The sequence below is a fragment of the Tachyglossus aculeatus genome, chromosome 10, assembly GCF_015852505.1.
Source record: "Tachyglossus aculeatus isolate mTacAcu1 chromosome 10, mTacAcu1.pri, whole genome shotgun sequence".
Classification (NCBI taxonomy): domain Eukaryota; kingdom Metazoa; phylum Chordata; class Mammalia; order Monotremata; family Tachyglossidae; genus Tachyglossus; species Tachyglossus aculeatus.
In genome coordinates, this window is record NC_052075.1 from 35,385,282 (window position 1) to 35,457,370 (window position 72,089).

The following is a 72,089-nucleotide window of genomic DNA, read 5'->3' on the forward strand; positions in this document are numbered from 1 at the left end:
CTAACTCCATTGTTTGTTCCCACCTGTCTAGTATGGCACTCTGTATATCTCTAGATTGTAAACTCTCTACACTGTAAGCTCATTGTGGGCAGGGAGTGTCTGTTTATTGTTATAGCATACTCACCCAAGCGCTTAGCACGATGCTCTGCACACAGTAAGTGCTCAATAAATACGATTGAATCCTAGGTACTCAATACTAATGATGATGATGAAGAGCCCAGAACTTTGTTCTGCTTACAGTAGGCACTCAATATAATGTTCACTGGCCCTGACCAGGCTGTAAGACCACAGGGTCAAGCTAAGCTCAGGCATCCCCCACAAAACTCCCATATTTACCAATCATCCTAAGCCCAGTTCAACCCAGTAACTTCAGAATGGCAGCACCCAGTGTTTCTTTTTCTATGGGTTTTTATTATAATAATAATAATAATAACTGTGACATTTGTTAAACTCTTTCTACATGCCAGGCACTGTACTAAGCACTGGGTGGATACAAGCAAATCGAGTCGGGTACAGCCCCTGACCCACAGGGGGCTCACAGACCTAATCCCCATTAACTGAGGCACAAAGATGTGAAGTGATTTGCCCAAGGTTGCACAGCAGGCAAGCGGCAGAGACAGAATTAGAACCCAGGGCCTTCTGACTACAGGCACATGCTCTATCCAGTAGGCCATACTGTTTTTCTTGATGATATTTGTTAAGCACTTACTATGTGCCAAGCACTGTATTCATTCATTCATTTATTCAATTGTATTTATTGAGCACTTTCTGGGTTGGACCCTAAATTTTACCAGAACTGTCAGATATGGGCAGGGCTGGATCAGTTCCGGGCAGGACAATCCGATGCTCTGTGGGTTCTCTTCTCTAGCCCTGACAGAAAGGTCCTCTTCGGCCTGGGTCCATAAAAATCCCAAACCTTTCCTGAGGTAATCTGACCCCGTCTTCCCCTCAGGCCAGCTGAGGTTTGTTTATCAATCAATCAATCGTATTTATTAAGCGCTTACTGTGTGCAGAGCACTGTACTAAGCGCTTGGGAAGTACAAGTTGGCAACATACAGAGACAGTCCCTACCCAAGAGTGGGCTCACAGTCTAGAAGGGGGAGACAGAGAACAAAATAAAACATATTAACAAAATAAAATAGAGTAGATATGTACAAGTAAAATAAATAGATAAATAAATAGAGTAATAAATATGTACAAACATATATACATATATACAGGTGCTGTGGGGAAGGGAAGGAGATAAGACGGGGGGATGGAAAGGGGGACGAGGGGGAGAGGAAGGAGGGGGCTCAGTCTGGGAAGGCCTCCTGGAGGAGGTGAGTTCTCAGTAGGGCCTTGAAGGGAGGAAGAGAGCTAGCTTGGCGGATGTTGAGAGGGAGGGCATTCCAGGCCAGGGGGAGGACGTGGGCCGGGGTTCGTTGGCAGGATAGGCGAGAACAAGGCACAGTGAGGAGATTAGCGACAGAGGAGCGGAGGGTGCGGGCTGGGCTGTAGAAGGAGAGAAGGGAGGTGAGGTAGGAGGGGGCGAGGTGATGGACAGCCTTGAAGCCGAGGGTGAGGAGTTTCTGCCTGATGCACAGATTGATTGGTAGCCACTGGAGATTTTTGACCTACCAAATAAAAGCAACACTTCTCAACTTTCAGTTCTGAAATCGGTCCTTTGGCTTCTGTTGGCCTGTGTCTTCCCAACTGCCTCAAGCTGAGAGAGGAACCTTCCCCTCACTCCTCCTTGTCCCTCTTACTACTGTTTTGCCTTCTAGCTCAGATGTAAGGTGACCGGTCATCTGATTTTCAGGTGTTCTGCCCCCAGTCCGGTATAAATATGGCACAAGACTCCTTATGCCCAGAACTGGTATTTTCAGGACCCAGCTCCCAACCACAAGTTCCACAGCTTGGAAGTGGTACTTGGGATTAGAGGGACCTGGGAGGAGAACACAAAGACACCTGGGAAAGTGACGAGGCAGTCTGGCTCCACCTGCAGAATCAGTTTAATTTTGGGTGAACTCTGCTGACTTCCACAAAATGGCCCATACGATGTCATCACTTCATGCTTCACGTCTCTTGCAAGCCACAGAATCTCTGGCATCTCTGCCACAGGGGCCACCCTATTTGGAGGAAGGAGAGGGAGTTGGGAAGGAGACATCCACGTGAATGATTCTTAAGTGACCCAAGAAGCTGGACATGGCTAAAATAGAGTTGGGGGAAGAGAGGATCTGAGACCAAATCTCCACTGGCCAAAGAAATCAGGAAATTGCAACCGTTGCCCAGATAATTCCAGCCCCAAATATCCCCGCTCACTTTTGCCTGAGTTAACGAGACCTGTTAAAACAGGTAGCCGTGGTAAAGGAACTTCTAGCTTGAGACAGCTTTTGTGGGGGAGGGGACTATCAAATCAAGGAGTCAATGGCATTTATTGAGGCAAGAACTAACGACTGAGGGCTCTTTTGGCCTCTCCCCTATCAAACTCCCCATGGTCAGATTTCTCTCCACACCACTCCTCTCTGAAGCTTTTCTGGGTTGATTTTCTCCCCCACCTACCTATGCAGAAACCCTCCTTGACCAAGCCCTCATTTCCCTTACCCAACCTCCCCTCTTCATTGACTATGTACTTGGCTGTTGTACCTCTTAAGCACTCTGATGCTCACCCCAGCCCCATAGCGCTTGTATACATAACCTCTGTTTTGCCCTCCAGCTCTGAAGTGTCTGTAATTTATTTTACTGTCTGTCTCCCCTATGAATTGTAAACTCCTTGTGAGTAGGGATTAAGTCTACCAACTCTATTGTACTTTACCACACAGTTAGTTCTCGCCTGTCCCGCCATCGACCCCCTGCCCACGTCATCCCCCGGGCCTGGAATGCCCTCCCTCTGCCCATCCGCCAAGCTAGCTCTCTTCCTCCCTTCAAGGCCCTACTAAGAGCTCACCTCCTCCAGTAGGCCTTCCCAGACTGAGCCCCTTCCTTCCTCTCCCCCTCTTCCCCCTCTCCATCCCCCTCATCTTACCTCCTTCCCTTCCCCACAGCACCTGTATATATGTATATATGTGTGTACATATTTATTACTCTATTTATTTATTTATTTTACTTGTACATATCTATTCTATTTATTTTGTTAGTATGCTTGGTTTTGTTCTCTGTCTCCCCCTTTTAGACTGTGAGCCCACTGTTGGGTAGGGACTGTCTCTATATGTTGCCAACTTGTACTTCCCAAGCGCTTAGTACAGTTCTCTGCACACAGTAAGCGCTCAATAAATAAGATTGATTGATGACTTAGTACAGTTGTCTGTCCACAGAAAGCACTCAATAACTACCCCTGCTTGTCTCTGTCAAGAACAAATGGAACAAACAGGAATCGCAGATAAGACACTAATCAATCAATCAATCAATCAATCGTATTTATTGAGCGCTTACTGTGTGCAGAGCACTGTACTAAGCACTTGGGAAGTATAAGTTGGCAACATATAGAGACAGTCCCTACCCAACAGTGGGTTCACAGTCTAAAAGGGGGAGACAGAGAACAAAACTAAACATACTAACAAAATAAAATAAATAGAATAGATATGCACAAGTAAAATATCCTTGCTTCTTTAATCCAGTTGATAATAATTGTTTCCATCCCTGGTTTGTCTCATTTACCGGAAGGCTAAACGGATGATTCCGTTCCTGGGGCATGAGGCTTTGTCGTGGCTCCTTCATTTACCCTCGTGGGTCCTGGGTCCCTCCTCCCACTCTTCCAGGGATTCTGTGTTCTGTGTTGCGAAAGCTGTTATGGCAGGGTTCAGGCCATGACATATCCCTGCTGCTATTGCTATTCCTGGGAAGAGAAGTAAAGCTCATAACTGTGTTCAACCTGACTATCTTGTATGAACTTCAGTGCTTAGAACAGTGCCTGGCACATAATAAGTGATTAACAAATGTGACAATTATTGTTATTACTGTTGCAGCAGCATGTGATGATGGGCTGGGGGAGAGGGACACCCTAGGTGTGGAGAGATGTCCAGGATGTGGTGGACTGTTACTTTCCAGCTAAGGGCCCAGTCATGAGAAGCAGCGTGGCTCAGTGGAAAGAGCACGGACTTTGGATTCAGAGGTCTGGGTTTGAATCCTGACTCTGCCACTTGTCAGCTGTGTGACTTTGGGCAAGTCACTTAACTTCTCTGGGCCTCAGTTACCTAATCTGTAAAATGGGGATGAAGACTGTGAGCCCCCTGTGGGACAACCTGATCACCTTGTATACCCCCAGCGCTTAGAACAGTGCCTTGCACATAGTAAGTGCTTAATAAATGCCATTATTATTATTATTATTATTATTATTATTATCATGCCCTCTCTTGGGTTAACAAACCTTGGACAAATCACTTAACTTCTCTGGGCCTCAGTTCCCTCATCTATAAAATGGGGGTTGAAATGACGAGCCCCACATGGCACAGGGGCTCCTGCATTATGGTGCAGTGGATAGAGCATGGGCATGCGAGTCAGATGATCATGGGTTCTAATCCCAGCTCTGCCACTTGTCTGCTTGGTGACCTTGGACAAGCCACTCTACTTCATCATCATCATCAATCGTATTTATTGAGCGCTTACTATGTGCAGAGGACTGTACTAAGCGCTTAGGAAGTACAAATTGGCAACATATAGAGACAGTCCCTACCCAACAGTGGGCTCACAGTCTAAAAGGGACTTCAGCTACCTCATCTGTTAAATGAGGGTTGGGACTGAGAGTTCCACGTGGGACAGGGACAGTGTGCAACCCAGTTCGCTTGTATCCACCCCAGTGATGATGATGATGATGATGATGGCATTTATTAAGCGCTTACTCTGTGCAAAGCACTGTTCTAAGCGCTGGGGAGGTTACAAGGTGATCAGGTTGTCCCACGGGGGGCTCACAGTCTTAATCCCCATTTTACAGATGAGGGAACTGAGGCACAGAGAAGTTAAGTGACTTACCCAGAGTCACACAGCTGACAATTGGTGGAGCCAATTGCTTAGTACAGTGCCTGGCACATAGTAAGAGCTTAACAAATACCACAGTTATTATTGTTATTTCAGGAACTGTGTCCAACCTAATTTGCTTGTATCCACTTCAGGGTTTAGTACAGTGCCTGGCACATACTAAGGGCTTAACAAGTACCACAATTATTATTATTATTGCAGGGACTGGGTCCAGCCCGATTTGCCTGCATTCACCTCAGGGTTTAGTACAGTGCCTGGCACGTAGAAAGGGTTTAACAAATACCGCAATTATTATTATTATTGCAGGGACTGTGTCCAGCCCGATTTGCTTGTATCCATTTCAGGGTTTAGTACAGTGCCTGGCACGCAGTAAATGATTATCAAATACCATCAACATCATTGTTCTGATGATTATTACGGGAAATGGCTGCTTCCAGGACTGGGCTGAGCGAGTTCATCCGGCCCCTCCCTGGAAGCAGCGTGGCTCAGTGGAAAGAGCCCGGGCTTGGGAGTCAGAGGTCATGGGTTCTAATCCCGGCTCTGCCACACGTCTGCTGTGTGACCTTGGGCAAGTCACTTAACATCTCTGAGCCTCAGTTACCTCACCTGTAAAATGGGGATTAAGACTGTGAGCCCCACGTGGGACAACCTGATCACCTTGTATCCCCCCAGCGCTTAGAACAGTGCTTTGCACATAGTAAGCGCTTAACAAATGCCATTATTATTATTATATTCACACAGTTAGGGGAGGGCGGTGAGCAGCGTGGCTCAGTGGAAAGAGCACGGGCTTTGGAGTCAGAGGTCATGAGTTCAAACCCCGGCTCTGCCAATTGTCAGCTGTGTGACTTTGAGCAAGTCACTTAACTTCTCTGTGCCTCAGTTCCCTCATCTGTAAAATGGGGATTAAGACTGTGAGCCCCCTGTGAGACAACCTGATCACCTTGTAACCTTCCCAGCACTTACAACAGTGCTTTGCACATAGTAAGCGCTTAATAAATGACATTGTTATTATATTATTATTGTATCCCCCAGCACTTAGAACAGTGCTTTGCATATAGTAAGCGCTTAATAAATGCCATTATTATCATATTATTATTGTATCCCCCCAGCACTTAGAACAGTGCTTTGCACATAGTAAGCGGTTAACAAATGCCATTATTATTATATTATTATTGTATCCCCTCAGCACTTAGAATGGTGTTTTGCACATAGTAAGCGCTTAATAAATGCCATTATTATTATATTATTATTGTATCCCCCCAGCGCTTAGAATAGTGCTTCCCCTTCTAGACTCCCCTTCTAGACTGTGAGCCCACTGTTGGGTAGGGACCGTCTCTATATGTTGCCAACTTGTACTTCCCAAGCGCTTAGTACAGTGCTCTGCACACAGCAAGCGCTCAATTAATACGATTGATTGATTTGCACATAGTAAGTGCTTAATAAATGCCATTATTGTTATTATTATTATTATTATTGTTATTATTATATTCGCACAGTTAGGGGAGGGAGGTCAAGGTGCCAAGTGGCCCCAAGAGGAGGTTGTGGCTGGGGCTGTGGGCGGCAGGGTTGAAGGGGTGAAGGGTTGAAGAGAAGCGGCTTGGCTCAGTGGAAAGAGCACGGGCTTTGGAGTCAGAGGTCATGGGTTCAAATTCCGGCTCCGCCACATGTCTGCTGTGTGACCTTGGGCAAGTCACTTAACTTCTCTGAGCCTCAGTTACCTCATCTGTAAAATGGGGATTAAGACTGTGAGCCCCACATGGGACAACCTGATCACCTTGTAACACCCCCCCCCCCCCCAGCGCTTAGAACAGTGCTTTGCACATGGTAAGCGTTTGGCTCGGTGGAAAGAGCCCGGGCTTCAGAGTCACAGGTCATGGGTTCAAATCCCGGCTCCGCCAACTGTCAGCTGTGTGACTTTGGGCAAGTCACTTCACTTAACTTGTACTTCCCAAGCGCTTAGTACAGTGCTCTGCACACAGTAAGCGCTCAATAAATACGATTGATTGATTGATTGATTGATTGATTCTCTGGGCCTCAGTTACCCCATCTGTAAAATGGGGATTAAGAGCGTGGGTCCCAGGTGGGACAACCTGATCACCTTGTAACCTCCCCAGCGCTTAACTTCTCTGTGCCTCAGTTACCCCATCTGTAAAATGGGGATTAAGGGCTTGAGTCCCATGTGGGACAACCTGATAATAATAAAAGCATTTATTAAGCACTTACTATGTGCAAAGCACTGTTATAAGTGCTGGGGAGGTTACAAGGTGAACAGGTTGTCCCACGTGGGGCTCACAGTCTTAATCCCCATTTTACGGATGAGGTAACTGAGGCCCAGCGTAGTTAAGTGACTTGCCCAAAGTCACACAGCTGACAAGTGGCGGAGCCGGGATTTGAACCCATGACCTCTGACTTCAAAGCCCGGGCTCTTTCCACTGAGCCACGCTGCTTCTCTGTAACCTCCCCAGCGCTTAGAACAGGGCTTTGCACATAGTAAGCGCTTAATGAATGCCATTAAACCTGATCACCTTGTAACCTCCCCAGCGCTTAGAACAGTGCTTTGCACATAGTAAGCGCTTAATAAATGACGTCCTTATTATTATTAGGGTTGTGCTATCCCCCCGCTCTGCCTATTGCTTTCCCCCTCTGCTCTGCCTAGTGCTATTCCACCCCCTGTCTACTGTCTAGTTTCCTTACCTCCTTCCCTTCCCCACAGCACCTGTATATATGTATATATGTTTGTACATATTTATTACTCTATTTATTTATTTATTTTACTTGTACATATCTGTTCTATTTATTTTATTTTGTTGGTGTGTTCGGTTTTGTTCTCCGTCTCCCCCCTTTTGGACTGTGAGCCCACTGTTGGGTGGGGACTGTCTCTGCGTGTTGCCCATTTGTACTTCCCAAGCGCTCAGTACAGTGCTCTGCACATAGTAAGCGCTCAATAAATACGATTGATTGATTGATTGATTGGGGACTGTCTCTGTGTGTTGCCAATTTGTACTTCCCAAGCGCTTAGTACAATGCTCTGCACATAGTAAGCGCTCAGTAAATACGATTGATGATGATGATGATGATGATTATTATTATTAACAAATGCCATCATCATCATCAGGGTCCTGGAGGCCCGGGAGGGGGCGCTCCGGAGCACAGCCCCGCCCGCACCTGGGCCTCGGAGGGGGGCGGGAGGGGGGGGGGAGGTGTTCGGGGCGCGCTGCGATTGGCTGGCCCTCCGCGCCGCTCGGCCGCCATTGGCCGCCCCGTCCCCTTTGTTCCCTCTTCGGTCCGCCCTCCCTCCTGCGGCCGTGGAAGTTTGCAAAGGGGGAGGTTGGTGCGCGCACTGTGGGCGAAGCGCTGCGGGGAGCAGAGGGGGCCGGACTGGAAACCAGGACTTGCAGGGCCATGGACCTGGAGAGCAAAGTCAAAAAGGTGAGAGAGAGAGAGAGAGAGAGAGAAAGAGAGAGGTGGGCACGACTTGGGTGGGCATCTGCCTGCAGGAGGCTTGGATGCCACCCTCCTCCAGGTAACGAGCCCCACCGGGCAGGGGAGGAGGAGCCCCGAGGACTGGGACCCCCTTCTACCCTGTCAGCCCACTGTTGGGTCGGGACCGTCTCTAGATGTTGCCAAATTGTACTTCCCAAGCGCTTAGTACAGTGCTCTGCACTCAGTGAGCGCTCAATAAATAGGACTGATTGAAGGAATGACCCCGGCTCCCCGCCCCCCCCCCCCCCGTCTCTATCTGTTGCCAAATTGTACTTCCCAAGCTCTGCGCACAGTGAGCGCTCAATCATCATCATCCATCGTATTTATTGAGCGCTTACTGTGTGCACAGCGCTGTACTAAGCGCTTGGGAAGTACAAGCTGGCAACGTATAGAGACGGTCCCTACCCAACAGTGGGCTCACAGTGTAAAAGTCACCCCTCTATATGTTGCCAAATTGTACTTCCCAAGCGCTTAGTACAGTGCTCTGCGCGCAGTGAGCGCTCAATAAATAGGACTGAGTGAATGAATGACCCTGCCTCCCCGCGGGCAAGCTGGCATCACCCCCCCCCCGTCTCTATATGTTGCCAAATTGTACTTCCCAAGCGCTTAATACAGTGCTCTGCGCACAGTGAGCGCTCAATAAATAGGACTGAGTGAATGAATGACCCTGCCTCCCCGCGGGCAAGCTGGCATCACCCCCCGTCTCTATATGTTGCCAAATTGTACTTCCCAAGCGCTTAGTACAGTGCTCTGCGCACAGTGAGCGCTCAATAAATAGGCCTGAATGAAGGAATGACCCCGGCTCCCCGCGGACAAGCTGGCATCGCCCCCCCGTCTCTATATGATGCTGATGATGATGGCACTTATTAAGCGCTTACTATGTGCAAAGCACTGTTCTAAGCGCTGGGGAGGTTACAAGGTGATCAGGTTGTCCCACGGGGGGCTCACAGTCAATCCCCATTTTACAGATGAGGTAACTGAGGCCCAGAGAAGTGAAGTGACTTGCCCAAAGTCACACAGCTGACAATAGGCGGAGCCGGGATTTGAACCCCTGACCGCTGACTCCAAAGCCCGAGCTCTTTCCACTGAGCCACGCTGCTATATGTTGCCAAATTGTACTTCCCAAGCGCTTAGTACAGTGCTCTGCGCTCAATGAGCGCTCAATAAATAGGACTGAATGAATGAATGACTCCGGCTCCCCGCGGACAAGGTGGCATCGCTCCCCGTCTCTATATATTACCAAATTGTACTTCCCAAGCGCTTAGTACAGTGCTCTGCGCACAGTGAGCGCTCAATAAATACGACTGAGTGAATGAATGACCCCGGCTCCCCGCGGACAAGCTGGCATCGCCCCCCGTCTCTATATGTTGCCAAATTGTACTTCCCAAGCGCTTAGTACAGAGCTCTGCGCACAGTGAGCGCTCAATAAATACAAGAAGACTTGTACAAGTTAGTACAAGATGGACTCAGAATACTGAATAATAATGATGGCATTTATTAAGCGCCTACTATGTGCTAAGCGCTGGGGAGGTTACAGGGTGATCAGGTTGCCCCACGTGGGGCTCACAGTCTTAATCCCCACTTTACAGATGAGGTAATTGAGGCACAGAGAATAATAATAATAATGGCATTTGTTAAGCGTTTACTATGTGCCTAGCGCTGTTCTAAGCTCTGGGGAGGTTACAAGGTGATCAGTTTGTCCCAAGTGGGGCTCACAGTCTTAATCCCCACTTTACAAGTGAGGTAATTGAGGCACAGAGAATAATAATAATAATAATGGCATTTGTTAAGCGCTTACTATGTGCCAAGCGCTGGGGAGGTTACAAGGTCATCAGGTTGTCCCACGTGGGGCTCACAGTCTTAATCCCCACTTTACAGATGAGGTAATTGAGGCACAGAGAATAATAATAATAATGGCATTTGTTAAGCGCTTACTATGTGCAAAGCGCTGTTCTAAGCGCTGAGGAGGTTACAAGGTGATCAGGTTGTCCCACGTGGGGCTCACAGTCTTAACCCCCATTTTACAGATGAGGTAATTGAGGCACAGAGAATAATAATAATAATGGATTTGAACCCCTGACCTCTGACTCCAAAGCCCGGGCTCTTTTCCACTGAGCCACGCTGCTTCTCTTGATAATAATGATGGTATTTGTTAAGCGCTTACTATGTGCCAAGCACTGGGGGAGGTACAAGGTAATCAGGTTGTTCCACGTGGGGCTCACAATCTTCATCCCCATTTGACAGATGAGGGAACTGAGGCACAGAGAAGCGAAGTGACTTGCGCAAGGTCACACAGCAGACAGGTGGTGGAGTTGGAATTAGAACCCATGGCCTCTGACTCCCTCCTGCCGAAGGAGGTGAACGTGTCATGCTTCTTGTGTCCCTGATGCTTCCTAAATCTTGGTGGGTCAGCGGGGGGGTCCTACAGCTCATCCTCTGCCCTCACCTTCCCAGATTCCCTTCTCTCCGGGGGCTGGAATCCACCTTCCCAGAGAGGAGAATAATAATAATAATCATTATGGTATTTAAGCGCTTATTATATTCCAAGCACTGTTCTAAGTGCTGATAATAATCATTATATTTAAGTGCTTACTATGTGCCAAGCACTGCTTTAAGCCCTGATAATAATCATTATGGTATTTAAGCACTTACTGTGTGCCAAACACTGTTCTAAGCGCTGATAATGATCATTATGGTATTTGTTAAGCGCTTACTATGTGGCAAGCACTCTTCTAAGCGCTGGGGTAGATTCAAGGTGATTAGATCGGTTACAGTCCCTGTCATCATCAATCGTATTTATTGAGCGCTTACTACGTGCAGAGCACTGTACTAAGCGCTTGGGAAGTACAAATTGGCAACATATAGAGACAGTCCCTGTCCCAACTGGGGCTCACAGTCTCAATCCCCATTTTCCAGATGAGGGAACTGAGGCCCGGAGAAGTGAAGTGACGGGCCCAAGGTCACACAGCGGGGAAATGGCAGGGCCGGGATTAGAATCCAAGATGCGGGCCGACCCTCTGAAAAGGGCTCCCACCAGACTGAGCTCGTTGTGGACAAGGAATATGTTTAATGTTATAGTATATTCTCCCAAGCGCTTAGTACAGTGATTTGCACACAGTAAGCGCTTCATAAATACGATTGAGTGAATTAATGAAAAGGCTGGCCAGTGGAAACGACCAAATCGTTTCCCCAATGCGAATCTTCAGGAAAATGCGTCTTCTAACTACCACCCAAGGAGGTGAAGTCCGAGAAGCTGTTGAATGCCCTAGCTGGATTTCTTTTTTTCCAGACCATCCTTAATGGTCTGTATACAGCACCTGTATATATGTATGTACAGATTTATTACTCTATTTTACTTGTACGTATTTACTATTCTAGCCCACTGTTGGGTAGGGACCGTCTCTATATGTTGCCAACTTGTACTTCCCAAGCGCTTAGTACAGTGCTCTGCACACAGTAAGAACTCAATAAATACGATTGATTAATGGGGAGGGGTCGTCTATGTAAGCCCCACGTGGGACAGGGACTGCATCCAACTCGATTTACTTGTATCCACCCCAGTGCATCGTACAGTGTCTGGCACATATCGCTTAACAAATGCTGCAGTTATTGTTATTATGGGCTCAACTGCATCAGCTCATTATGGGCGGGGAACGTGTCTCCTAATTCTCTCCAATTGTCCTCTCCCGAACGCTTAGAACAGTGCTCTGCACCTACAAGCGCACACAATAAATACCATCGATCAGGTCGAAAACTGATTTCCCGGTTTCTGTGCTTAGGTTGAAGTGTTGTTAAAGGCTTCTTGATAAAAATGCGTGTCTTCCTTCCTGCTGATAAGGATCTGGTGTGAAGGAAAGTTTTTGCAAGTCACTGAAATGAGTGCTCTAGGAAAGAACTCTTCATTCTTGTATATTTTTCAGAAATTGAAACTGCATGCTAGCAGACATGCCCCCGATTCTTGTGGCATCGCAGCTGGCTCTGAGAATAGATTAACAGCCCACCTATTTGCTAAAAAGTTAATCAGTGGTAGTTATTCAGTGCTTTAAGCAGAGCACTGTACTAAGAGTTTGGGAAAGTACAATACAATAGAGTTGGTAGGTATGTCTCTGCCCACAAGGAGTTTATAGCCTACTGCAGGAGACAGACTTTAAAATGAAGATAGGGAAATTAGTAGAGTATAAGGATAAGTACATAAGTGTTGCAAAGAGTAAAGTCCTTAAGAGGTACACAGCTAAATGCATAGTTGACACAATTTTGGGTGGGGGAAATGAGAGATTGGTCAGGGACAGTTCTTGGGAGGAGAGTACCAACATCGGTTTGAAAAGCCAATCAATCCATGGGCGGGGGGGGGGTAAATTCATTCATTGTCGTATTTATTGAGCGCTTACTGTGTGCAGAGCACTGTACTAAGCACTTAATAGTATTGTAGGAATGGGAGAAATTTCTTTTAACAAGTACCACTGGTATTACTACTATTTGTTATTATCAGACTACATTGTATTGACTACAAAACTTAGCACAGTGCTTGTCACATATTATTTAAAAATACCATTATTATTATTTAAAACTCCTTTAGCTTTCTCTTTGGAAAAGTGTACCATCTGTAGAATTTTGGGAGCTGTCCGTTTGCAAACATAGTGCAAATCTTTACCAAACAGAAATCCCATCTGAGTAAGTCATTAGTTCCTTTGAACACTCTCTATGTTTGTCTGTGCCACAGTGTGTGCCGTTACCAAGGCAAACCCATGGGCTCGGGAGGTCAATATGGAATCTTGCTTTCTGCTACATTCATTCATTCATTGAATCGTATTTATTGAGCGTTTACTGTTTGCAGAGCACTGTACTAACCGCTTGGGAAGTACAAGTTGGCAACATATAGAGTCCCAACCCAACAACGGGCTCACAGTCTAGAAGGGGGAGACAGACAACAAAACATATTAACAAAATAAAATAAATAGAATAGTAAATATGTACAAGTAAAATAGAGTAATAAATCTGTACAAACATATACTGCTGTGGGGAGGGGAAGGAGGTAGGGTGGGGGGATAGGGAGGGGTAGAGGAAGGAGGGGGCTCAGTCTGGGAAGGCCTCCTGGAGAAGGTGAGCTCTCAGCAGGGCTTTGAAGGGGGGAAGAGAGCTAGCTTGGCGGATGTCCGGAGGGAGGGCATTCTAGGCCAGGGGGAGGATGTGGGCCGGGGGTTGGCGGTGGGACAGGCGAGAGTGAGGCACAGTGAGGAGGTTAGCTGCAGAGGAGCAGAGGGTGCAGGCTGGGCTGTAGGAGGAAAGAAGGGAGGTGAGGTAGGAGGGGGCGAGGTGATGGAGAACCTGGAAGCCGAGAGTGAGGAGTTTTTGCCTGATGTGTAGGTTGACTGGTAGCCACTGGAGATTTTTGAGGAGGGGAGTAACATGCCCAGAGCGTTTCTGCACAAAGATGATCCAGGCAGCAGCGTGAAGTATAGACGGAAGTGGGGAGAGACAGGAGGATGGGAGATCAGAGAGGAGGCTGTTGCAGTATTCCAGTCGGGATAGGATGAGAGATTGAACCAGCAGGGTAGCTGTTTGTATGGAGAGGTAAGGGCAGTTTATCTGTGATGCCTAACCCCATTTTTTCTCTTCATCCTACTTGTTGCCAGACCCTTGTCTGGTCCCTTTCGTTGTTGATTTCATCAGAATGGGGCCAACTTGAATCTTGGCCCAAGTTTTCAGATTTCCCCAGCTGTGTCTTTGTAAATGGAACTTGATGTTGCATTTTATAATATTTTGTTTCTTTTCTGGCCCCCATAATAATGGGAAAATCTCCATGATCTCATAAAGAATTAGCCACAGATGTGAGCCTCTTAATTATTCCTTTGCCCACCATCTTATTGGTCTCGCATCCCCACCCCATCTTCACAGAGTGGTTGGTGGATATGACCAATCATCCCCTCCAGGAAAGGGGAAATGTGATGCTCCTCCCCTCCCCTAAGTAGATTGGTTTGTTTTGTTATGCCAGTTCTTCTCATCCGAAGCTTTCTTGATCCTTTTTCTGAGAGATGGTTCCTGGCTGTAAGGAGAGAAAGTGTCTGCTTGCTCAGAGGGAAGAGACTGTACCCCTAGATAGTCTCACTCTCCCAAGTGCTTAGGACAGTGCTTTGCACACAGTAAGCCCTCAGTAAATACAGTTGATTGATTAGGGAACAATTCCTTGTAGTCCTTCTGTCTTGTGATGATGCTATAAGGGTTAGCGGGAGTGCCTTTGGAGTCCTTCAAGCGGCCTGAATAATCCAGGGCAGGCAGCAGCATATCCAGTGAGAGCAGATCAGCCCCGTGGTAGTGCCAATGCCTTGGAGGCGGTTGTTCCTCTAGAGCTGTAGTCACCGGACCAGATGGGTGGGTCGCTGGGAGCCAGCCAAGACCCAATCTCCAGCTTCCGCTGTCACCAGCCTCCCGAGACTGCCAGGCACACAGGTGCCCCTGGGGCCGCAAGTCATTTCTCCACAGGCCCAACCCTCTGAGAGGAGAATTTATCCACGAGCCCACAATTTGGATTGGGCTGGATAAACCCTGCTTTTCATTCCACCACAGTGGGACAAATCTGCTTGGTTCCAGCCTGTAAAGCACCCTGAATTTTCAGGCTATTCTGACCCCAGACAAGTTAAGCTCTTCCCACATGACCAGGAAAGCCCCTTCCACTTATTCCCCCCTCAACACCCTCCCCTGTTGAGCTCTCTTCTCTTTTTCAAATCTAGCAAGAGTCTGTTGGCTGCATTAGATCCTGGATGAATGCATTCCCAGGAAGAAAACCCTCTAAAGGGATCCCTGAAGGATTTTCCTAAACCTTAGCTGCCCACTCTCCTGCCGCTGTGCCTAGTGGAGTGGATGAGGGAGGAGACACTAAGCTGTGGCATTTCTGGAGGCATTAGTCGTCTGAGTGGTCTGTAAATTACAATCCTCATCAATCTGGAATGTGTCCCTTTAGGCTTTGATGACTCATGAGCCTGCTGGGCAAAGGCACTAACCAGCCTCTGGTTTTATGCCAAATTGGAAAGAATTTACTGATTCCTTTACTGATGGAAATTGGTCTGTCATCCTGACCCACCAATGAACCTCTTCCCAGCCCCAGAATGAATCAGGAGGACCCGGGGTGACATCGCCTGCCCCTCTGGCATAACCCAGGAAGGGAAATTGCTCTGAGTAAGAGTTTCCTCTCCAGTGCTGAGTTGAGAGCATCACGTTGATGTCGGTGAAAAATAATGATACTTGTTAAGCACTTACTAGGGGCTGAGGTGGTTGCAAGACAATTGGATCAGACCTGATCCCTGTCCTACATGGGGCCCACCATCTAAGTAGAAGGGAGAACAGGCATTGAATCCCCATTTTACAGAGGATGAATCAGACACAGAGAATTGAAGAGACTTGCCCAAGGGCACACAGTAGGGAAGTGACAGAACGGGTATTAGAACACAGGTCCTTTTGACTCCCACGCCCGTGACCTTTCCACTCCCATGCCCGTGACCTTTCCACTAAACCATGCTACTTCCCGATAGGACATCTCCTTTGTTGGCGGCAGAGCTGGAAGACTATCAGCGAGTTTAGGATTAGCAAGAAGTAGGAAATAATAATAATTGTATTTGTTAACCGCTTATTATGTGCCAGATGTTGTACTAAGCACTGGGGTAGATCAAAGGTAATTGGGTTGGACACAGTCCCTGTCCCACATTGGGCTCACAGGCTTAATCCCCATTTTACAGATGGGGAATAACTGAGGTACAGAGAAGTGAAGTGACTTGTCTGCTGTGTGACCTTGGGCAAGTTCAGGAGCTGGGATTAGAACCCGGGTCCTTTTGACTCCCGGGCCCATGGTCTATCCATTAGGCTATACTGCTGGAATAAATAGGAATAGCATGTAAATGAGGGGAGGGGGGTCCCTTCTCAGGAATCCCACACCTTCAGAGACAAAGTTTGATTTCTCCTATGGTGGATAGAGCCTTCCAAGAGGCCATCTGCAACCCGGCTCCTGAGCCGCTAAGCCCGTTTGCAGATGGGCTACTTCTCAGTTAGGTAAGTTACCACTCTGGCTTCCTCTGATCGGGGTTACCCTTAGTCACTTCTCCATCTCTCACCCTGTATTCAGCATTAGGTGGTCATGTGTAGCATTGGACAGTCCTTTAGGGAGAGCCCTGTACCTCGTGAAGAATGCAATATTGGAGTCAAAATATGGTAGGCATCTTGACTCAATGGGGAGATTTGATAGAGAGGGGGTACATCCAAAAAGAGCCGTATAAAATCCCATAATAACTTTCCTTCAGAGAACAGATCCACAGTGATATCAGCTTCACCCAGGTCCCCTCCTCATCCCCGCTTCCCGTGATCCCTTACACTTGCAAATTTACCTCTGAGGTCTCCCCTGACAAGGGTGGGAGGGAAGCAGCACCTCTTGTCATGTATAATTCTTATCACAAGCAGCTTGAAAAGCTGCTACTTGCATCCCAAGGCACCTAAGCTTCTCCAGTTCTTCCCTGTTAATGGTAAATGAGAGGAGAGAATGGGTTGAAAATAGCCACCTATTGGGTAAAGAGAAATCAATCAATCAATTGTATTTATTGAGCACTTACTGTGTGCAGAGCACTGTACTAAGCGCTTGGGAAGTACAAGTTGGCAACATATAGAAACAGTCCCTACCCAACAGTGGGTTCACAGTCTAAAATGGGGAAACAGAGAACAAAACCAAACATACTAACAATTCTCTGGACTTATAAATTTTCTGTTGTTCAGAGACTATTTCCCTCCCAAATTTGCAGTCCTGTCTATCAGTAGTATTGAATGTTTATGAAATGCAGATCATTGTACTAAGTGCTAGGGAGAGTACAGTGGAGTGGTAGATTCATTCCCTGCCCGCAAGGAGCTTACAGTCTAGAGAGGGAGACAGACATTAAAATAAATTATGGATATATATGTAAGTAGTGTGGGGCTGAGGGTGGAGTGAATAGTGAATGCTTAGCGAGTACAGCTCCAAGTGCATAGGAGACACAGAAGGGAGAGAGAGAGTTGGGAAGGGAGTCCAATCCTATTGGAAAAGGAGGAAAAACATTTTTAAGGGAGGACAAGACCGTTAAAAAAAGGAAGGCCCTATAAGAATTTCTGAGGAGCAAAATGAAAAAGTGAAAGACTCTTTTATTTGGAAGATCCGCAATTACAGGCGCACTTCCTTGTGAAGGTCTGAAAATGTTTCCTAAAGGTGTGCTTCTATCACCATCATCAATCGTATTTATTGAGCGCTTACTATGTGCAGAGCACTGTACTAAGCGCTTGGGAAGTATAAATTGGCAACATATAGAGACAGTCCCTACCCAACAGTGGGCTCACAGTCTAAAAGGGGGAGACAGAGAACAAAACCAAACATACTAACAAAATAAAATAAATGGAATAGATATGTACCAGTAAAATAAATAAATAAATAAGTAGAGTAATAAATATGTACAAACATATATACATATATACAGGTGCTGTGGGGAAGGGAAGGAGGTAAGATGGGGGGGGATGGAGAGGGGGATGAGGGAGAGAGGAAGGAAGGGGCTCAGTCTGGGCCCCTATCTAAACCCACACCCAAGTAAAGTGTGAAATCTCAGTTTTCTTTGGGATGAAGGAACGAGACCCCAGAACATGAGGGTTGTTTTGGTTTTTAAATGGTATTTGTTACTGCGTACTAAGTGCCAGGCACCAAACAAGGATTGAGATAGATACAAGATAATCGGTTTGAACACAATCCATATCCCACATGGGACTCAGTCTTAATCGCATTTTACAAATGAGATTACAGAGGCACAGAGAAGTTAAGTGATTTGCCCAAGGTCATATAGCTGACAGGTGGAGGAGTTAGGATTAGTACCCAGGTCCTCTGACTCCCGGGCCTGGGCTTTTTCTAATAGGCCACACTGGTTCTCTCAGACTTCTTGTTTGTTTAGCAATTTGTGCCAGGCTGATGAGATTTGCCAGGTCCGATTTGATTGCTGCTGCTCGAAGTCACCTCCTCGCATGGCTGGCCCACAGAATTTCTCTCAGGGAAATGCTTAGCTTTCTGAGGCTGGGTTACCCTGGCAGTGAATAAATACTCCCCTGGACCAGCATGGTTTGGGAGGGAAAATCCTATCCCAGTGCATTTTTGGAAACGTACTTCGCATTTTCCATCTTCACTGGCCCTTTGTGACCTTTTAGTCAAATGCTTGTGAAGATTCCCTTTTCATAGGGAGGCACTGAAAATGCCGGCTAAGGCTGAAAGAGGAATTGTACACATTCTCCCAAAGACTCTATTCATGATAACTATGAAAGACCAGAGTAGAGGCAGAAACCCCTCCAGCAATGGTAACATCTGGCCACAACATGCATGAACGACTCTGTCCAGATAGTTCATCAAAGGGCCATGCAGTCATCCAGTGCAGGAAAAGGAGATGACCGTAGGAACCCCAGAAAACCCAGAGTATCAATCATATTGCATGGCCTAGTGGACAGAGCATGGGCTTGGGAGTCAGCAGGACCTGGGTTCTAATTCCCAGCTCCACCACTTGCCTGCTGTGTGACCTTGGGGAAGTCACTTCACTTCTCTGTGCTTGTTATCTCATCTATAAAATGGGGATTAAGACTGTGAGCCCCATGTGGGACAGGGATTGTGTGCAACCTGATTTGCTTGTTTCCATCTCAGCTCTTAGAACAGTTCCTGGCACATAGTAAGCGCTTAACCAATACCATTATTATTATTATCATTATTATTATTATTCTATTGAGTGCTTACTATGTGCAGGGCACTGTACTAAGCACTGAGGAGAGTACACAATACAAAAATAAACACATACCCTGTCCACAATGTTTAGTCTACTTACAGTCTAGAGAATGAGCTTACTGCCTAGACTCCTCGTGTTAATAGTATTCTTCCTTTCTGCTAGTCTTTTTGGACTAGTCTTCACATCATTCAATACCCTGGGACAGGGGGCTGAGGAAAGCAAACAGAGGTTTACTTTAACTAGACATTTATTCTGAGGAAGGAGTGTTGTGTGGTTTTTCTGTAAGGATTCAGAGCTCATTGTGTGTCTTGGCCTCTGAAGGTGGAATGATGGTGTGTCACATGAGAAGGGGAAAGTCCCCAGAGCTGCAACGTTGCAAAAAGTCTCTGCACTTTAGACATGAGTCCCTTTGGGAAATTGGCATTTAAATTTGGGGAGTTGTAATACACTTACCTGCTCTGTGTTGGCTTACTACCTATAACCACCTCCTCAGACTTGGTTGTGACAAGGACTCCCTTCTGCCCTATCACTGCTTCTCTTGTCCCCAGCACTAGTGGCGTGGTTTCAATCCATTGCTCATATTTATTGAGCACTTACTGTGTGCAGAGCACTATACTAAGGCACTTGAGAGTATAGTGTAACAGAGTTGCTGTCATCATTAATGATATTGAGGTCTTACTGTGTGCAGAGCATTGTACAAACCGCTTGGGAAAGTACAATTTAACAGTTGGTGTCATAATAATAATAATTATGGTATTTATGCACTTACTATGTGCCAAGCACTATTCTAAGCACTTGGCTAGATTCAAGGTAATCAGGTTGTCCCACCTGGGGCTCACAGTCTTAATCCCCATTTTGCAGATGAGGTAACTGAGGCACAAAGAAGTGAAGTGACTTGCCCAAGGTCACACAGCAGACATGTGGCAGAGGTGGAATTAAAACCACCTCTGATTCCCAGGCCCATGCCCTGTCCACTAGGCCTCTCTGCTTTTCAAGCAGGGTTGGGACAAACACAGTGAAAGAGTTTGGCTTCCTAGGATGGCAGCTGAGAAGTTATTTTCTTCATCCTGGAGTCCCAGATATGCCGTCTGTACGGGAGTGAGGTTGGATTCCGACATCAGCGCAATGTGCCTCCCCTGGCAATGAAGGGTCTCATTTGAAGAGTCCCCAAACTGCTTCTCACCTTATAGGACTGGAGCATCTTGGTCTGCCTGGTGTTGAAGTGACGATCTCATTTTGTCCCGGTGGCCTCCCTGCGAGGTTGAGAGGGGGCCTCTGGTACCTTCTGCTTGTCGGGTCGGTGGCAGGGGAGTTCAGTAAAACACAGCCAGCTCCCAGATGTCTGGGCATCAGACTGATCTGGTTTAAAGGGAAAGCATTAACGAAGCAGCATGGATTAATGGAAAGAGCACGAGCTTGGGAGTCTGAGGGCGTGGATTCTAATCCCACCCCTGCTACTTGTCAGCTGTGTGATTTTGGGCAAGTCACTTAACTTCTCTGTGCCTCAGTTACCTCATCTGTAAAATAGTGATTAAGACTGTGAGCCCCACGTGGGACATCCTGGGTACCTTGTATCCACCCCAGCACTTAGAACAGTGCTTGGCATATATTAAGTGCTTAACAAATACCATAATTATTATTACTATCAGTGATGTTGTCTTTTTTTTTTCTTTTTTTGTTTTCTTTGTCCTTGGTGAAATTTTTCAATCAAGTGCTTACTCTGTGTCACTCATACTGAGCCCCAGATGGGAAAATGACCGTGTCCAATCTGATTATCGTGTCTCTACACCAGCGCTTAGCACAGTCCTTGGCATATAGTAACCACTTAACAAGTATACTAATAATTGTCATCAATCAGATCTGACACAGACCCTGTCTTCTGTGGTACTCTCATCAGTCTAAGTGAGAGGGAGAACAGAGGCATGGAGGAATTAAGTTGCCCAAAGTCACCCGGCAGGTAAGTGGTGGAGCTGGGATTAAAACCCAGGTCTCCTAGCTCCCCCACCCTGTGCTGTTTCCACTAGGCCAGGATACAGCCTTAGGTTCTGTTGCATGGGTTTGGCTTAAAAATCCTACCGACCCCATCAATTGCCTCATGCCAGTGATGCCTGGGGAATCCCTGTAGTCTGATTTTTCCATCTATTTGTAGCAGTTTACTGACACAGCAGATATGCTGTGACCCAAGCATTCACACCTACGGTCCTTGCAGATCTGAGGGACTTCTCCAAAAATACCAAGGTTGCTAGGCAATGCCATCCTCCAGCTTTCGCTTGGGTTTGCAGGGCATTTCCTGACACCAGCACACTTATGTTCATATCCTCGTACTCTCCCAATTCCCCTACCCATCATTTATTTTGTTGGCCTCCCCTCTAGACTGTAGGCTCATTATGGACAGGGAATGTCTACCCACTCATATTGTACCCTCCCAAGCACTGAATATAGTGCTCTGCACACAGTAAATGCTCAATAAATTCCATTTATTGGTTGTGGTGCACACACTAAATGCTTAATAATCGGTTCTAGCTGACGCAGGTGAAGCGGCCCAACCCATCCAAAGGTGGATCACTCCAGTTCACCTAGAGTTCAGCGGGGAAGAGGCATTTTGTTTCGCTCTTTCAAAGGACTTTCATTTCTGCCAATTCCCTCCTGATCCAAGAGGGTGGGGATTGTGTCTTCTCTATGCTGTGCCCGGTAAATTCTGAATGAATGAAGCCTGGATAACAGAAGCAAGGAACTTTTTATTCCAGCCCGAAAGGAACTCCTGCCTCTCACGCCTCTTCCCTAAGGAGAGTCTGGGACACGGCTCTGGGTTTTGCATTCCACCCTTACTGTGGTGGCCGAAACTAGAAATGGTCTGGGTTTCGGTTTCCCAAACCCTACCTGGATTCCTGCTAAATCATTTGAATTTGGTTACATGGTTTGCACTCTGGAAACTTCAGGAAGTCCTGGCCCCGTGGGCCCCCCTCGCTCCCTCCCCGATTCCTACCTCCAGCGATGTAGTGAGTGAGTGAATGAATCAGGGCTGTTTTCTCCATTAAGTGTATGTGTGGTATTCTCAGCTCACCACAGGTTTTCACAACCAACACAGGTTCTCTTCTCCGCTTTTGGCTTTGGGTCTGTTCTCTTGGAATCAGGATGTAGAATCCTTATGAAAAGAAAACAGCTTTCTGCTGAAGAGCCCAGTGACAGATGTACAGGTGGTCAGAAATAATCAGTTGTATTTACTGAGTGCTTACTATGTGCAGAACACTGTACTGAGTGCTTGGAAGAATACAATATAGCAAAGTTAGCAGATGCATTCCTGCCCACAATTTGCTTACAGACACACTCTCTGCATTTTGGGAAGGGGAGCTTGTCATTCAGTCATTTATTGAGCGCTTAGTATGTGCACAGCACTGTACATGGGCTCTTGAGTGTTGTAAGCCCCTGGAGGGCAGCCACTGTGTGGTCTGGTCTGCTTCCATGGTCCCGTGTGGTATGACACCCCTTGCTGGAGATAAGCTCATTCCCTTGAGTCAGTCTAGATCCTCTGGTCTCTACCGGACCCAACTTGGAATGTGAGGGCCATGAGAAATCTCCAAGATGTGCACTTAATGGGTTAAATTAGACCAGTCTCTGAAATCTTACCTCATCGCAGCATCCCTGGGTGGTTTATATGAAGTCACTACAGTGAGGCCTCAGTAATGAAGAAATAATTTTCACCCCTCCATCTGGCTTTCCCCATCTTTAATGGGGGGAGGGAAACGGTGGCTAATTTACTTCTCTGTCACTGTTCCCTGGGGCCCCTGACTGAATGGACCTTAAAGACTCCACTTTGAGGGCTCTTTGGGGATGTCAAATTTTGACCCCTGGGCCTGGAGAGAGCATTGGACTGGCCCCGAAACTGAAACACTTTCTGGGAATCACAGAGCAACTAGGGTAGGTCCAGCAGCTGCTTTTCTAAGTGAAATCAAAGTGAAATTGGTTCCTTGGGATGGGTTCCAGATGATGGGGATCTACAGACTGGATGATGCCTGATTAGCCACTCATTCCAGGGGGTATTTCCAATTCAGGAACCCAATTGTCAAACCCGACTGACAGTTAGTGATCCCCAGCCCTTCAAAGCCTTATTGAAGGCACATCTCCTCCAAGAGGCCTTCCCTGACTAAGCCCTCCTTTCCTCGGTCTCCCACTCACTTCTGTATCACCGATCTCTCACTCACTTCTGCATCACCCTGACTTGCTCTCTTTATTCATCCTCCCTCTCAGCCCCCGAGCACTGATGTCCATATCTGCAATTTATATTGTCTGTCTCCCGCTCTAGACCATAAGACTCATTGTGGGCAGGGAATGTGTCTGCTTATTGTTCTACTCTCCCAAGCGGTTAGTTCAGTGCTCTCCACCCAGTAAACACTCAGAAAATATGATTGGATTAATCTGAGAGGGGGGCACCACCAGCCAGTGGTGTTCAATGGGAAGCTGTCTTGGATGGAGATCGGGAGGTTTATTGAGTGTCTGGAGAGACTCATGTGTCAGGGAGTTGACAACTTACTTCTCAGATGGCATCAGCAAACCCCTCACACTGGCTGCCCTGTGTCATGCTCAACTAATCAATCGTATTGAGCGTGTATTGACAGTACAGCATAACAGAATTGGTAGACATATTCCCATAAGGAGCTTACAGGGAAGAGAAGTGACCCACCAGCGGTCTTTGGGTCCTGAAGGAATGAAGCTCCTCTCCCTGCCTGCTGTGTACTCTCTGCACTCTGCAAAAGTCTAGACCTGCACACCTGGAATCTGCTTCCAGTGCAGAGGGTCCCAGGTCTAAAGCAATCAGTCGTATTTATTGAGTACTTACTGTGTGCAGTACAGGGTTTTAAGTGCTTGGGATAGTATAGTATAACAGAGTTGGTAAACACGTTCCCTGCCCTCAATGACATTACAAGGGGACAGAGACATAAGTATAAATAAATTTTGGATAAGTGTATAAGTGCTGTGAAGCTGAGAGGGGGTGAATAAAGGGTGCAAGTGCAAGGATGACACAGAAAAGAGTGGGAGAAGAGGACATGAGGGCTTATTGGGGGAAAGGCATTTTGGAGCTGTGCTTTTAATCAGGCTCCAGGTGCAGTATGCCTAGTGTCAGTATCTTTAGCTGAGAAAATGGGGCCTTTTAACATCTAGCTTTCCTATGACATAGGAGTTCTCCTTCCCTGATGCACGTGCGCACACCCCCACCCCTTCTTCCTTAGAGACATGCACACACATCCAATTTCAAGCCCTTCTCCTGAGAGACACAGTGTCTCCAGTGGTCCTCCTCCTCTATAGACACACACAGTCTCTCTCTCTCTCCCCCTCCTCCTCCCCCTCCCAAGCTTTGGCTTGCCTCTGGGGCCATGGGGAGGTGAGAGAAATCAAAGAGGCCTTCCCTTATTAAGCCCTCATTTCCTCTTCTCTTCTGCATTGCCCTTGCAATTGGATTTGCATCCTCTATTCACCCCTACTTCAGCCCCACAGCACTTGTATACATAACTATAGTTTATTTACTCTATTGTCTGTCTCTCCCTCTAGACTGTCAGCTCATCTTGGGCAGGGAATACTAATAATGATGATGGCATTTGTTAAGTGCTTACTATATGCAAAGCACTGTTCTAAGAGCTGGAATGTGTTTACTCTCCCAGGCTCTTAGTACAGTGCTCTGCACACAGTAAGTGCTCAGTAAATATGGTTGCTTTATTGATAGACTGTGAGCCCCATGTAGGACAGGGACTATGTCCAATCTGATAATGTTGAATTTACCCCAGTGCTTGGCATATAGTAAATGCTTAACAAAGGAATTTTTAATCTACTAGCTGACGTGTGTGTGACTGAAGACTCATGCAGAATCAACACTTTTGTCTTTGCTGTACCATTGCAATAGCCAAATGTCTGTTTTCTAGTTGCTCAATTGTATTGGAGTGCTTACTTTGTTCAGAGTACTGTCTTAGATGCTTGGGATCGGCCCATTAGCCTCCAGGTTTTCACAGTCTCTAAGCCACCCCTCTAACAGTTGTTATCTACCAGGAGAATCATTTTGCTGCTGTGGTCTCCCAGCAGTAGTCTGCCATGTTACATTGTCGAAGGAGGGCTTTACCGGGTTTTTGCCTCATTGACCAAGCCCTCCCTTGTCTTGTCTTATGCCGTTGAGTCATTTCCGACCCATAGCGACACCACGGACGCATCTCTCCCGGAACGCCCCAGTCTCCATCTGCAATCATTCTGATAGAGTTAGTTTTCTTGGTATAAATATGAAAGTGGTTTACCATTGCCTCCTTCCATGCAGTAAACCTGACTCTCTGCCCTCGACTCTCTCCCATGCCACTGCTGCCCAGCACGGGTGAGTTTTGACTTGTAGCAGATTGCTCCACTCGCTAGCCAGTGCCCAAGCTAGCAATGGGATGGATAGGCCTCTACTTGACTCTTCCTCCCGTAGCCGAGACTGGTAGAGTACTAGAAACTCTCCAGGAGTGACCCTGAGAGGGGTAAGCCCTCCCTTACCTTGTTCTTAAACACCAAGATTTCCTAGAAGCAGCCGCAGCAGGATTCGGTTGAAAATTCTTCCAGAACTCAGAATGTCTACCTTGAAGGTCCCCTCATTCCAGGATGATGAGGTCCGTGCTGGAAGCACTCATGGTATAACCACTTCTGATCCTTTGCTGTAGGAGAGTCTGCAGCAAAGATAGATGAGCTCAGCCGGAGACAGCATAATTCTTTCCATACAGTATTGTTTTACATCAGCCTTGGGTATGTTTGCAATACCAGATGTTTCCTGGGATTGCCGTGCTTGGTCTTGGCTTTGTTGACATGCAATATTTTATCCTACGTCCTCTGAAAGGTTGATTCTGCTTCAGTGTGGCATAGTAGAAGGACCTGGGGGTCAGGAAGCCTAGGTTCCTTCCAATCCCAGATTGACTACTTGCCTGCTGTGTGACCTTGGACAAGTCACTTAACCTCTCTTGGCCTTACTTTCTTCATCTGTCAAATGGGGATTTTAGGCATATTCTCTCTCCCCCTTAGATTGTGAGCCCCATGCAGGGCAGGGACTATGTCACATTGGCTTGTATTGGATCCACCCTAAGTGCTAGCACAGTTAGCCATGAATAAATACTACAATGTTTTCATGATATATGTTAAGCACTTGCTCTATGCCTGGCACTGTACCAAGGGCTAGGGTAGATACAAGCTAATCAGGTTGGACACAGTCCCTGTCCCCCATGGGGCTCCCAGTCTCAATCCCCATTTTACAGATTAGGACACTGAGGCACAGAGAAGTGAAGTGACTTGCCCAAGGTCATAGAGCATATAAATCTTGGGGCTGGGATTAGAACCCAGGTTCTCTCCCCCTAGCCTGTGGGCAGGGAAAGTGTTTATTGTCATACTGTACTCACCCAAGTGCTTAGTACAGTGCTTTGCAAACAGTAAGCACACAATAAATATGATTGAACGAGTGAATGTAAAGGTCCTCTGACTTCTAGGCTTGGGCTATAATTATTTCCCACTTCCTGTCCATTTAGAAAAGAAACGAAATATTGCATCATTTTGAAGGGTTACAACCCTGGGTGCCTTACCAGGCCAGAGAATACATCTCCGCTTGAGAAATATCACTTCACTTTTTTTTTTAATTAAATAAATACCCTAGAGAATAACCATCTAAGGATGGGTCTGATTTCCCTTTGGAGTTGGAGGTCCTGACTGAGCAGGGAAGGCGAATCTAGAGCTCCCTCTTGGGTTCATGAGATCCCAAGCGGCCGCAGGGAACAAAAATGGCTGGAGGAGAAGCACCCTGAGTCACTGTACCTCCTCTTTTGGAAATAATTTCCAGCTCTACCTAAGCAAATCCGACATCATCTTCATCTCTGAGCAGTTGCAACGACTGAATCCTGAGAATAGAGATTCTTTCACAGCTCGGAGTAATCTTCCAGAGGAATTGGGTCTGTTTTGCAAGATCATCCCCTTTTGAGTGCCTGTTATGGACAGGGCTCTGAACTGGATGCCTGGGGCACGGATGGAAATGTATTATGTGATTTCTTCCCCCAGAGAGCTTACAATCCACTGGGGAAGACAAGCTGCAAAAACTAACAGAACACAGGAGTAGAAATAAATGCAAGTGTGTAAAGGAAATCAAAAGATAAAAAAGACCTGAATGCCCAGATGACTGAGGGAGTGGTGTGACTGGAATTATGGGACTGATCTCCATGTGAGAATTTCCACACCCATTCTGGAGTGTCTGCCCCAATTATAGTGTTTCTTAAGCTCTTACTGTGTGCTGAGCACTGGGTTAAATACAAAGTTATGAGATTGGATACAGTCCCTGTCCCAAATGGAGCTCACAGAGTATCCTGACACCATTCTACAGATGAGGAGAATAAGAGAATGAGGCCCTGAGTGGTTAAGTGACTTGACCAAGGTCACCTAGCAGGCCAGGGCCACAAGCAGTAGCAGTCCCTCTTTGAAAAGCAAAGATGGTGTCTCCATTGCCTTGAGCAGGACAGTTGTCTTTCCTGTTTCCCCTGGCTTAAATGGAGGAGCAGAGCCTGGGCAAGCAGGTTCTTTCTGGCCAGTAGGATCTGGTGACCCAATCAAGGAGGTCTGGGGGTGAGAACACGGAGTCCTTTTCGGAAGGAAACAATTTATCAGTCTTTTTCTTCCGAGCAGTGGCCGTGTCTCTTTTCAGGCGAGAACAGAGCCAAGTGAACTGAGAGATGGGGAACGTTGATCCCCATTAAACTGTAAACTCTTCAGAGGCAGGGTTTGCACCCCCTAGGTCTTCTATCTGTTCCCCAGGGGGTGTAGAGCGGTACCCTGTGCCGGGGAGACTTGTGACCATGTAGGTGCCAGCTACATGATGATGGTATTTAAGCACTTACTGTGTGCAAAGCACTGTTCTAAGGGCTGGGGGGATACAAGGTGATCAGGTTGTCCCACATGGGGCCCAGGGTCTTAATCCCCATTTTACAGATGAGATAACTGAGGCACAGAGAAGTTAAGTGACTTGCCCAAAATCACACAGCTGACAAGGGGCGGAGCCGGGATTAGAACCCATAACCTCTGACTCCCAAGCCTGTGCTCTTTCCACTGAGCCACGCTGCTTTTCGTAGCTGCTTCAGCTACATTGCACGAGCCTAGTCTTAAATTGCTGGAAGAGGCAGATTTAGCTTGAGGTATGACCTCATTAACACGGCTTACTTTTCCTAGGCCTGGCTTTACCCGGAAACAGACTTTAACTCCATTCTGACTGAAGCCCATAAAATCACCAAACAACATTTTTTTATTACCACAATTCTTGTACCCGGTAGAGAGGGGACGGAGAAGAAACCAGCCACATGGCCCTAAAAGCTGTAACCACTAAAGGGGTGTGACAGCCCCTTGAGGGAGGGAGTTTTTTGTGGCACTTCCCAGACTCTTCTCTTGGCATCAGGCTGAACTCTTTTCATCCGGATACTGGTGAAGTTCCCCTTTGGAAAACGGCAGTAGCACGTCTGTTCAGTTTGCCCTTCTGTGAAATGGAGCTGGTTTATCTGGGGACAGTGGTTTTCTTCGATTTTTCTCACCCCTTCTCCTTCCAGATCCTTGTGAACATGGGCAAGATCTAGTGATCGTGCTGAAGGCTCCACCACAGAAGCAGCTCAGCAGCCCAATCGAACTTCCTGGGCCAGACAAGGTGGAATGTTTCTCTCCCAACCCTGTTGTGATCACAGCACTTTCTGCAGGCTTCTCAGAGAAGCAGCATTGTGTAGTGGATGGAGCTTGGGTCTGAGTGTCAGAAGGTCATGAGTTCTAATCCTGGCTCTGCCACTTGTCTGCTGTGTGACCTTGGGCAAGTCTCTTCGCTTCTCTGTGTCTCAGTTCCTTCATCTGTGAAATGGGGATTGAGACTGTGTGCTCCACATGGGTCAGGGACTGTGTCCAACCTGATTTGCTTGTATCATCCCAGCGCCTAGTACAGTGCTTGCACATAGTAAGCGCTTAGTAAATAGCACAGTTATTATTATTATTATTATCATCATTGGCCAGTCCTGAGCACCAGTGTCTTCTGTTAGCCAGCTTCCAGAACAAACCCTGGATGGAGGGGGCACCAGGATTCCTGGGCACCAGAAGCACATTAACAAAGTGGCATCATTGTCAATGGTATTCTCCTTCCCCTCCTCCCCTTCCCGTGTTGCCCACACCCTTTCCGACCCTCCCTCTTCCTCAAATGTAATTTGTCTGTAAGCTCTGAGAGGAATATGACTGGGCATGGAGATTGAAGTGATAATTCTGGAAACGTTTCTGTCCAGTAACAGTGTGGCACCTTGTTTTCTCCTCGGCAGATGGGGCTCGGGCACGAGCAGGGATTCGGTGCCCCCTGTTTGAAGTGCAAGGAGAAATGCGAAGGGTTTGAGCTGCATTTCTGGAGGTAAGCCAGAGTGAAACGCACAGTATGACTGCAGTCTCCTTTCCGTGGGTTAAATCCCCGACACCATCATCAAATTGTCCTCTTCAATGGTATCTATTGAACTGTCATGTTGTGCAGAGCACTGTACTAAGCGATTGGGAGAGTACAGGACAAGAGTTGGCAGGCATGTACCCTACCTACAACAAGCCTACAAATCCATCAATTCATTCAGTCATATTTATTGAGCACTTAGTGTATGCAAAGCACTGTACTAAGCTCAGGTCAGTTGTATTTACTGAGCATCTACTGTGTGCAGAGCAATGCAGTAAGTGCCTTGGAATGCCCAGCAGAATTAGTAGACATGATTTTTGGTCTCAAAGAGTTTACAATCTAGTGGGGGAGGCAACCCCTCTCAGGGTCGCACCTAGAGAGTTTCCAGTACTCTGCCAGTCTTGGCTACAATGGGGAGAGTCAAGCAGAGGCATAGCCATTCCATTCCTAGCTTGGGCAGGGGTTAGAGAGTGGAAAGCAATCTAAAACTCCCCTGTGCTGGACAGCAGCGGCATGGGAGAGAGTCGAGAGCAGAGACTCAAGTTGACTGCATGAAAGGAGGCAGTGGTAAACCACTTCTGGATTTTTACGAAGAAAACCCTGTGGATACACTACCAAAACAATTGCAGATGTAGGTGGGGCAATCTGGAAGAGATGTGTCCATGGTGTCACTATGGGTTGGATACGACTCGACAGCGTAAGGGGGAGGCAGACACTTAAATTACAGATAAGAGGAAGCAAGACAAAGGTATATAACAGGGTATGCAGGATGCCTACATTAATTCTATAGGAGTTGAGTATTTAAATGCTGAGGGGGGAGTCAGGGGCATCTAAACTGGGAAAGGGTAGTGATTAGTTGGGGAAGGCTTCCTGGGGGAGATGTCCCTTCAGCAGGGCTTTGGAGTTGGGGATCCTGTGATCTGTCAGATTTGATGGGAAAGGGAGCTCCAGGCAAAGAGGAAGATTAGGAACATAAGGGTGGGCGATGGGAAAGGTGACAGAATGGATCAGTTAGCTTGAGAGGAGCAAAGATTGAGAGTTGAGGTATACTGGGAGAAGAGTGGATAAGTAGGAGAGAGCTGATTGAATCCCTTAAAGCTAGTCAGTGGTTAGGAGTTTTTGCCTGATGTGGAAAGGAATGGCTAAAGGCCCATCTAATAAGAATTGTCTCCCCCTTTTAGACTGTGAGCCCACTGTTGGGTAGGGACTGTCTCTATATGTTGCCAATTTGTACTTCCCAAGCGCTTAGTACAGTGCTCTGCACATAGTAAGTGCTCAATAAATGCAATTGATGATGATGATGATGATGATAAGAATAATAATAATTATGGTATTTCCCAAGCATTGTTCTAAGCACTGGGGTAGGTACAAGTTAGGTTGGACCCAGTCCCTGCCCCACATGGGGCTTACACTCTTATTCCTATTTTGCAGATGAGGTAATTGAGGCACAGAGAAGATAAGGTCACACAGCTGACATGTGGAGGCAGAATTAGAACCCGGGTCCTGACTCCCAGGCTCATGCTCTCTCTACCAAGGCGCACTGCTTTTCCCTATGCCATGTTGCTTCTCAATACCAATTTCTGGGGAGCTAGGTGGTGGTATAGCTGTTTAAAACCAAAAAAACCCAACTTTTTCTTACCCCACCATTCCATTATAACTGAGCTGATTGGTCCACAAAACCACATTTCCGTGACTTAATTCATCTTCTGTCATTTGGATGGCTGACAGAGTCTAAAATAGCAGGGCTGGTTAGTTTTATTTTGAGCCGTCTACAGAGCCTATTTCTGCCTTCCTCTGGGACCACATCTTTATTTTAGCACTCTGGGTTTCTTCCTTGCTGGAAGGTTTCCCACGCTTGCTGGGGACCATATTTCTTTTGACCTAAAACACAAGCTGTTGGAAATCAACACTGTTGGCCTTGGCTGATGGCAGGCGGTGTTTCAGACCCCGAGTAAGGCAGGGATGGGCATCTAAAACCTGAGCTGCCCTGACCTGGGGTTTGGGGATGGGGGGTGCTCCATTTCGGTTAATTTTAGGCTTTCCATGCCCAAACCTGAGACTGGAAGCCTTGGGTTTGGGCTCCCTGGGGAACCGCCCTTCCACCCCGCAACTGCCCCAAGGACAAGCTCTCCAAATCCCTCTTTCCCAGAATGTACCCCTGTGCCCTTTCCTCCCTGCCCGCCTTCTGAAGCACTGCAGAGCTGCAGACTCACAGGGGAAAGTCCCTAAGGGACCTTATTTCCCCCTAAAATGCAAATCAGTCTCTCCCCCTCTCTCCCCCCCCCCACCCCCCCCACCTTGGCCACAGAAACAAGCAATTAATTGTACAGGCAGACCCTGGATTTATGACCCAATTGGTTCCTGAAAACTAGGAAGTCCAATCCGTAGAAGGAATGTTATCGATGGCGGATTGGTTCTTGAATACAGATCGGAAACCTTAATTTGACCTAAACAACCCAAATTTGGGTAATCAGTCAGTCACAGTTGAGTACTACAGCTATGTTACTGAATTGTCAGAGAGGTTCAACACTGAAGTGGCAGAGGGCTGGACACAGGAGTGTCCCCAGTGCTTAGAACAGTGCTTGGCACAGAGTAAGCAGTTAACAAACATCATAATTATTATTAAGTTCTAGGGTAGATACAAGCAAATAAGGTTGGACACAGGAGTTTTACTCCTTTGATGTGTCGACCCACCCTGCTAATTCCACCAGGCAGTCACGTGATCCTACCTCCTCAGCCCTCCCCTCCCACCCCCCATTTCCGTTTTTTAAATTCTCCATTTCCTCTTGACCCTACCCCACCCTCACTCACACTACCAAAGCCAGTGTCGTAGAGGAAGCCGATGTGGTTGCCGAAACCATCGTGTTGAAAGATGAAACTAGGTGTAACTTGACACATCCTAAACCATTGTTAAACCACCAGTGCTTTACCTCCACGACTGTGAACCCCACATGGGACAACCTGATCACTTTGTATCCCCCCCCCCCAGCGCTTAGAACAGTGCTTTGCACATAGTAAGCGCTTAACAAATGCCAACATTATTATTATTATTATTATTATTATTATTATTATTATTATTATTATTATTATTACGACAAAGTGAAGAAGTGTGCCTTAGTGGTTAGAGCATTGGCCAGGGATTTAAAAGGACCTGGGTTCTAATGCTACCTCAAGTGGGACAACCTGATTACCTTCCATCTACCCCCCCCCCCCAGTGCTTAGAACAGTGCTTGGCACAGAGTAAGCAGTTAACAAATATCATAATTATTATTAAGTTCTAGGGTGGATACAAGCAAATAAGGTTGGACACGGTCCCCACCCCAAATGGGGCTCACAGTCTCAATTCCCATTTTACAGATGAAGGAACTGAGGCATGGAGAAGTGAAGGGACTTGCCCAAGGTGTCACAGCAGACAAGTGGCGGAGCCAGGATTGAACCCATGTCCTCTGACTCCCGAGCCCGTGCTCTTTCCACTAAACCACGCTGCTTTCCGTGCTTAGCACATAGTAACCACTCAACAAATACCACAATTATTATTGTTATTATTCTTACTATTGTCAGCACTTAGTACAGTGTCCTGCACACAGCAAGCATTTAGTAATTACTCCTTTGCTTGTGGCATTTCCAGACCAGTCAATGTCTGCTCCGTGAGGGCAGGAGTGGGAGAGAGGGGGTCCAGATTTCTGGGGCACCTGACCTTTCCAAAGTCCACAAGACCCCTTCCCCCCACGGTGGGTCAGCTTGCTCTGCAGGAACCCCAAGCTTACATTGCCTGAGCTTTGTTATCCTCAACAACCTTCAACTGTTGTGGGGTCGTGGCATCCATGCATGAATTGAAGTTCCCTGGGGTCTCTATGTGCTTGAAACAGCCCCGGTGGACCAACTCCATTTAGGGAGGGAGGCCCCCCACGAGATCTTGCTGAATTCAACCCACATTGAAGCGCTAGAGTTGCTGAGGCTGATATCTGTGCCCACCTCCCCAACCCTCTGCCCCCCAGGGAAATGCCCATGGCCTCCAAGGGCTCTGCTCCAGGTATTGAGGCTAGAGCAACCAGCCCTCTGCCATCTTATGTCAATCCACATGTGCTCAGTAAAGCTATATTCTAAGTTCTGCCCAGTTCCAGCCCCAGCCACTGAAGCTCTCCACCAAACTTCTTGCCCCTCACTTAGCTCCCGGAGCGAAGCGGTGTGGACCCCTCATGTTAAAAATGCCATCTCCACTGAATTCGACTGGTTTCAGTTTGATCTTGTTTCCAGAACCCCCCACCTGCTCCAGATGTCACAACGCAGATGAGGAGATGTAGCGTAAGCTTGGTGGCCCAGTTCAGTAGCAGTGTTAGAAGATCCTGTCCTATTTGCATATATTTGTTTCAGCACAGCGGAGCAGAGCTAAGTTACCCGTCCCACTTAGGGCTCAGGGTCTTAATCCCCATTTTACAGGTGAGGTAACTGAGAGCCAGAGAAGTGAAGTGACTTGCCCAAGGTCACACAGCAGACAAGTGGCAGAACAGGGATTAGAACCCATGATCCTCTGATTCCCAGGCACATGCTCTATCCACTAGGTCATGCTGCTTAAAAACTTACTGGTCTCTGAGCACCCCACGCTGGGTGGTGGGTGGTCCCAGATGCCTGGCAGAGATATGGATGGAAACATTGCCCTGAAGGCCAGCGGTAGGTGGTGGGGGAGCTGAGGGGGGGATGTAAGGGGAAATGGGGGCTCTTCCCAAAGAGGAAGGGGCGAACCTCAAACCCATCGCTTCCAAGGCTCCATAGAGCCAGGGAGCACTGGGGTTCAGGCTGAGGTGTCCGGGGAACAAAAACAAGACGGGATCTTTGCTGAGGATTTCAGCATACTGTTTCAGTCTCACACATAGCTGAGGTCTGGAGAGCTGCTTGCTAATGACTGGGCAGAAATTATTCTGGAAATGGTAGTTTCCTAGCGGGCCGCCAGCCAAGGGGGAATAGTTCTGCACACAGTAAGCGCTCAATAAATATGATTGATTGATTGAATAGTTCATTGAGAGGTTTGTGTTCGGTAACAATCTTTCCCCAGAGTCTCAAGGACCCTGGAGACCCCACGCCTAGGACATACTGGTGGTTTGTTGGACGCAGGTGCAGGGAAGTAATGTGTTTTCCTGGCTGAGCACGTATTCAGCAGAAAATGATCTGGGGTCATGGTGGACCCCACGTTGGAGTGGGCTCATAATGAAGCCTTGATCCTGAAAGGGTGACTTTAAACCTAACATAGGCCAGCAGGAGGTGGGTCTACAAAAGGTAGTGGCCACGTGGCCTAGCAGAAAGGGCATAGGACTGGGGTTCAGGGAGCTGGTTTCTAATCCTGACTCCTTAACTTCTTTGTACTCAGTTTCCTCGTTAATTTAATGGGGATAATTCTCCCCCCGGCCCCCGCTTTGACTGTGAGCTACAAGTGGAATAGCAACTGTATCTGACCTGCTCGTGTTGTATCTACCCAGGATTTGACACATTATAAGTGTGCTTAACAAGTAGTACTATTATTACTGTCAGTTTATTATTATTATATTAAGTGCTTACTGTGTGCCAAGCACTGTACTGAATACTGTGATAGATTCTATATCATCAGGTTGGACACAATCCTTGCCCCACATGGGGCCCACAGTCTAAGTAGGAGAGTGTAGGATTTCATCCCTATTTGACAGATGAGGAAACTGAGGCACAGACCAGTTATGTGACCCGCACAAGGCCACACAGCAAACTAGTGGCAGAACCTGGATTTGAATCCAGGTCCTGTGACTCTCGGACCCATGTTCTTTCTACTGGGCCATGCTGTCCCTCAATAATAATAATAACTCCTGATTATTAATAAGGAGAGAACGTGTCTACCAACTCTGTTGTATTCTCCCAAACTAGTACAGTGCTCTGCATACAGTAAGCACTCAGTAAATACCACTGATTATCACTGTTGTTATTGCAATCCTCCCCCACATTCCACCCAGTTTACACCTTCTCAAGAATTCTTCTCTTTGTTTCCTTTACCTATCTCATGCCCCTGGGCCCACTCTGTCCTTTCATCTTCTTTTTTTTTTGTTTCGTTTTGATTTTTTTCTCATTTCCCCTTTCAGCTGCTTTTCTTCCCTCTCTCCTCTGATCTCTCTCCATGTCTCCATCCTGCCCCTTGGAGCACCCCAGGCCGTTCCTCTCCCCAGAGGGCCGGCGACTAGCTAAGAGGAAGCAGGCAAGGGAAGAGCCATGGTCCCGGGAACTCAGCGGGTGGAAGGTATGTGCCAGCTCCTTGCCCAGCTGATGGAGTGCTCTGCTTGGCAATGGCGGGGCCAGGGGCTCCCCTAGGCAGACCTGGAAGCCCAATGCTGAGAGGATTCAACAGGCCCCAAGGAGGAGCTTGTCTGTTGGGGCTGGAGATGCCACTCAGCTGCATTGTAGCTTCTTCTACCCCAATACTTGGGTAGGTGGTAAGGAGATGCTGGGTATCAGTTGTACTAATCACGCCACCATGCAGCTACACACTCTTGTAAGAAGTCTGAGTTGGTAAGTGGTTTTCCATGTCTAGGGAGGGAGAAGATGTCTGGCTTTCTGCCTCTGCAGCAGATCATGTCTTCCCTGCTGCCTAAGGGAATGTCATGGGCACAGCTGAGCCTCTTGGACACCTTGGGCAAGGCACGTAACTTCTCTGGGCCTCAGTGATCTCACCTATAAAATGGGAATTAAAAGTATGAGCCCCGTGTGGGACAGGGACTGTGTCCAACCTGATTAATGTGTATCTACCCCTGTGCTTAGAACAGTGTTTGGCACATAGTAAGTGCTTAACAGTACCATAATTATAAATTAAAGAGTATTTTAGTATTTAAGTGCTTATTAGGGGACAAGCACTGTGCTGTGTGCTGGGGTAGACACAGTTCATTCAGATTAAACAGTCTATGCCCCATGTAACGGGGAGGGGGAGCAGGTATTGAATCCCCATTTTAGAGATAAGAAAACTGAGGCACGGAGAAGTTAAGTGAATTGGCCAAGATCACACAGCAGGTATATGGCAGGGTTGGGATTAGAATCCATGTCTCCTGACTTGTGGTCCTCTACTCTTTTTCCACTACACCGTGCTGCTTCGCCAGGTGATTGGAGCAAACCCCACACAGAGCACACACACACACCCCTCCCTCAGGTCCACCTTGACCTTTAAAAGAGAAGGATGTGCCCTATCAGAGCTGATGGGACCATTTTCTAAATCTCCAATCTCAAACCTGAAGATTAGCTTCAGTCATCCATCCACGTTTTATATTCACTCATCCAGCATATATGGACATGAAGCTTAAATGATCATTGTAAACAGGGAATGTGTCTGTTGTACTCTCCCAAGCGCTTAGTACAGTGCTCTGCACACAGTAAGCATTCAGTAAATCCAGTAGACTGGATCCATTTGTACATGAAGATATAAGGTTCACCAGATCATGTTGGTGAGTCAGGGTTGAAATCTAATCCAGGTTTTGAACAACCCTAGGTGATCCAGAAACTCCAGCAAGCACGATTTATTCTTTATCCCTGGGTGGATAATAGGTTTTCTAAGACTGCTTTCTGGGTGGTGTTCTCTTCATGGACTCCATCAACAAAAAGGCATTGAGCCGTCACTAAAGGATGTGAAATTGACTAGTGATTGCAGACAGGTTGCTTGTCTTCCACAACTAGAAGGGACTGTAACATTAAAGAATAGGTATTATGTGCCAACTGCCAGTATTCTGCTTAGTAGCTGAGCCCAGAATTTGGATGCCAAAATCAATCAGTCGTTTTTCATTAACACTTTCTGCAGAGCCCTGTAGTGCTGGGGAGAATACAGTATAACAGACACATTTCCCTGCCTACCTACTTACAGTCTAGATGGCTTCTGCACCTCTTTCTCCTCTGCCTTGTTTGGTTGCCCTCTTTTCAGAATGACTTGTTTTAGAATTTGTATTTGAGAGTTGATAGTTTTATAGTTTTAGTTTTCAGACCCTAAGGTTTGGGCTCTCTTCTGTCTCCATCTGTCACCCCCAATATGCAATGAACATCTGACTGTGTCATGCTTGCTGTAGTGGGTAAGGCTAGGTGCCCAGGGGCAGAGTAGCTGGCCAGGCCAAACAAGAAGGCCATGATGGTCAGCTGAGTCCAGCCCTGGACCAACCTTCCCTCAAGGCAGCCCTGTCCTTCTTGTTGGGCATATATCACTGACTCTGTCTTTATTATTTTTGCCACTTCCTTTTTCTACATAATTGCTCCGTCCTTGTGTGTCTGGTGCTCATCCCCTGCCCTTGTTCTCCAGTGTACTACCCCGAGTATTACAGGGCTTGGCACCTAGTAAGTGTTCAACAGTTATCATTATGATTATTATTATCATCATCGTCATGGTGAGCCCCAGACCCTCAGGGGACCATACCTAATTTTCACCTGTAAATTTTTGCCTAAGGTTTAGGGTAGTGCTCTGCACCCAGTAAGCCCTTATTACAGACAATCCTGCTAAGATGGTGCAGCCATTGTGCAGAAAGGACTCACAACTGACCGCCTGTGCTAGCTACTCACTTGTTCTTCTGGAGACCTCCAGGCCTTGGAAATGATCTCTTCATATAATGTTGTCAAGCACTTACTATGTGCCAAGCACTGTTCTGAGCTCTGGGGTAGATACGGTGTAATCATTTTGTCCTACTTGGTGCTCACAGTCGTAATTCCCATTTTACAGATGAGGTAACTGAGGTGAAGTGAAGTGACTTGCCCAAGGTCTCGCAGCAGACAAGTGGCGGAGGCAGGATTAGAACCCATGTCCTCTGACTCCCAAGACCGTGCTCTTGCCACTAGGCCACACTGCTTCCAGTTCTTCTAGGAAGGTTATTGGGGTATGGGGTATTGGGGTTAGAGAAGCAGTGTGGCTCAGTGGAAAGAGCACAGGTTTAGGAGCCAGAGGTCATGGGTTCTAATTCCGGTTCCGCCACTTGTCAGCTGTGTGACTTTGGGCAGGTCACTTCACTTCTCTGGGCTTCAGTTACCTCATCTGTAAAATGGGGATGAAGACTGTGAGCCCCACATAGGACAACCTGATGACCTTGTAACCCCCCCCCAGCGCTTAGAACAGTGCTTTGCACATAGTAAGCACTTAACAAATATCATCATCATCATTATTATTATTATGGGGTGGCCCTTCTCCCCCGTCTTCCTTCTTCCCCTCTCCTCCCCAACCTCAGCACTCCAATATGCCTTCGTATCTGTTGACTGCTATCGACTATTTTTTAATCATCTTCTGTCTGGGGTTGACCTTCGTTTTTTTTTTTTTTAAATGGTATTTGTTAAGCACCTACTATTTGCCAGGCTCTAGCTAGGGGTAGATACAAGAAAATCAGGTTGGACACAGTCTCTGTCACACATGGACCTCACAGGCCTGGGAATCAGAGAACCTGGGTTCTAATCCCATCATTTGTCTGCAGTTGTGACCTTGGCCAAATCACTTTGCATCTCTGTGCCTCAGTTCCTATATCGGCAAAATGGGGATTCAATACCTGTTCTCCCTCCTTCTTAGTCGGGGAGCCCTATGTGAGGCCTGAGTATCCTGTATTCACCCTAACACTTTGTATAGTCCTTGACACTTGGTAAGCATTTAACAAGTACCACAGTTGTTGTTATTAAGTCACGTGCTGCAGCTGTTTAAATCCTTTTCGGGCTGGAGAAGGGGTTACCGGGAGATGAATGCCAAGGGGTGAGGCAGCTTCTCTCCTGCACGGTGGGCCCTGGTGGTCAGGAGTCAGAGCAAAATCTCCTTGAGGGCAACGTTCATGTCTAGTTACTCTGTTGCATGCTCCTAAACACTTGGTACAGTGCTCTACATTGAATGATTGATCAAGGTGAGTGGGCAATGATAGCTGCTGCTTTTAATAATAATTATGATACTTGTTAAACGCTTACTATGTGCTGAGCACTTTTCTAAGCATTGGGGTAGATACAAATTAATCAGGTTGGACACAGTCCCTGTCCCACATAGGGTGCACACTCTTAATCCCCATATTGCAGATGAGGTAACTGAGGCCCAGAGAAGTTAAGTGACTTGCCCAAGGTCACACACACACACACACACACACAGCAGACAAGTGGCAGAGCCGGGATTAGAACCCCGCTCCTTCTGACTCTTGGGCCGGTGCTCTGTTTGCTAGGCAGAACCCACAACGAGTTTACAGGGTCGTAGACGTCAGCCCTAACTGGCGGGTTCCCCTCACAGCTTTTTTCCTCTCTTGTCTCCTGCCGTTGCTCAGGAAAATCTGTCGGAACTGCAAGTGTGGTCAGGAGGAGCACGATGTCCCGACCAGCAGCGAGGAAGACCGCAAGGTGGGGAGGCTATTCGAGGATACCAAGTACACCACCCTGATCGCCAAGCTGAAGACGGACGGGATCCCCATGTACAAGCGTAACGTCATGATCCTCACCAGCCCCGTGGCGGCCAAGAAGGACGTCTCCATCAACACCGTGACTTATGAGTGGGCCCCTCCTGTGCAGAATCAGACGCTGGTGAGGAACGGGGGGCCCGGGAACCCCCACCTAGGCTAACGCTCCAGGGAGACCAGGAAATCTGTGCCTTCTCTGCCCGGCGTCCTGGCTTCCCTCACCTACTCCCCTCGAGCTAACAACGTAACATTTGTAAATGTGGGATTTGGTAAACGTTTACTGTGTGTCAAGCACTGTACTAAGCACTGGAGTAGATACAGGATATAGATACAGGATAATCAGGTTGGACACAGTCCCTGACCCATACGGGGCTCACCGTCCAAGTAGGAGGTTAAAAGGTGTAAGTCCTCTATTTTGCAGATGAGGAAACTGAAGCCTGGAAAAGTTAATTGACTTACCCAAGGTCACACAGCAGTCAAGTAGTGAAGCTGGGGTTAGATCCCAAGGCCTCTGTCTCCCAGGCCCGTGTTCTCTCCACTAGACTACACTGCTTCCCAGCAGGCCTCTTTGACTTCTCTAGGCTGCAGTTCCTTCGTATGTAAATGGGAATTCAATCCTTGTTCTCTCTTCTTCTAAGACTCTGAGTCCTGTGTCAGACAGGGACTGTGCCTTGCATTACTACCTTGTTTCTACCACAGTGCTTACTATGGTGCTTGGCAGTTGCTTAGCAAACACCATCATATAGCTGAGCTGTCTCGGCATGGTTCTAAAAAGCAGCGTCACTGCATAATGGGGTAATTCAGATGATCGACCTTATCCTTGGTCCATTCACCCTGCTGCTAATGCTACCTGGGCACCTCCATCCTTCATTCATTCAGGGTATTTTCCATCCTGTTTGATGAACTGGTACCACTGTCTAAATCCTGGGTCTTTATTCCCCTATAATTCACTTCTTAATGCTCATCAGAAGATTGGGGAAAAGGAGGATTTTAAGCTCAGAGCAGTGTTTTCCTCACTGGGCTTAACCAGAATGTGAAATACCAAGGCATTATTCATGGGGTCAACAATTTTTCATTGCTTCCATTAAACCGGGAAAGATTTCAGTTAGGAGGAAGAACTTCCTGACGAGGTGATACAACTCTTGAACCGGCTCCCTGGGGTGATGAGGTGGCCTCATCCCTCAGTAGTAGCATCGATAGTATACATTAATCTCTAACTGGGTTCAGAGCATTGTGTTAAGTGCTGAGAGAGAATAATAGGAGGGAATTAAACATGGTCCATGTCCCTTGGGGGGATTAAACTGTTGGAGTGGGTGTCCGTGTCTTTGGGGGCTCACAGTCCAATAGTGGGCGGGGAGGCGTCTTTGTGATATTAATGTACTAGTCAATCAGTGGTACTTATTATTTGCTGTGTGTCAAGCGCTGCAGTAAGCCCCTGGGAGAGTACAGAGAGCCCAGTCTCTACCATTCAAGAGCTGCTTATCTACTGTGCAAGATAAGCATATCTGGATCATATGGCTTCTGTGGGATTGGGAAGAGGAACTCAGAAGCAGCTGGGAGTAGAGCAGGGGCTTGAAGAAATGAGTAAAGGAGCAGAGCTGAATACGTACAAAGGCCCTAAGGGAGAGGCCGTGAGGGATTCATTCAGTCATATTTATTGAGCGCTTACTGTGTGCAGAGCACCATACTAAGCACTTGGAGGGATAAGTGTGCGAGTAATAGAAGGGGAGCACAAATTTGGGGATCCCCCCATCCCCATCCCACAGCCTGGGATGCCAACACGTGTTTGGGCTCTCTGGCCTTCGGGCAGCCTGACCCGGTGTCCCTTTGTTGCCACGGTACAGGCCCGCCAGTACATGCAGATGCTCCCGAAGGAGAAGCAGCCCGTGGCCGGCTCGGAGGGGGCACAGTACCGGAAGAAGCAGCTGGCCAAGCAGCTCCCTGCCCACGACCAGGACCCGGCCAGATGCCACGAGCTGACGCCTGGCGAGGTGAAGCAGATGGAGCAGTTCGTGAAGAAATACAAGAAGGAGGCGCTGGGCGTGGGCGACGTGAAGCTGCCCAGGGAGGTGGACGCAGGCGGCGCGGGGGACCAGAGCAACGTGGACGACGCGGACCCGGGCGCGGACCGGGGCATGGCTGCGGCTGTCGGGGCGCTGGAGAATAAATCTGCAGCCCCGAAAGCAGCCCAGTATGTAAGTAATGATAATAATGGTAATTGTTAAGTGCTTACTATGTGCCAAGCACTGGTCTAAACACTGGGGTAGAAACAAGTTAATCACGTTGGACCCAGTCCTTATCCCACATGGGGCTCACAGATGAGGTAACTCAGGTCCAGAGATATTAAGTGACTTGCCCGAGGTGACACAACACACATCCGGTGGAGCCAGGATTAGAACCCAAGTCCTTCTGACTTCAGGCCTGTGTTCTACTCACTAGGCCATGCTGCTTCTCACCTGACCACCACTCAAGTAGAAATGAGCTTCCACTGAACCAGGAGAGATTTGAGTTAGGCAGAAGGAAGAACTTCCTGGCAGGGTGATATAACAGTTACATGGGCTCTCTAGGGATGTTGAGGAATCCTCTCCCTGGATGTCTGTAAGCAGAGACCGAGAGCTCTGGATGAGTTAAGAATTCCTCTATCTGGAGACAGGGCTGGTCCAGGGGCTCTGTGACAGTCTCTTCCAGCTCTGGTATTCTCAGATTACCCTTCTTGTTCTAGAAGCAAAAGGGAAGTACTTCTGTCCTCTCCTTATCACCCTGCAATTCCGTGGAGCCTGATCAGTCCCTGCAGCCCTTTCACTGCCACTTGGTAGAGTGGGCTTAGTTCTGCTACAGGGGAATCAGTTTCCAGAGAATGCTGCAAGCTTCCATGCCAGAAACTTAGCTGTTTTTAGCTCACGTGGCTATGGAGTCCCCCAAATGAATAATTGTTGTTGAAAAAAAACAGTTTGTTGCTATGGCATTTTATGGTACAAGGCTTTGATTTTTTTTTTTTTTACACTCCTGCCCAATTCCTGAAACGATATTGGCACTTGCAGTTAACTATTCTTTATTCCCCCGGAATTTACTTCTTAATGCTCAACAGAAGGTTGGGGAAAAGCAGGATTTTTAAACTCAAAGCAGCATTTTCCTCCCTTGGCTCAACCAGAATGTGAAATACCAGGGCATTTCTCATAGGGTCAACAATTTTTCATTGTTTCCATTAAAGCGGGAGAGATCTCAGTTAGGGGAAGAACTTCCTGATGAGGTGATACAACTCTGGAACCAGCTCCCCGGGGTGATGGGGTGGCCACATCCCTCAGTGGTAGCATCAGTAGTAGTTATGGAGCTCTAACTGGGTGCAGAGCACTGTGATAAGTGCTGGGACAGAATGCACAGGGGGGAATTAAACATTGTCCCTGTCCCTCGGGTCGCATACAGTGTATTTCATTTTTTCATTCAATTGTATTTATTAAGTGTTTTCTGTGGGCAGAGCACTGTACTAAGTGCTTGGGCAAGTGCAATAAAACAATAAACAGTGACATTCCCTACCCACAATGAGCTCACAGTCTAGATGGGGGGTACAGACATCAGTACAAATAAATAAAATCACAGATATATGCATGAGTGCCATGAGGCTGGTAGATGGGAAGAAGGACAAAGGGAGCAAGATAGGGTGACGCAGAAGGGCTTGGGAGATGAGGAAAAGTGGAGCTTAATCTGGGGAGGCCTCTTGGAGGAGATATGCCTTAAATAAGACTTTGAAGGGGAGAGAGTACTGTCCTTGCTCCCTTTCTTCACCTCTATTCAGAGTTACAGATGTAGAATTTTGTCATTTGTTTTTTGGGTTTCTAAACCTGGCCCAAGTTTGATAGTTTCCAAGTCCCCTTGTTCTAGAAAGTGTTGATCAGGCCTGTGAAGCAATCTAAAATGGTGGTGTTTTGAAGCATTCATCGTTCACAGGGAGGAATCAGTCTTGAATGCTTTCTTTAGGAAGTGATTGCCTCTTGAGGATGACTGGAGGCACTTGTATAAGCTTCTTGTGAGAGCCCAGAGCCTCACTAGAATTAGAAATTTGGGTTTTTACATCCTTTTTTCTTTTTTAGTGATGCTCAAAATCTGTGCCTCCCAGATTTGTAAATTTCTAAAACTGACCCATAGGCTGATCTAGAGTGGAGTTTTCCCTTAGCTATTTGTACAAATAGTAACATTTAACCTTTCCCAACCTGAACAACCCACTTGTGTTCTCTACTAAACTAATCGATTAATCAAGGGTATTTATTGGGTGCTTATTGTGCGCAGAGCACTGTACTATGTGCTTTTTTCATGCTATTTGTGAAGCGCTTGTTATGTGTCCAGCCACTGTACTGAGTTGGTAGATTTGTTCCCTGCCCACAGGGAGTTTATAGTCTAGAGGGGAAACAGTCTTCAGCAAAAAGCTCTCCTTTTGCCCTTCCTTGCCTTGTGTATTTTCTTGTCATTAATTCATACCCTTTCCATCATTGTGAAAATATCCTTAACCACACCAGCTCACACTGCTTTGAGGCCGCTCATATTCCTGCTTTGTTTCTATACGATATGTCTTCTGGTTCCCTAGAAATCTATTGCTTTAGATCTCATGAGTCAAGGCAGGCAAAGTTTCACTATCTGTCCTATGTGCTGAAGACAGGGAGAGCAAGACCAAGAAACATTTCTTATCCAGCGCTTAGAACAGTGCTTTACACATGGTAAGCACTTAATAAATGCCATTATTATTATTATTCTCCATGCACAAGCATAGCCAGTAATAATAACTGTGGTGTTTGTTAAGCGCTTACTGTGTACCAGGCACTGTATTAAGCACTGGAATGGCTACAAGCAAATCAGGTTGGACACTGTCCCTCTTCCATATTTGGCTCACAGTCTCAATCTCCATTTTACAGATGATATTAACTGAGGCACAGAGAAGTTAAGGGACTTGCCCAAGATCATACAGTGTCATTGGAGGGGTGGAATGCCTAGAGTGTCAGCTTCAAACATGGGCGGCTGTCCTCCAGATCATGGGGAAGGGCAGTGAAGCATCCCAACTTGGCCGCTGTGTATAGTCCTGCCCTGTAATTTATAGTATGCTGAGTTGTTGGTACCACTATACCCTGCTATGCTCAAATCTCTTCATTCAGAATTTTGAATTCGTCGTTTCACTGAATTGTTTCTCCTTAAAAATCGAGAAAGGACTTATGTGAAGTGCCAGTGCTCTGTTCATTCTTCATGAATGATTGTGACAAAAGCCGTCTGTGGCCAGCCAGTGTCCTTGTTCTGTCTGTTTATATGCTGAGCCCAAGGTCACCCAGGTGAATCCTTTGGCTCTCCAGAGGTGGGGTGTGGGTATTTCTGGAGGATCACCTTTCTGACCTCACTCCCGTACCCTGAGGTTCTTTTCTTTGAACCTCCCCCACCTCCCTACCACTACACATGCACACATTCATGTGGTCTTCTTCTCCTCCAGTCCTGCTACCACTGTAAGCTGTCCATGAAGGAAGGCGAGCCGGCCGTGTACGCCGAGCGGGCCGGCTATGACAAGCTGTGGCATCCGGCCTGCTTCGTGTGCAGCACATGCAACGAGCTCCTGGTGGACATGATCTACTTCTGGAAGAGTGGTCGTCTGTACTGCGGCCGGCACTACTGCGACAGCGAGAAACCACGCTGCGCCGGCTGTGACGAGGTGGGTACCGAGAGCCGGGGCTGGCCCACTGCGTGGCCAAGTTACGGGAAGCCAGAGACCCGACACACACGCCACACCATGCCCACCGGGGACTTGTCAGCCAGAAAGGAGGGTGACCTGGAGAATTTTAATTTTGTTGTTGGTATTTAAGTGCTTACTAAGAGCCAGGCACCGTACTAAATGCTAGTGTAGATACAAGCTACTCAGTTTGGACACAGTCCATGTCCCAGGTGGGGCTTCCCATCTTAGTTCCCACTTTATAGATGAGGTAACTGAGGCACCGAGAAAGTAAAGCGACTTGCTCAAGGTTGCACGGTAACAAGTGGTGGAGCCGGGATTAGCACCCAGGTCTTTCTGCGGTCCATTCTCTTTCCACTAGGCCTCGCTAAGGGCGAGTGTCTCTTCTGGCCAGGTAGAAAAGCTGAGCCAGATCCAACACTAGTGAAAAACGAAAGGCCCAGACACCCAGGTGTTGGATTCTCACTCGAGACTAGGAGAACACCATTGTAATAATAATAATAATAATAATAATAATAGTGGTATTTAAGACCTTACTGTATGCCAAGCACTGGGTTAGATACAGGATAATCAAGTCATACTCAGTCCCTGTCCCACATGGAGCTCACAGTCTAAGGGGGAGGGAGAACTGATATGAATCCCCATTTTACAGATGAGAAAGGTGAGGTGATTTGCCCAAGTTGACACAGCAGGCAAGTGATGGAGCCAGGATTAGACCCCGTGTCCCCTGGCTCTTTCATCTGAGGCACTTCTGCTTCACTGTGGCCAAACCTGTATCACTGAAAAGATAAGGATGGGGGCTGGGCCACTGTGGAGATTGGGAAAGCACCTCCAAGATGAGCCGTCGAGCGGCCGAGCCTCTGACATGGCTTCTCTTCTTCCTGTCTTCCCAGCTGATCTTCAGCAATGAGTACACCCAGGCGGAGGGCCAGAACTGGCATCTGAAGCACTTCTGCTGCTTCGACTGCGACTGTGTCTTGGCTGGGGAAATCTACGTCATGGTTAACGACAAGCCCACGTGCAAACCGTGCTACGTGAAGAACCACGCGGCGGTGAGAGTCTCTGGAGAGAAGCAGAGCCTTCTCCTCCTCATCCCAGGCCCTCCCCTACCACTCTTGCCCTCCCTCCCCCTCCTGACCTGGGAGCCTGACTTGGGTTCACAGCAGCTGGTTTCTCAAATGAGAGACTTCCATCCAGGCATATCGGGTAAGATCCATCTGGACCGTGTCTGAGTGGAATAACTTCCCCAGGCTCTGGATCTGTTCGGAATACCAAGAAGGATTCCCCAAAGGGAAAGCAAGAGGTCATGAACATGAGGAAGGGGACTTCTCAGGAAAAGTTTCCACCTCCATTCTCTGCCTGGGTTGCCTTTCGGCTCCAGGGGAAGGTGATGAATTTAAATAATAATAATAATAATAGTTAATCAGTTACACGCTTAGTATGTGCCAGCAACGGGTAGGTAAAAGATAATCAGATCAGATAGTTGGAGGGAGAACAAGTAGTCTCCATTTCACAGATGAGAAACTGAGACACAGAGAGGCTAAATCCCTGTGGGATTGGAGATGAAGAAGAACCTAGCAGGTGAACCCCCAACTCAGAGTTGCACCTGGAAAGTTTCCAGTACTCTACCAGTCTCGGCTACGGGAGGGAGAGTAAAGCAGAGGCATACCCATTCCATTCCTAGCTTGGGCAGTGGCTAGCGAGTGGAAGGCAATCTGTTACAAGTCAAAACTCACCTATGTTGGGCAGCAGCGGCATGGGAGAGAGTCGAGGGCAGAGACTCGAGTTTACTGCACGGAAGGTGGCAATGGTAAAACACTTCTGTATTTTTACCAAGAAAACTATGGATACACTACCGGAATGATTACAGTTGGAGAGCGGGGCGTTCTGGGAGAGATGTGTCCATGATGTCACTATGGGTCAGAAACGACTTAATGGCATAAAACAAGATGAGCAGGTGAACCAAAATTAAGATGTTCTCTTTGGTGGAATGCTTGTTACCAGAGTGGAGTCGTGAGTTTTGGGTTGGTTACAGGAGGGAGGGGGCTGCTGCCTTCTCTTTTGTGTTGCACATGGTGTGCTAAGCACCCTGCTGCTGCTGCCCGAGGGAATCTGGCCTGGTTGGACTGTGGGATTGAGGAGGGTGATGTGGCTCAAAGTATTATTATGTTCCAAGCATCAAACAGAAACTCCTCACCACTGGGTTTTACAACACTCAATCCCATTTTCTCCTCCAAACTCACCTCACTACTCTCCTACTACAACCCAGCCCTCACACTTTGCTCCTCTACTGCTAACCTTCTCACTGTACCTTGATCATATCTATCTCGCTGCTGACCTCTTGCCTACACCTTGCCTGTGGTCTGGAACATCTTCCTCTCCATATCTGTCAGTTAGTCGCCCCCTCCCTTCAAAGCCTTATCAAAGGCACATTTCCTCCAAGAGGCCCTCCCTGGCTAAGCTCTTATTTCCTTTTCTTCCACTCCCTTCTGTGTCACACCCTTTATTCATTCCCCACCCACCAGCCCCACAGCACTTACATACATAACCGTAATTTATTTATATTACTGCCTGTCGCCCCTCTAGACTGTAAGCTCTTTGTGGGCAGAGAATGTGTCTGTTGTATTGTTATATTGTACTCTCCCAAGTGCTTAGTACAGTGCTCTGTAAGCACTCAGTTAATATGACTGATTGAACAGCTAGTTCTGCTGCCTTCGTCTCTTATTGAGGGTCTCAGATGGATTGATAGGGAGTTTCTCCCCTAATAATCATGGCATTTATTAAGCGCTTACTACGCTCCAGGCACGGTTCCAACCACCTTTTCTCTAAAATAAAGAATTGACCTGTCCACCACATACCCTGTTTAATTTTTGACTTTTTTCTTCTTTGGCCAGGTGTGCCAGGGCTGCCATAACGCGATTGACCCCGAGGTGCAACGCGTAACGTACAACAACTTCAACTGGCACGCGACGACGGAGTGCTTCCTCTGCTCCTGTTGCAGCAAGTGCTTGATTGGCCAGAAGTTTATGCCCATTGAGGGGATGGTCTTCTGTTCAGTGGAGTGTAAGAAGATGATGATGTCCTAAGGAGCGAGCCCCCGGTGAAGATCGAGACACCCCTGGGCTCTAAAGAGGTCTGCACTTCTACTGTAAAATGAATTTGGGGCATGGGGAAGTGACGTTGAAATCATCTTAGAAGTGAATGCAGAGTGAGTGTAAAACGCAGTGTTTATTCTGTATGCTTTCCTTTGCTCTTTCCCTTTGTGATATTGGTTTAAGTGGGCACGGCAGTTGCCCTGGACAGTCCTGAAATGTGGACATTTTTGTTCAGGAAGTCGAGACATTTTTATATTGATTATCCATCCCAATCAGGGCCAGATTAACACAAGGGCTTAAATGACCCCAGATGATGGTCTTTATAAATTCATCCCATCCCATCAAATCTTGGCTTTTAAAGGGGATACTACTCTTTTAAAGTGCAGGGAATCGAGCAGCATGAGAGGAGCTTGCTTGTCCCCAGAAGTGTCTCTAAATATCTCCTGCCTCAATTAGCCCAACTGAGGGTGGAGTGATTAATGCAAACTTGTACTTATTCCACCAGCCCCGAGCTCCCCATTTCCAAGAGAAACCTTGGTGATTGTTTGGGAGAGGTCACTGAGTGATAATACCTAGGATAGGGGAAAAGTGTTTGAGGTGTAGAGGTGACATCTAAGCCATGTATATGTTTATTCTTCAGGGTGTTTTGCTGCACTATGAGGGGTCCTTAAATTTGGAGGGCAGAAGGAGGACCTCCTCAACCCCACTTTGGTAACAGCAAACCACAGGGTGCAGTGCGGAGCGGAAGAGGGAGTCTCCTCACTCCTGCTTCTTCCTTCCCGTCTCCTCCTTCGCTCTCCTTCCCTCGCCCCACCCCCGAGACAAAAGACTTCCTGGCCCCGACTGCCCAGGCCACCCAAGGTTCCCCTGCAACCCTTCCCTCACTCTGGCTGGTGAGGCTGTAATGACGTTATTGAGGATCTTGTAGGGGCCCCCACTAGACTCTCCGGCCCGAGGCCCCGACTTCTCTTAATGCTGTCATGCCTGGCTGCCTAGTCTCCTCAGCAAGCTCCTTAGCACTAATTGATCCAAGAACTGGACCTGCCTGGCTCAGGTTGAGAAGGGTGGAGTGGTTTAGTGTTGGTTTGTCCCACATCAACAGGACAGGGTGGTGGTCCAGGCTGGAAGGAATAATTGGGGTGTCCACACGGGAAGCCTTGACAAGTTACAGTCAGTCCTTTGTTGCCTCTCTCCTGTGACTGTGTCTCCTCTGGCCGGCAACCTAGTGGTTTCCCCTTGGTCTCACAGGGATGCAATGCTTCGGGTCTGTGAGCTTGGGGAGTTCTTCTGGGTCACGAGGTACAGTGTGGCCTTCCCTGGGGGGGTTGAAACTCTGACCTATGGTAGTAAGATTAGAATTTCCATCACGGGTCAGAGTGTCTGCTGGCCTTTTAGAAACACCTAGAGCCTGCTTTTTAGAGTGAAGCCAAATATGTGCTAATTTTTATGTATTAGTCCCTGGGGCCTCTTTGTATGAGTGCACTTTTCTTTGGAAGGCTTGGTCTTTGAATCCTTCTAATTCTGGCTGATCGTGTACTTTTTTTTCTTCCACCCGACACTTCGCCTTTGCCTGTAAGTTGCCAATGATGAACCAGAGCTCTCTATTTACAAAAGCGTCAAACTATGCACCTGGAAGTGGAGTGGTATGTGTATTAACACTCCCAATTAAAGGCTTTGATCACATATTACCCTGTGTTGTGTCAGTTCGGTCTACTCCTTGGGAAACTAGGGCTGTGTGGTTGCCCTCTGATTACAGCAGGGGGTGATGACGGCCAGCATAAACCCCAAAACCTAATAGCTTTGCCGCAACTGCAGCTTCCCCTGTCCTCCGCTGGAGGGCAAAGCTCCCCTTTCTTTTTTTTTTTTCCCTTTTGTGCTTGAACTAGGGCAGGAGATGTTTGATACCTAAGTCCCAGCTTGGTTTTAGGGAAGGAAGGAACCACATTCTAATTCTTCACAAGCATTAGATGTAAGCAGCAATATGCAGAGAGGCCTATAGCTCCTCTTGACAGGGGGTTCCATAAATTTTATAATAATAATGATGGCATTTATTAAGCGCTTACTATATGCAAAGCACTGTTCTAAGCACTGGGGAGGTTACAAGGCGATCAGCTTGTCCCACAAGGGGCTCACAGTCAATCCCCATTTTACAGATGAGGGAACTGAGGCGCGGAGAAGTTGTGACTTGCCCAAAGTCACACAGCTAATTGGCGGAGCCGGGATTTGAACCCATGGCCCCTGACTCCAGAGCCCGGGCTCTTTCCACTGAGCCACGCTGCTTCTCTGTAATCTAATAGTACCTAATCTAATTAATGTATTAATACTAATTAAAAATAGTATGTAATCTAATTGAATCTAATAGTCAGAATTGTGGTATTTAAATGCTTAACGTGTGAAGCACTTGAATAAGCACTGGGGTAGATACAATGCAGTCAGATGACAGTCCCTTTATGGGGCTCACAGTGTAAGTTCGGGGGAGAGCTGGTATTTCATCTCTGTTATACAGGTGGGAAAACCAAAGCATAGAGTTGTGAATTGCCCAAGGTCACACAGCCGGCAAGTGTTAGAGCTAGGATTAGAACCCAAGTCCTTTGACTCCCAGGCCCAAGCTTTATCCACTAGGCCACACTGCCTCTAGCTCTAGGAATACACTGCGCTGCAAGCTCCTGAAGCAATGATGCTAGCATTTGTTAAACATTTACTATGTGCAAAGCACTGTTCAAAGCACTGGAGAGGATAAAAGGCAATCAGATTGTCCCACATGGGGCTCACAGTCTTCATCCACATTTTACAGATGAGGTAACTGAGGCACAGAGAAGTTAAGGGACTTGCCCAAAGTCACACAGCTGACAATTGGCGGAGCCAGGATTTGAACTCATGACTTCTGACTCCCAAGCCTGTGCTCTTCCCATTGAGCCATGCTGCTTCTCGCATGAGTAAACACATTCCTTCCTAAACGGGGTTTCTGCCACAGTGGGAAAGGAAAAATCCCGACCATCTCAACATCATTTGAATGTGTCTGCTCTCACCCATGTCCAGCTGCTCCTCTGTCAAGGCAATAGGGGGCATAGTTGGGCCTGGGCTCAGAGGAGGTGGAGAAGAGAGGAAGAGAAAGAAGTGGTTAATGATAAAGCAAAGGATTCTTGCGGACTCTCTCCTTGTTTAGCCTGCAGATCTCATTTGGTTGGCAGTGATCACCTTTCCCTCTGCTCCCCGGATTAGATGCTGTAAACTAGGCCAGACGGCCAGAGTTGGGAAATCGTAAACAGCTGAGGCTGTGCCCAGAGGTGGGGGAGAACCCTGGAGTCTTGTGGGGGGGGTTACCAGCTGGGTGTTGTCCTGTCTGATCCTGAATGGTGCCATCTTGGAGCACTAATGGCTGAGGGCAGTTCTCCCCTGGATATTGGAGGCAGAACTATGTGGATGTTTGGATTGAGAAACAGGGAGGTTTTAGTGGGAAGAGCCCAGGCCCTGGAGTCAGAGGACTTGGGTTCTAATCCCAGCTATGCCACCACTTACCTGCTATGTGAGCTTGGACAAGTCACTGCTTTGTGCCTTAGCTGTATTATAGTATTAGATTATTATATATATTATATTATATTATATTATATTATATATATTAGTATTGTATTATAGTATTATTATCTGTATTATAGGAATTCAATATCTGTTCATCCTGTTTCTGACCTGATGGATTTTGTGTCTACCCCAGAGCTTAGTGTAGTGCTTACCGTATAAGTGCTTAACAAATACTATTATTATTATTATCAGGTGGAGCAACGAGAAGGATGAGTGGCCCTTTCTTTGACTGTGGAGGTTAATGACAGGAGCTCAAGACTTTCAAAGGACCTTTCGGTTGACTCAGGGGTCATGTTTGGGGGTTGCTCCTTGGAACCTGAACTTGCCATATCAATACTATTACTAGTAATCGAGAAGCAGCGTGGAGACTGTGAGCCCACTGTTGGGTAGGGATCGTCTCTATATGTTGCCAACTTGTACTTCCCAAGCGCTTAGTAGAGTGCTCTGCACATAGTAAGCGCTCAATAAATATGATTGATTGAAAGAGCATGGGCTTGGGAGTCAGAGGTCATGGGTTCTAATCCCGGCTCCACCACTTGTCAGCTGTGTGACTTTGGGCAAGTCACTTAACTTCTCTGGGCTTCAGTTACCTCATCTGTAAAATGGGGATTAAGACTGAGCCCCACGTGGGACAACCTGAATACCTTGTGTCTACCCCAGTGCTTAGAACAGTGCTTGGCACATAGTAAGCGCTTAACAAATGCCATTATTATTATTATTATTATTATTATTATTATTATTGCTACTACTACCAATAGTAACATTAATAATAATAGTGGTATTTAAGTGCTTACTGTGCTACTAAGTGTTGCAGTAGATTCAAGAAAATCTGGTGGGCCAAAGTCCCTGTCCCTCATGGAGCTCACAGCCTAAGTAGGATGGAGTTCAGATATTGAATCTCCATTTTACAGATGAGAAAACTGAATCACAGTGCTTAGAAGTGTTTTGCATGTAGTAAGCGCTTAATAAAATGCCATCATTATTATTAAGTGACTTGCTCGAGGTCACCTAGCAGGCAAGGGGCAGATCTGAGATTCTCAATATTTCACCTGAAATTCCCCATTCTCCCTCCTGGAAGATCCCTTGCAGAGATAAATATGACATATTTACCCCCAGACCTAGAGCCAGAGAGTCTGGTGCCATAATGGACTCTTGGGTGCCATAGTGGACTCTACTGGAGATGGAGCCACCCCCATATCCTTCTGACACTTGGCCTGGGACAGGGAGACTTTTCCCCTCTTCCCTTCTCTTGCCCAACTCAGATCTCACCCCACAAGGACCAAGGACCAGTTGGTGGCCCAATGGATCGAGCCCCGTGGCCCAGTATGTCTGCTGTGTGCCCCTTTCTCCTCCCCTGTCCCCCACCAACATCTTCATCAATGAAGCACGGTTCAGAGACAGACTTATCTCACCCAAGTGCCCCTTCTCCACTTCCAGACAACACCCCTAGAGCACATCTCTTCTCCTTTGAGCTAGCAGGGTTCCAGGAGGTGGAGATAACTTGAGGTAGGTCCAGGAGGGAGAGGTTGCCCTCACCCCTCCCCGTGCCTCTCCATGCCCTTTTTCCTTCCCCTCTCCCTGCCCTAACAAACTCTAGGAACAATAGCAGGGCCTGTTTCTTCCCTCTGCCCAGAGGCTGCTGTATTTAGGGCAGGGGAAGGCCCTCAAACCAGTGGCCATTCACATGACTTCCTCTTGCCACCTCCCTTCCCCTTGCCCCTCAATGTTCTTCTAGGCCTGTCGACAGCCCACACGCAAGGTGCTGAGGCCCCACTGAATTTTCTGGTCCCCCGCCAACTTTGGCCCCCAGCCCAGAGTAGCCACCCTGCTCGCCTGAGTCCCATGTCTGGCCCTGCCAGGAGGAATGATTTACTTGTGAATCATAGGCAGAAGAACCTGGTGGTTCCACTCCTACTGGAGCTTCCAGCCTCAATTTCCTTCTGACATCATTTCAATTACTCTTCACCATACTAGGGCCAGACCTGTCAGAGACAGAGACCTATAAATATTTAATCTGAAAATGAGGTGATTGTTGACTGCTCTCCCAGCTCCAGGGCAGGAGAGCGGAATTTGCTCTATTTTCATTCCTATTTACCAGTGTTCCTTAAACTGACAATATGTCCTGCCTGGGACAAAGGTGAGGGTCTGCTGGGGGAGGGGGAAATACAGTGGGGAAGATGAAGTGGAGCTTTGAGTTTCTTATTCTTCCAGCAAGCGGATGCCAGGGGTTGAGAAAGTGGCAAAGCAGCATTCCCCAGAAAGCCCCTTCCCTTCCCAGTCCCATACGGAATACCCGCCGGGCTTTTTCTAACCTTACCATTTCCCCAGAACCACCCTAGGACAAGACTGCGTCAGGCAGTGGGATTTATTGAGTGCTTCCTGCGTGCGGAGCACTCGCGCTAAGCGAGCGTGTGCAGTGAATGTAAGCTCACTGTGGGCAGGGAACGTCACTACCAACAGCGTGGCTTAGTGGAAAGAGCCCGGGCATGGGAGTCAGAGGTCATGGGTTCTAATCCAGGCTCCGCCAATTGTCAGCTGTGTGACCTTGGGCAAGTCACTTCACTTCTCTGTGCCTCAGTTACCTCATCTGTAAAATGGGGATTAAAACTGTGAGCCCCCCGTGGGACAACCTGATCACCTTGTAACCTCTCCAGCGCTTAGAACAGTGCTTTGCACATAGTAAGTGCTTAATAAATGCTATCATTATTATTATTATTATTATTTCTGTGGTGCAGTTGGTGCCATGAAATATGTGGGCAAGCAGAGACCCCACCAATTGGCTGGAGAAGTCCCTAAACCTGGAGAAAGTTTTAAAGGGTGTGTATTTGGTTGGGACTTGGGAAGAGATTCGGTCAGGCCCAAAAGGGCCCCTGTTTTTAGGGGATAAAATGGAAAAAGCATAGGCCTGGGAATCAGAGGACCTGGGCTCTAATCCTGGCTCCAACACTTACCTGCTCTGTGACCTCGGGCGAGTCACTTCAATTCTCTGGGCCTCAGTTGCCTCACCTGTAAAATGGGGATAAAGACTGTGAGCCCCCTGTGGGACAGGGACTTTGTCCGTCCCGATTATCTTGGACCTACCCCAGCTCTTAGTACAGTGCCTGGCACATAGTAAGCATTTCACAAATATCACTATTATTACCGGGTGGGCAACAGACCCACACTGGACCTGGCCACCAACTGGTCTGGAGACCTCCCAGGACTGGGGGGAAGGGATGGAGTGGTTGGGAGTTACTTAGGGGACCATGGTGATTCCAAACCAACTCATGGATATAATGAATCTCCCACATGTGAAACTAGCAAACTGTCAAATCCAGGGTGGAGGCTTTTCTCCATTCAGGGGAGCAGATCCTGACTTTGACTCTGACTGCAAGATCAGCTGTCCTAAAAAAATAATGCCCAGTCACCTGAAGCTAAGTCCCAAGTCCTGAGAAGTCATGGCCTAGTGGCCAGAGCACAGGCCTGGGAATCAGAAGGACCTGAGTTCTAATCCCAGCCCCACCACTTGTCCACTGTGTGGCCTTGGGGAAGTCACTTAACTTCTCTGGGCCTCAGTTGTCTGTGAAATGGTGATTAGGAATGTGAGCCTTATGTGGAACATGGCCTGTGTCCTACCTGATTATCTAGCATGTACCCCAGTGCTTAGTTCAGAGCCTGGCACATAGTAAGCACTTAATAAGTGCCATAAAAAAAATAAATCCCTAAAATCCAGGTTTAGGGATGAGTTTAGGGTTCAAGTTGGAGCCCCGTTTAGTTGGGATGGAGCTGTGATTAGTGCTTAGATTGGGAGCCCCTGTGGGACGTGAACTCTGTCCAATCTTATCTTGTATTTATCCCAGCTCTTAAGACAGTGCTTGGTACATAGTCTGTGCCTTATGAATACCACAGTTAATATTATTAGTAATAGTATTATTAAGTAGATAATAAGTTATTGTTATTATTAAGCTGATGAAGTATTACTGCCAGGGTTAAGACTGAGCTTTGTGTTACAAATTTGGGAGTCAGGAGTAAGATAAGAGTGGTTCTAGTTGTTAATGGGAGACCAGTGCCCTCCAGGACTTAGGAATTCACATCTTCAATGATGATCTCGAAGTCCATTTAGCAACTGAAGTGCCTAGGAATCCATTTCAGTCAGTGTGGATTCCTCCTTGGATCATGGGTTTTTTCTTCCCGACTCTCTGGTACTGAGACTCCTAAAGAGAATTGGTTACTTTGTACTTTGGAATGGCCAGTCTCATTCTATGGAAGGGCTTCCTACCCCGCCCCTCTGAGGGCATGTTGCCCTGCTGTCGGTTGTGTTGGTTTAACAATCATTACGGAGGTTGTTAAGTGCATACTGTGTGCCAAATATTGTTTTAGGAATTAAGGTAGGTACAAGATAATCAGTTGGGACGGAGTCCCTGTGTCTCATGGAGCACACAATCTAAGAAGGAAAGAGAGTAAGTATGGATTCCCCCATTGATAAGGAAACTGAGGCCCAGAGAAGTCAAGTGACTGGCCCAAGGCAGGAGAGTGGCAGAGCCAGGACTAGAACCCCGGACCTCTGACTCTCAGGCCTGTGCTTTTTCTGTTAGGTCAGGCTGCTTACTTTGGAGGAGGAACTTGCCCTCTCTATGAGGATTTTGTCTGTTTATTGTTATACTGTACTCCCCCAAGAGCTTAGTAAAGTGCTTTGGAGAAGCAGTGTGGCTCAGAGGAAGGAGCAAGGGCTTTGGAATCAGAGGTCATGGGTTCTAATTCCAGCTCCGCCACTTGTCAGCTCTGTGACTTTGGGCAAGTTACTTAACTTCTCTGTGCCTCAGTTCCCTCATCTGGAAAATGGGGATTAAGACTGTGAACCCCATGTGGGACAACCTGATTACCTTGTATCCCCTCAGTGCTTAGAACAGTGCTTGGCACATAGTAAGTGCTTAACAAATGCCATCTTTTTTTTTGCATACAATAAGCACTCAATAAATACGACTGAATGAATGACTTGAATGATCGATCCTTCTTTAATCCCCACAGTAGCTCCGTTGACATTTCCAGCCCTATTATCCAACTTCATATTTCCCAAAGCCTGCACCTCTTGGAGGCCAGCTGCCTGTATTTACTCACGCTTCAGGAATTTCCAGGAGTGCCCTAGCCCATTCAAACTCCACCCTGGTTACCGCAAAGACAGTGGTGTCTGGAACCGGTGGAAGGGATTCAACTCCATACCCGCAAATGCATCTCAGCACGTCTGGAGGATGTTCACTATGCCTCAGTCTGGCTGACGTAAGAGGTCCTTAACTTGCCATTTAATGGCTTCCCATTCTTCACCCCATCAGCCTCCCCAGCCTTTCCAACACCTCCCTCTCCAGGGTCTCCTGGAGACAGCACATTCATTAATAATAACAATGATAATGGTATTTGTTAAGTGCTTATTTTGTGTAAGCACCGTTCTAAGTACTGGGGTAGATACAAACTGATCATGTTGGACACGTTCCCTGTCCCATGTGGAGCGTATGTGGGTCTTAATCCGCATTTTACAGATGAGGTAACTGAGGCCCAGAGAAGTGAAGTGACTTGCCCGAGGTCACACAGCAGACAAGTAGCGGAGCAGGGATTAGAACCCAGGTCCAGCTGACTCCTGGGTCCATGCTCTATCCGCTGGACCATGCTGCATTTCTGTTGAAATGCATTTCTGTATTTCTGCTGCATTTCTGTTGGAAAGCAGCGTGGCTCAGTGGAAAGAGCCCGGGCTTTGGAGTCAGAGGTCGTGGGTTTGAATTCCGACTCTGCCACATGTCTGCTGTGTGATCTTGGGCAAGTCACTTAACTTCTCTGGGCCTCAGTTACCTCATCTGTAAAATGGGGATGAAGACTGTGAGCCCCACGTGGGACAACCTGATCACCCTGTATCCTCCCCAGTGCTTAGAACAGTGCTTTGCACATAGTAAACGCTTAACAAATGCCAATTATTATTATTATTATTATTATTGAATGATAAAGGTGATGGTGACCAAAGCATCAAAGGGCTCCAGAGAGGTCTGGAGAGGTATTGGGTTGAGCATCCTATGAGTTACTTGGAGGGGAAGTTAGGAGTGTAGAGGGTGAAGGCAGGAGTGTGAGGTGGGCAGGAAGGACAAAATCGCACATCTAAATTTTCTTTGATGCCACAATACCCCGTGTGGGATGGAGCGTGGGATGGAGTGTTTCAGGCTGATATTCCTGACTCAATTGGCACCATTTGGGCAAGTGCCTAAAGGTGGAATCTCCACATTCCAACTGGGGCATGTGGGGAGAGTGGATTTGGACAGCAGGATACCTAGACAGCTGCTATGGTAAGCTTAAATGGGAGCATCGTGGTAAGGTTGGACAGAATAAATTCTCTATGGTCACAAGAGATGTCAAGGAACATCTCAGTCAATCAATTAATGGTTTTTATTGCACACATTGTGTGTAGAGCACTGTACAAAGTGGTGGGGAGAGTTTAATACAACAGGGTTGAGAGTCCTGCCCTCTGTCCACAGTAAGCTTACAGTCTAGAGCTTGGCTGTGAGTAATTTAGGGGGCTGCAGTGGCAGCCTGACAATCAGAAATCTGCTAATTTCTGGAGACAGCAAAAGGGAGAAATGAAAACCGTGCTGGGGACTGTGGGTAAAAAAGTGCTTCAGGGCAATGGGAGATCTTTCAGTGCATCTGCTGAAGAAGAAATTACTAGCCTCACAGTGATCTTATGAGCCACATTAGAGAATCCTAGTGGGTTCATGGGAACTTGGTCAGTGGCCTAGTGGGACCATGGGCCTGAGAGTCAGAGGACTTGGGTTCTAATCCCAGCTCTGCCAATTGCCTTCTGTGTGAATTTGGGCATGTCACTCAACTTAATTGGAACTCAATTTACTCACCTGTAAAATGGGGTTTATTTCCTGCCCTCCCTCCTGCTTAGACTGTGACCCCATGTGGGACAGGGGCTGTGTATGATCTGATTATCTTGTATCTATCGCAATACTTAGAACAATGTTTGACATACAGTAAATAATTAACAAATACTGTTATTGTTATTGTTATTATTATAATGTACCAATAGGATCACATAGCTCCATCTTTGAACCCCAAGGGGCTATATGCAGTGATACATATTTTAAAAGACTAAAGGAGCTGCCATTCATACTTGACAAGTTTTTCCTTGATGAAGGGAATATTTGTTACATACACGTAAAGATATTTAAAGATATGAACATATACCCTTATGAACTGGACTGTGAGCTCATTGTGAGCAGGGAACACGTCTACCAATCTGTTGTACTGTACTCTCCCAAGTGCAAAACAGTGCTCTGCACACAGTAAGCACTCAATAAATAGCACTGATTGACTGACAAACATGCATAAAAGCACACATATGTATATACACACAAACACACCTAGAGATATGCATAAACATACATCCTGATGCATCTAGTAGTTAACAGTTTGCTTTTGAGTTAATCCGCAAAGATTTCAGAGGGAGCAGGAGAGTTGAGAGTCATTTCAAAATGAATAGGTTGCCCAAGTCTGTTTGCACAATAATCTTGTGGAGGGACTATGTGGGGTGGGGAACAGGGGTGTCTGTGCAATATTGGCAGTGGCTTTAGAAAAGGCTCTTGAAGGAATGCACATACTTTAAGCAATGTCATGAACTTTGGTACTTGTTTTAAGGAATATTTTATTAGAAGGTTGTTCTGGCTTAGCTGATGTTTTCCCAGGGCCAAATTTTCTTTCATGGTAGCTGTCAAGACTCAGTTGAGGTCCCTGGACTAACAGGTTAGCCTAAAATCAATCTATCGGTAGTGTTTATTGAGTGTCTACTGTGTGTAGAATACTGCACTAAGCTCTTGGGAGAGTACAAGAGAATTTTTAGACATAATCACTGTCCTAAAGTGGCTAATAATCTAGCCAAGGAGACACTAACATAATTTTCAGGTAAGAGGAAGCGATTAAGCATAAAGATGTATACTTAAATGCTATGGGGAGGTGGAGGGACATGAATAATGAGGAAGTATTTAATTGGCCTTTGAGGGAGATAAGGGATGGAGAGCAGTGGTCTTCCAAATGTGAAAGGGGAGGGAGTTCAAAAGGGAGGTCCTAAGCAAGATGTTGGTGAAAGACAAATAATAAGACCCAGTGAGTAGACTGGATTGAAAGGAATAAAACCTGCCAACTGGGGTGTGGTAGAAGAATAAGTGTGGCCTAGTGGATGGGGCACGGGCCTGGGAATCAGAAGGACCTGGCTTCAAATCCTGGCTCTTCCACTTATCTACTGTGTGACCTTGGGCAAGTCACAACTTCTCTGTGCCTCAGTTACCTCATCTGTAAAATGGGGATTAAGACTGTGAGCCCCTTGTGAGGCATGGATTGTGTCTAACCTGATTATCTTGCATCTACACCAGCACTTAGTACAGTACCTGGCGCATAATAAGAACTTAACAAATAGCAATTTTTTTTAAAAAAAGAAGAGTGAGGACTAGTACTCAGGAGTTTCAGTTTGAGGCAGGGAGGAATAAGTACCACTAAATGGTTTTTGAGGAGTAGGGAGATTTGCACAGCAGGATGTCATAGAAAAATCACCTGGACACCTGAAGTATTGAAGAGGCTGGAGGCAAGGAGGTCAGGGAGGAGGCTGATACTGAAGTCAAGATGGATTTATGACATGTCGGGACAGGTGTAATGGTGCATTTGATAGAGAAAAAGGGACAGATTCTGAAAATACTTGTGGGGAACAACTGAGAAGCTTTGGTGACAGTCATACAGGGAAGGAAAGGGAACATCGTTTACCCAAGGAGAATAAATCAATGATATTTACTTTACAGCATTCTCTATTAAGCACTTGGGAGAGCACACTGGGAACAAAATACATGTTCCCTGCCCTCAGGAAACTTACAGTCTGAGGAGGGAGATCAATCAATCAATCAATCAATCATATTTATTGAGCACTTACTGTGTGCATAGCACTGTACTAAGGGCTTGGGAAGTACAAGTTGGCAACATATAGAGACAGTCCCTACCCAACAGTGGGCTCACAGTCTAAAAGGGGGAGATAAATGATAAAAAGCTCCGTGTGGTCAGGGGTCATGTCTACCAACTTATTTTAAATTGTACCTACCCGAGCACTTAGTACAGTGCTCTGCCCAAGTGCTCAGTAAATACGATTGATTGATTGATTGATAAAGAATGCAATTACTCTCCTCACTTCAAAGCCTTATTAAGGGCACATCGCCTCCGAGAGGCCTTCCCTAAGCCCTCCTTTCCTCTTCTCCCACTCCCTTCTGTGTCACCATGACTTGCTCCCTTTATTCATCCACCCCTGCCAGCACCACAGTACTTATGTATATATCTGTGATTATATTTATTTTTATTAATGTCTGTCTCCCCCTCTGGACTGAAAGCTCATTATGGGGAGGGAATGTGTCTTACAATGTACTCTCCAAGTGCTTTGTACAGTGCTCTGCACACAGTAAGCGCTCAATAAATGCGACTAACTGTTGAATTGATATCACTTTTTAACCCTCAAGCACCATTGGCTAAAGCTAACTGGAGAGGGGGAATCAAATAAATCTGCTTTGTTTTCTTAATGATAATAATAATAATGGTATTTGTTAAGTACTTATTATGTGCCAAGGACTGTTCTAAACACTGGAATAGATACAAGGTAATCAGGTTGTCCCACATGGGGCTCACAGTCTTAATCCCCATTTTACAGATGAGGTAACTGAGGCACAGAGAAGTTAAGTGACTTGCCCAAAGTCACACAGCTGACAAGCGGCTGAGCTGGGATTAGAACATACCACCTCTGACTCCCAAGCCGTGCTCTTTCTGCTAAGCCATGCTGCTTCTTCAGTCTGAAGTCCCTGAAACCCTGCCAGCTACTACTTCTAAGAACAAAGGGGTGGAAAATGAGGCTCAACTAGGTGGTGGTCCCAGCTTGGACTACAGGTCTTAGGACCAAATTTCCAGGAGTGTGACCATGCCACCTTAAAGGGGACACCTGGCCACCTCAGGCAGACATGATGTTTCAAGCCCGTTAAGGATTCAATAATAATAATAATTATGGTATTCGCTAAGCACTTAATGTATATCAAGCACTGTACTAAGCACTGGGAGGGATAGAAGCAAATTGGGTAGAATACAGTCCCTGTCCCACATCAGGCTCACAGTCTTTATCCCCATTTTACAGATGAGGTAACTGAGGCACAAAGAAGTAGAGAAGCAGTGTGGCTCAGTGGAAAGAGCCCGGGCTTTGAAATCAGAGGTCATGGGTTCAAATCCCAGCTCCACCACTTATCAGCTGTGTGACTTTGGGCAAGTCACTTAACTTCTCTGGGCCTCAGTTGCCTCATCTGTAAAATGGGGATGAGGACCGTGAGCGCCCCGTGGAACAACCTGATCACCTTGTTAACCTCCCCAGCGCTTAGAACAGTGCTTTGCACATAGTAAGCACTTAATAAATGCTATCATTATTATAAAGAAGTAAAGTCACTTGCCCAACGTCACACAGCAGACAAGTGGCAGAGGTGGGATTAGAACTCAGGTCATTCCGACTCCCAGGTCCATACTGTATCCCCTAGGTTATGCTGCTTCTCTATAGACAGAGCCAAGCTGAAACTGTTGTTGTGCCAGTGCAACAGCATCAACATGAGAGGATACCCACCAAGGATTGAAAAAAGCATTTCTTCATCCAAAGGGCTGGGGGTAAAAAATGAAATTTGTTCCAACAAGAGGTTTTGTAGCCAGTATAACCCGAAGGAACCAGAGGGGTTTAGATAAACACTAATGGATGAGCACACAGCACAGTGCTCAGCACTTTGAAGACACGCAGAATGTCCCCAATCCAGTGCCCTATACTCATAGAGGGCACTCAGTACAGTGCTCTGTACACCATGGGCACTGAGGCAAGATGGCCTAGTGGAAAGAGCATAAGACTGGTCATCAGGAGACCCAATTCTAGTCCCAAATCTGGTCCTGACCTGCTGTGTAGCTTTGGGCAAACCACTTACCCTCTCTGGGCTTCAGTTTCCTCATCTGTAAAATGGGAATAAGATCGTGAACCCCATGTTGGACAGAGACTCTGTCTAAACTGATAACTGTATCTACCTCGGTTTCCTAGCATATAATGAGTGCTTAATAAAAGGTAAGGGAGAGAGGGAGAAAGAGAAGGAGGAAGGAGAGAAAGGAAGGATAGGAGGGACTAAAGAATGACAATTCCTCCAGTTTATAGCACTTACTGGTTAGGCTCTCTGGCCATCCATTCAGGGGAAGCTTTCCTTGTCAGTCTTGTGTTGGCTGGGCACCTTGGGTTATGCCTGGCCCGTTGTGGGCAGGGATTGTCTCTCTATATTGCTAAATTGTCCTTTCCAAGCACTTAGTACAGTGCTCTGCAATCAGTAAGTGCTCAATAAATACGAGTGAATGAATGAATGAGCAAAGACATCCCTCAACATTCAGCTTAGAGCATGAGGGCATCATGTCAGCATCTTAGAGACAAAACTCTTTTTGTTTCTTAAGAATCTCCCAATATCTCCATGGAAAACAAGAAGTAATTCAGTTTTAAGGTGCCAACAGAAACATACTTCCATTATGAAGTGTTTCTGATAAATATTTTGGAAGTTTGGAATGCCGCTTTCAAAATACCCAGAGCATACCCAGGCCATCCAATGGTTCGGTGCCAGCTTTTCAAGGGAAAGATTGCATTCCTTTTGCCATGAAGACCATTCTGAAAACCAGTGCAGTACCTCTGATTGCCATGAACCAGCCTTCTAATGATACAGAGGAATCCTTTCTCAGCTTCAATTTATCGCCAAAAGAGGATCCCAGCTGGTCCACTGTCTAGCATATGCTTTATTAGGATTATGTTGGCGTTCCCTTCCAGAATTCCAAAGCAGAGCCCAGGGGTCCATATTTATTAAGGGCCAGGGGCCATTCCAGAGTTCGAGGAGTTTGGCAGAGCCTGGGAAAACTAGAGAGAAGTAACTAGAGGTTACCAGCAGGAATGCTAAGCTGCCTTGTATGGTCACACACTGTCCAACCAGCCCGGGCTTGGGAGCTGCAAGCCTGGATCTGATACAGTCCATACGGTTGAAATAATTGCCTGGGCTCAGAGACTAAGGGAGGCCGTCCCCCTTAAGAGTCTTAAGAGCCCTCTCTGATCCTGTGAAGATCACTTGAAAGGCCTGTGATTTCGCCCAACATGTGAGAAATGTCCGGGAGCAAGAAAGTGGAGGGAACTTCGGTTTCTTTGGTTCCTTTACCATTTGCTCCTCCTCCCTGGCCCGTTCTTAACCTTGGTAGCTCTGATGGGCTGGGCCTCTGGAAACAGGCCCTCAGACGCACCTGGAGGACTTGCTCTTTTCCAGAAAGAAATACTCGGTCTGCACCCCTCCCTGCTCTCTATGGCTCTTGGGTGATTCCTGTCTCCCCCTCCCTGTGGAAGGGCTTTCCTTAAGTCACACTCCAGGGAGAGAGGGAAGGAATGCAGGAACCCAGGACAAGAATCCGCCTCTGAGGACAGTGAGGGACAGAAAAGCAGCTGGAAGGGCTGAGGCTGGGCCTGGGGGCTCTTGTGACTCCAGGGTGGTCCTCCAGTGATTGAGGACGGCTACTGATGCCCCGCCAGCTCATGCAGAGTAGCCAGGGTGAGGCTCCACTGATGATCCAGAGAAGAGGGCCTGAGAAACCCTGGGGGACCCACTGGCCTTAATGCTCTGGGGTTGGGAAGATACCAGGGTGGGGAGGGTGCCGACTATTCATTCAGTCAGTCAATCGTATTTATTGAGCGCTTACTGTGTGCAAAGAACTGTACTAAGTGTTTGGGAGAATACAACAGAACGATGAACAGACACGTTCCCTGCCCACAACGAGCTTACAATCTTGATGAGGTCTGTGCTTCCAGGAGCTTGGCTCTCTCTCCAATGAGCATGGCTCCACAACAGAACCAAGAGTGGCTAGTATGGTCTATGCTGATGATCTGGTCCTCCCTGCAGACCCCTCCCAATCATTGATCCCTAAAAGGGGAGCAGGGGGGGATCCCACAGGATAAGGAGACTAGCCAAGATGAGGCCAGACCTCCAGAGCCCCTGGAGGCATAGAGCAGACCAGAATTGGGTGGTCCCAGGCCCCTCATGGTCTCTCTGCCTTCAGAGGGAACCCTGGTGGCATCACAGAATTGGCCATGCCAGAAGCAGTGAAGGATGGCAGCAAAATCATCCTCCCTTTTCCAACCCTCTTTCCCCTTCTCCTGATCCCTTTTCCCTCCACATCTGCCTCACTTCCTCTTCCCCTCAGCCTCTGCCGCCTTTCCTATGTCCGAGCCTCATTTATCTTCCCTGTTGCTCTGTCATCATTGAAAATATTGCTCAAGTTGAGCCCACAAGGCCAGATTGCCAGCAAGGTGGGAGATGAGACTTCGATGAGTGTGTGACTTGTTCCTTCCCTCATGGCCTACCCTTTCACTGCAGGGTGGCCACTGATGGAACCCATGGCTAATGCATATCAGTGGAGAGACTTTCCCTTCAGGAGAGATTCATCATAGAAAACCAAAGCAGCAAAATCCAAAAAGTAGCAGAAGCCAAAGAGCCAATTCAGATACTACTACTACTACTACTACTACTACTACTACTACTACTACTACTACTACTACTACTACTACTACTAATAATAATAATAATAATAATAATAATAATGATAGTATTTGTTAAGTACTTACTATGTGTCATGTGTTGTACTAAGCACAGAGATAGTGTCGCCTAGTAGATAGAGGAGCACAGACCTGCCTGGGAGTCAAAAGAACCTGGGTTCTAATCCCAGCCCCACCACTTGTCTGCTGTGTGACCTTGGGCAAGTCACTTAACTTCTCTTTGCCCCCGGTTACCTCATCTATAAAATCGGGGTGAAGACTGTGATCTCTAAGTGGGCATGGAATTTGTCCAGCCTGATTAGTTTGCATTTACTCTGGGGCTTAGAACAGTGGCTGGCACATTCATCCAATCATTCAATCATATTTATTGAGTGCTTACACTGTGCAAAGGGGCCACATTCGACCCCTGAATTACATGCCATAACACAGCTGGGAAACCACTACTATCCCAAAACGATGGAATTTTGGACCCCAAAAAAGTCCTAAATACTTCCCTGCATTAGACAGGTTTAGGGTGGAAGTTCCAGTGAGCTCCTGGAGCCTGACTCCCTCCCCAGGTTCCTCTCCCCACCAGTGGCCTCCCCGCATTAAGTGGCATAGTGGCTAGACCACAGGCCTGGGAGTCAAGAGGTCATGGGTTCTAATCCTGCCTTCGCCACTGGTCCGCTGTATGACCTTGGGCAAGTCATTTCACTTCTCTGTGCCTCAGTAACCTCATCTGTAAAATGGGAATTGAGACTGTGAGCCCCAAGTGACACAGGGACTGTGTCCAACTCAATTTTCTTGTATCCAAACCAGCGCTTAGTACAGTGCTTGAACTGCACTGAAGTGCAGGAGGCCTTCCCAGACTGAGCCCCCCTTTTCCTCTGCTCCTCCTCCCCTCCCCATCGCCCCTACCCCCTCGCTCTGCTCTACCCCTCTCCCCACCCCAGAGCACTTGTATAGATGTACATATTTATTATTTTATTTTTCCATTTATTTTATTAATGATGTGTATATATCTACAATTCTGTTTATATTGACGCCGGTCTACTTGTTTTGTTTTGTTGTTTTTCTCCCCCTTCTAGACTATGAGCCCGTTGTTGGGTAGGGATTGTCTCTGTTGCCGCATTGTACTTTCCAAGGGCTTAGCACAGTGCTCTGCACATAGTAAGTGCTCAATAAATACGACTGAATGAATAATAAACGCTTAACAAATACTATCAATATTATCACTATTCTAGGCACATTGTCAAGGTTGACCCTTGGCGCCCCCTACTGGTCGTTGTACTCAAAAACTCTAGAGCAAGCCAACTGGCACCAACTTTCTGCTCAGTCCATGCTCAGTTCAAATTCATTAAATCGTATTTATTAAGCGCTTACTGTGTGCACAACACTGTACTAAGCGCTGGGTAAAGTATAATGCAACAGTAAGCAGTGACATTCCCTGCCCACAACTAGCTCATATGGCGTCTAGGTTCTTGAAACCCAGACATCTTAGAATCCTGTCAAACTTTAATTCCTCACTGAACTTCTCCTCCCTTCCCTGATTCCATAACTGCCAACAGGGAAGGAAGTGGTACACAAGCTTGGATTGCTGTCCCATCATCCTGTTTTTCAATGAAAGTTTTATCCGTCATGTACACTGAGGGGTGAAGCCCTAAGCCAGGATACTTTAGAATAATAATAATAGTATTAATAATGGCATTTATTAAGTGCTTACTATGTGCAAAGCACTGCGACCTAGTGGAAAAAGCATGGCCCTGGAAGTCAGAGGTCCCAAATTCCAAATTTGGGTCTTCCACATGTCTGCTGTGTGGCCTTGGCCAAGTCACTTCGCTTCTCTGTGCCTCAGTTACCTTATCTGGAAAATGGAGATTAAATCCTACTCCTCCTACTTAGATTGTGAACTCCATATGGGACAGGGACTCTGTCCAGCCTGATTAACTTATATCTACTTGTATCGCCCTACCCCAAAACGATGGGATTTTGGACCAAAAATGAAAGTCCTAAATACATCCCTGCAGTAGGCAGATTTGGGGTGCTGGTCTCAGTGAACTTCTGACGCCTGCCTCCGTCCCCAGATTTCTCTCCCTGCCAGTGGCCTCCCTGCAGTACATGGTACAGTGGATAGAACACGAATGGCTTGCTCTTTCTATATGGTATTTTTTTTATGGTTTACTATGTGCCAGGCCTTCTACTTATCTCTGGGGTAGATAAAAGCTAATCATGTTGGACATGGTCTCTATACCACCTGGGACTCACAGTATTAATCCCCATCCTTAGAGAATTCTTAATCCCTAGAGAAGCAGTGTGGCTCAGTGGAAAGAGTCTGGGCTTGGGAGTCAGAGGTCATGGGTTCTAATCCTGGCTCCACCAGATGTAGGCTGTGTGACCTTTGGCAAGTCATTTACCTTCTCTGAGCCTCAGTCCCTCATCTGTAAAATGGGGATTAAGACTGTGAGCCCCACGTGGAACAACTTTGTAACCCCTCCAGCACTTAGAACAGTCATTACACATGTAAGTGCTTAACAAATGCCATCATTATTATTATTATCTTATCAATGAGGTAACTGAGGTTTAAAGAAGTGAAGCAACTTGCCCAAGGTTACATGGCAGACAAATGGCAGAGCCGGGATTAGAACCAAGGTCCTTCTCACTTCCAAGCCCTTGCTCTATCCACTATGCCACACTGCTTCTCATCTATAAAATGCTCTGCCTACTCCTTCTGATGAATCTGGCCAGGCATGTTTATTCACAGACAAACACATATGCTGCAGGTGCCTGTGGGTGCCTGTCTCTGTGTGTACGGACGGGGAGGGGGAAGACTATTTCAAAACAGTTTGGACATAACAGAGAGTGCTTTATGAGGCAGCTGAGGTCAAAGAATTTAAAATCCATTTAGAATCCTGACATGATTAGAGCCCGGGACTGATATTCCAGATAAACACATGTTCTTGGAATGAGCTTCTTTGGTGGTCTTGGGTCATCTAAAGCCAAACGAGAAATATTTCTTTGCAACCTGTTTTGAGGCTCAAACTGCTTTTGCTGTGTGGGCACAAAGATGAAGGGCCGAGGTTGGACCCTGAGTTACTTGAGGAAGCAATGAGCACCAAGTCAGGGGAAATACTGGGGCTAAACGGGAAGAAGAAATGGGGGTTCCCCAAGACTGGTGTGAGGGTAATAATAATAATAATAATGGTTTGTGTTAAGTGCTTACTATGTCTCAGGCAATGTACTAAGTGCTGGAGTGGAAACAAGCAAATCGGATTCATTCATTCATTCAATCACATTTATTGAGTGCTTACTCTGTGCAAAGCACTGTACTAAACGCTTGGGAGACTACATTATAACAACAGACACAATCCCCTGCCCCCAACGAGCTCACAGTTGGACATAATCCCCATCTCACATGGGGCTCACAGTCTCAATCCGCATTTTACAGATGAGGTAACTGAGGCACAGGGAAGTGAAGTGTCTTGCCCAAGGCCACACAGCAGACAAATGGCCATGTGGAACAGGGACTGTGTCTCGTGTAATTATCTTGGATCTACCCCAGTGCTTAGTATAGTGCTTGGAATTTAGCAAGTGCTTAATAAATGCCACTATTAAATTACTATTATTTTTATAAACTCTGTTGCACCCCACCCAATTCCTCTCTCAATCTGGGTTGGTTTTATGGGCCTTTCCTCTCGACTGAGGAACTTGTTGTTTTGTTTAGTACTCTCCGTACTCTCTCCATTTCCACCTTGCATTTTAAAATCACTGACGCAAGCTAATCAGGTTGCACACAGTCCCTGTCCCACATTGGGTTCACAGTTTTCATCCCCATTTTAGAGGTAAGATAACTGAGGCACAGAGAAGTTAAGCGACTTGCTCTAGGTCACACAGCAGACAAGTGGCAGAGTCGGGATTAGAACCCAGGTCCTTCTGATTCCCAGACCCGAGCTTTATCCAGTAGGACGTGCTGCTACAACATGCAACCAAACCCTTTGAAAACGTACTTGTTTCTTAACTAATATGGACACTTCAGGTGGCAGCCAGAAACAGAGAGGGTGGGGTAGAGAAGAATCTCCACTTCTTGGTGTCATCTTGAAGGACAGTTCTTGCGGAGTGTGGCATCGTGGAAAGAGCACAGTACTGGGAGTCAAGAGATTTGGGTTCTAGTCCCCATCCCTTGCCTAAAGTGTGATTTTGGGCATGTCATTGTGTCTCTCTGGACCTCAGGTTCCTCTTCCATAAAATGGGGATAAAATAGACTGTGAACCCTGTGTGGGACAGGGAGACTGTATCTGATCTGATAATCTTTCAATCTACATCAGTTCTTAGCACAGAATATCAATCAATGAATTACTAGTATTTTTTGAAGGCTTACTATGTGCAGAGCACTGTACTAAGCATTTAGGAAAGTACAACAGAATTAGACTGTAAACTCATTGTGGGAAGGGAATGTGCCTGTTTATTGTTGTTCTGTTCTCTCCCAAGCGCTTAGTACAGTGATTTGCATGCAGTGAGCACTCAATAAATATGATTGAATGAATGAATCAGTCAATGAATTATCAGCCACTCTCCCTGCCCATAACGAGCTTACATTGCATAATAATAAAAAATCATCATCTTTGGTAGAAGGATTGGTCTGCAAAGGTTTTCCTTCTTTTCCGGTGTCTTTTGATGGTTTCTATGGCTTCATCCTTACTTGTGTTCCTGGAACGATTGTAAAGATTTCCACAGAAGTTATGACCTAAAAATCAATCACTTGTATTTGTGGTGTCCCTACAGTGCAGAGCACCATACTAAGTTATTGGAAGTATACAATTCAATAGATTTGGTTAGATGTGATCAGGATTTCCTTATGATGGGATCATCTGCTTATGTAGTCTGTGCATTACCCAAACTCTGCTAATGCCACTTTTTTTCTTCTCCCCTTCCATAGATTTGGGGAAAGGGAAGAAACAAATCGGGAAACTCCTTTAACTCTCAATATTTCTTGCAGTCCTTCTGGAGGACCAGGCAAATTCTGAGAATTGGTCAAAGGTCAGTTGAGAGAAGCAGCGTGACCAAGTGGATCGAGCATGGGTCTGGAGGTCAAAAGGAACTAACTCCAGCTCTGCCTCTTGTCTGCTGAATGACCTTAGGCAAGTCACTTAACTTCTCTGTGCCTCAGTTACTTCATCCGTAAAATGAGGATTAAGACTGTGAGCCTCATGTGGGACCTGGACTGTGTCCAACCTGACACAATTGTATCTATCCCAGGACTTAGTATGGTGCCTGGCACGTAGTAAGTGCTAAACAATTAATGTAAAAAACTGGTCATATAGTCGCCTCTGTCAAATGGCATGTTTTCACTTTACACTTAGATTAGAACACTATTGAGGAATTAAGGATATTCTTCCCATCAGTGCTTAGAACTGTGTTCAGCGCCAGAGTATACTTGGCACATAGCACTTAACAAATACCATTGCTATTATTATTATTATTTCATATACCAGTCTGCATTAATACAATGAGAAGTCAGAAGAAATGTTTTGTTATTTTTCAATGGTGTTTGTTAGGTGTTTATTCTGTGCCAATCACTGTATTAAGTGCTGGGGTAGATACAAGTTAATCAGGTTGGACATGGTCCCTGCCCCTCATGGGGCTCCAAATTTAAGTAGGAGGGAGAACAGCAATTGAATTCCCATTTTACAGTTGAGCACAGAGAAGTTAAGTGAAATGCCCAAGATCATAGAGCAGAAAAGAGGCAGAGCTGGGATTAGAACGCATGTCCCCTGACTCCCAGATTCTTTCCATGAGGCGATGCTTCACGTGGCATCTAATAATAATAAGAATAATAATGGCATTTGTTAAGCGCTCACTATGTGCAAAGCACTGTTCTAAGTGCTGGAGGGGGATACAAGGTGATCAGATTGTCCCACGGGGGGCTCACAGTCAATCCCCACTTTTAACTGAGGCCCAGAGAAGTGAAGTGACTTGCCAAAAGTCACACAGCTGACAATTGGCGGAGCTAGGATTTGAACCCATGACCTCTGACTCCAAAGCCCGGGCTCTTTCCAGTGAGCCATGCTGCTTCTCTAATCAATCAA

General features: G+C 47.0%; 1 protein-coding gene and 1 non-coding gene across 2 annotated transcripts; both read left to right on the forward strand.

The window, feature by feature from the left end:
* Positions 1–8,287: 8,287 nt before the first annotated feature.
* On the forward strand, positions 8,288–50,503 carry TES (testin LIM domain protein). Its single transcript, XM_038753188.1, has 7 exons — positions 8,288–8,382; positions 29,519–29,604; positions 39,894–40,146; positions 41,867–42,217; positions 45,490–45,705; positions 46,617–46,775; positions 48,618–50,503. Exons 1-7 carry the CDS (start codon positions 8,356–8,358, stop codon positions 48,807–48,809), a joined length of 1,284 nt encoding a protein of 427 aa, XP_038609116.1. The 5' UTR covers positions 8,288–8,355; the 3' UTR covers positions 48,810–50,503.
* LOC119933882 lies at positions 47,308–47,449 on the forward strand. The gene has a single exon (XR_005452750.1). It is a non-coding gene; the product is annotated as a small nucleolar RNA SNORA7 (small nucleolar RNA).
* Positions 50,504–72,089: the final 21,586 nt, after the last annotated feature.

Coding starts and splice junctions, on each gene's coding strand:
- TES (XM_038753188.1), top strand. CDS start 8,356: ATGGACCTGGAGAGCAAAGTCAAAAAG. Junction 40,147..41,866: donor CTGTGCAGAATCAGACGCTG/GTGAGGAACGGG, acceptor GCCACGGTACAG/GCCCGCCAGTACATGCAGAT. Junction 42,218..45,489: donor CCCCGAAAGCAGCCCAGTAT/GTAAGTAATGAT, acceptor CTTCTCCTCCAG/TCCTGCTACCACTGTAAGCT.